Genomic DNA, 62,298 nt, shown 5'->3' with positions numbered 1-62,298 from the left:
CTGGGTTTACCACATCCCATGCTGAACCTGCTTGGTCAACATTAGACCCCGGATTCTCTCGTCTTGGTCTCTGTTGGCATCCACTTGCCAAGTTGCACACTCGGTTCTGAGACCCCTTTCTTACCTCTTGGGAGCATCCCCCTCCCCCATCCTGTTTCCCCTTGCTTCTGGCACATGACTTGGTTACCATTTGCCTCTTCTCCAGACTGACCCCAGTGGGTTTTTCTACTCTGTTGGTCCCCAAGACCACCCCCAGGTCAGTGATTCACTGGGACTTGACATATAGTTGATGTATTACAACCAAAGGACAGGAAAGTGGGCTCAGGAAAAGGTCCATGTCCAGAGGAATCCAGGTGCAAGCTCCAGGAGTCCTCGCTACCCGGGGTCACAATTTCTCCATTGCCAAGCTGTGACAAGTCGTGTGAAGTATTATCTGCCAGGGCGCTCCTTAGACTCAGCACCCAGGGTTTTATTGGGACTGGTCACATAGGCACCTCTGCCTGGCATGTACCAAAGTTCCAGCAGCCTAGAAAGAAAGCCAGCATTTAGTATAAACCATATTGTTGGTACAACATTTAGGCATAGTTGTGAGCCACTTTTCACGTAGGGAAGGTTGTATTTCAGCATAGGGTACTTGACCAGCCAAGTTCCTGAATGCCAGCCAGTGGCCAGCCGGCCTTTAGACATGCCAGTGACTTCTACCCTGCAGATCCAGCCCAGACCCCAGTCTGAGCTCCAGACCACCATGTTCACCTGCCTTCAGTCTCTTCTCTGATCAGCACCATAAATGTAACAGCCAAGAGAGAGCTCTTACTTTGGCCTCAAACCTCCATTCATGCCCTGTAATCTCCCTTCCCACATTGCAGCCATTACCCTCTAAACCTCTGACCCAGCTTTCCCTTTGTCCTTCAGTCTGTTTTTAGAGTATCCTTAAGAAGTAGAAATCAGAGTGCCACCTCCAACTCCCCCTTCATTCTCAGATACAACTCAAATTCCACCATGGACCACGAGCTCCTGCATGCTGTGGCCCTACCCACTTCTTCCCTTTTCTCTGCCATCCTCCCCTGGCTCACCTCACCCCAGCCCCTGTATGCCTTATTGCTTTTCCATGCTCACTGCTGCCCCAGTCCCTTTGCACCTGATGCACCATTGGTTTGGCAGCCCTCTAAAATCTTCACAGCCCAGCCCTGGCCAGTTTGTCTCAGCGGTTAGAGCGTCGGCCTGCGGTCCGGAGAGACCCGGGTTCGGTTCCCGCTAAGGGCACGTACTTCGGTTGCAGTTTGTCCCCGGCCCTGGTTGGTCGTGCGGGTGGCAGCCACTCGATGTGTCCCTTCACATCAATGTTTCTCTCTCTCTCTCCCTTCCTCTCTCTCCCTCCCACTCTATCTGTACAAAAAATGGAAAAATATCCTCGGGTGAGGATAAAAAACAAACAAACAAATAAAATCTTCACAGCCCACTTGTGTAGGTAGGTCATGACCATCCGGAACAGCCTTTACAGAGAGGCCCCCCACTCCCTCCTCTCCTCCCACCTCATCATTGCAGCATCTGTGGGAACTCACTTCTCATGGCCAACTCTTATATCCCCCTAGCATGGAAGCTCCATGAGCCTGACTTCCCCACCCCTGACATCTATGGTGAAATGGCCGTGTGGTCACTTACCCTGAGGGTCATCCATCCCACATGGGGCCATGGAAATCCCAATCATCAGCTGAAGCTTTCAGTGAAAAGTCTTGACCTGGTGTTGAAGGGGAAGGGCCTTTGGAGTCCCAGCCCCAGATCTCCCTGCTGATCCCCTTCCAGAAGTTTCTATGGAAACCACCTGTCCATTCAGTCCCCAGAACTGTGATCACTGGGGTGGGGGATGGGGTGATTCTGTGTGACATTCTCAGGGGAGGATGTTAGTTTGTGGGAGACCACATCCACCAGGCAGGTCAGGGTAGTCAGGGTAGAGCCCTCTGAAGTGAGGCCTTGGGGCCGGGCTCTAGGTGGACTGATGAGGCTTATGTTCCTGTAGACTGAACTCCATGCAAATAATACACCAATGGCCAGACTTTCTAACTGACAGGGATCACTTGGATACTTCTGATCCCCTCCCCAGCAGCACTGCTCCTCATCAAGGCTAGGAGCCAGCCCATTGGGCTCTGAGGGGCATGGAGAATCATGAAGTGAGTTGCCCAAGGTTGCCCAGCCTAGAGGTCTGGAGCCCAAGCTTGTGTCTCCCCCAGCCGGACACAAAGGCATCAGATTAAGTCACCAAGAAAAGTCCAGATACTACTCTTAACTACTAAAGGTTGTCTCCTACCTAAGGAGGCCTATATAGTGTGACTTCACAGATGGGGAAACTGACCCAGAGAGGTTGAGCAACTCACCCAAGGCCACACAGTGTTTCCTGTTGGGGCTGGCTGTTGACCCACAGACTCCAGGCAACCCTCCCTCAACCCTCTCTCTCCAGCCATAGAGCAGGGGGTGGTGGGGGCACCCAGCTTGAGCCTGCAATGAGGCTATCTAAACCAGCTGGGTGATAAGCCTGTAGGCAGCCCCCCCACACACACACCGTGTTCAGCCATGAGGATCTGGGCCATTTCTGCCTGAAAGAGAAGGAGGAAGTGGTTTTGCCCCTGTATTGGGACAGGAAAGGTGGGGCAGCCAGCATACATCTGGAGCTGGCTGATGCGTTAGGCACCGGTTCCCAGATTCAGGGCCCATGTGTGTGTAGGGACCCCCGACATGTTTTAGTTTTTTTAATCAGAAAAAGTTAATACAAAAATAATGAATATATAATAATGATGCCAACACAGCCATATAATTTTACATGGTTTGGGGTTTTTTTGTTTCTTTTTTCACAGGAGTCAAAATGTGGCCCTGTGTACACAGTGAGGTTTGGCCTGTTCTGGCTCCATTCTGCCTCAGGCCTGTTGTCTGTATGGCTCCCTCTACCTGAAGCACTCTTTCTGCAAATCGCCCCCCCCACCCCACCCCAAACAAGTTGACTCCCACCTGCCCCCGGTGCCCCTTCCTCCAGATCAGTTAGGCCCCCTCTGGGGGTTCTTGCACCTCCAGTTCCCACTTCCTGACCTGCTGTTTGCTTTGAAACATTAATCATTTCTTACTCTTCATTGATTGCTAGATTGTAGAGACCAGTATGGGGGCCCTGGGCCTGTCTTGGAGTCTCCTCTCTGTCCCCTGAAGATCTGGCACACAACAGATGTTCAATAAAGGCTTGTCCAGGTCTGGATGGAGCATAGGTGCCCCTCTAACCTGCAGCTCAGCAGCTTTGTTGGAGTGCAGACTGGGGTTGTCCTGGTCCCGCCCTGCCCCGAGGTTCACCTGCCTAAGGAAACAGGAACCACCCCGGGCCCCGCCTTGCTGACGTGCAGACCCTGAACCGAAACCCAGGCTGCTACAGGCACAGACACAAGGCACAGCCAGAGCGAGGGCCTCTGCCACCCAGAGGTCTCCCAGGTATGTTCCCGGGTAGGGACTCCTCAGTCAACTATATGCCCACCCATGCTGGGTGAGGCTGGGGCCCTGAGGGTCTCAGCCCCATCCCAGTCCTCTAGAAGACCCAGCATGGGGTCGAGGCTGGGCCAGAGGGAGGGATGGGGCTGACGGGGACCAGAGATGCATGAGCAATTTTCTGGAGGCACCAGAAGTTGACCATTGGAAAAGGGGGCTGGAGTTTAGGAAAGAGCATTCCTGGCAGCCCAGCTGGTGTGGCTCAGTGGTGGAGCATCGACCCATGTATAAAGAGGTTGCCAGTTTGATTCCCGGTCAGGGCACATGCCCAGGTTGTGGGCTGAATCCCCAGTGGGGGATATGCAGGAGGTGGCCAATTGATGTTCTTTGTCATCGATGTTTCTATCTCTCTCTCTCTCTCTCTCTCTCTCTCCCTTCCTCTCTCTCTAAAATCAATAAAGAAGAAAAAAAAAAAAAAAGAGCATTCCTAGCAAAGAATAGCATGGGGAAAGGTGTGGAGGGAAAGAGAGCGTGATCAATTTTGGGTAGAGCAAGGATGCTGTTAGGGCTGAAACAGGGGATAAGGGGGTGAGGAGGCCCCAGTGCCAGGGTCGGGAATTTGAAACTTATTATAGCTTCATTCATCAATAAACTCTCTATTCATCAGCACACACCTTGTACCCTCCTCTGCCCACCTGGTCCCAGGTGATGCTGGGGACCCAGAAAAACCCAAAAGAACCTAGCCCTGGGCCCAGACCCTGGGAACCCCTAATGTGGGGGAGACAGAACCAGACACAGACACTCCAGTTCCATGAGGTAAGGCTAGGCCTAAGATAAGAACCGTGGGGAAGGTGGGGGACATAGAAGGCCAAGGTTTTATCTTGGGGAAGAGGCAGGAAAGCTGCATGGAAGAGGAGATAGAGCCATGGATTTTGAAAGATAAGTAGGTTTTCCAGGTAGAAGAAAGAACAAGCCTATAAATATTACCCCATGCTGGATCACCAGTGCACTCATGAATATTATACATACAAGTGTTTTGTGCTGGTCTCTGCCAATCAATACCAATGTTGTGACTGGACCAGCCTCTGGTTCTTGTTAATGATTTCAACACACCCTTCAGCAATAACCATCAGGAAACTTTGTAAAAAATAAAGGTTTATTTATTACTTAAGGACCTGGAAATTATGCGGCATACCTGGGACCACACAGCAAGGTCAAAGGTAGAGAGAACATGCATGCATATGGGCAAGTAGCCCTAATGGTTAATTATTGAAATCAACCAAGATCTCTAAAACAAAGGAGCCTCAGTGGGAGAAGGCAGCTTGGCTCTTTGGTTGTGTGGCTGGCAGTGTTTGTAGCAACCAAAGCTTAAGTCAAACACTGGCATTACAAAAAAGAAACACACACACACACACTACAGCAGGTAAATATCATCATTATCCCCAAACTGCAGTTCAAAATTCAGGCACAGAGAGGTTAAATTGATTTGCCCAAGATCACACAACAGCTAAGTGAGGGAGCTGGGGTTTGAACCCAGGCTCCAATTCCAGGCTCCTAACCGCTTTGTTACCCTGCCTTATAAAACATTTCTTTTTGGTTTTTGTTTTTTTGTTAATCCTCATCCGAGGATATTTTTCCATTGATTTTGAGATAGAGTGGAAGGGAGGGAGGAAGAGAGAAAGAGAGAGAGAGAGAGAGAGAGAGAAACATTGATGGAGAGAGACACATCAATTGGTTGCCTCCTGCATGACCCTGACAAGGCCAGGGATCAAACCCGAAACCCTTCGATCCGCAGGCCCACACTCTAACCGCTGAGCCAAACCAGCCAGGGCTAAAAATTCCTTAGTAGATTTAATTTCACTTGCCCTGGAATTCCTTTGGGTTGCTCCCTGAAGAGTGTGCTTGCCATCTGTCTTCTCGCAGGAGAAAGTCAATATTGACTGGATTGGTCAACAACCCAATGAAACAGCCTGGTAACAATGACCTTCTGCAGTATTGAAAACTTAGACCTGGTCAGTGGGGTGGAATGGGGTTAGGGAATGAGACCAGTTTGAGAACAGAATTAGGATGAGTGTGAGGGGTCAACCCAACAGTGCACACCCGTATGCTGGCTTTACACTGATTTCATACTGTTTTGCAAATTGGCGCTGTTTTTTCCCCCCCTCTGGTTTCCAGCTCTATGTCATTAGCTGTCACAAAGTCCAGTGTACCCGAGCTTAAAATAGTTGAGAATGAGTGTGAATTAATCCTGCACCTGACACACTGTAGGTGTACTACTTGTGGACACCATGCTTGGCTTCATTGGTGGCAGAAGCAACGGTTTTGGGCACACCTCTGTGGTGTTTAAGGCAACCGTGGCAACCCTTTATGGCACCTACTGGGTGTCCGCTATTTCATTCATTGACTTCTCATTTTTCTATCTCCACTTCTCTTCTAGGGACATTGGTAGTTACTTAATACTTAAATAAATTGAGTTCTTAAACTTAAATACAAACATATATCTATAAAGAGAACTTTCCAATACTTGCAGTAATGACATAATAATATTCGTTTTTGTTTTTTTGTTTGTTTGTTTTTGTTTTTAATCCTCATCCGAGGACATTTTTCCATTTTTTTTTTTTTTGTACAGACAGAGTGGGAGGGAGAGAGAGGAAGAGAGAGGGAAACATCGATGTGAAAGGGACACATCGAGTGGCTGCCACCCGCACGACCAACCAGGGCCGGGGACAAACTGCAACCGAGGTACATGCCCTTAGTGGGAACCGAACTCGGGTCTCTCCGGACCGCAGGTGGACGCTCTAACCACTGAGCCAAACCGGCCAGGGCCGTTTTTGTTTGTTTTTAATCCTTACCCGAGATTATTTTTCTATTTATCTGCAGATAGAGTGGGAGGGAGAGAGAGAGAAACATCAACACAAGAGGAACACGTCAACTGGCTGCTCCGTGACTCTTTGATCTGCAGGCCAACACTCAAACCGCTGAGCCAAACCGGGCCAGGCTGTTTGTTTTTTAATTCTCACCCAAGGATATTTTTTGAGATAGAATGGAAGGGAGGGAGGGAGGGAGAGAGAGAAAGAAACATTGATCTGAGAGAGACATATCGATTGGCTGCGTCCCACACGCACCCCAACAGAGCCAGAGACTGAACCTGCAACCCAGGTACGTGCCCTTGACCGGGAATCGAACCCACAATCCTTTGGCCCACAGGCTGATGCTTCTAACCACTGAGCAAAACCAGCTAGGGCCATAATAATATTTTATTATTCCCTTTTATTCTCATTAATTTATTTTATTCTTATTATACTTGGAGGATTTTTGGAAGGAATCGAGAAGGGAATGTACATAAAGTGCCAGCACATAGTAGATGCTCAAGAAACACAAACCAGTTTCAAGCCCATTGCTCTGTCCAGCCTGGAGGACTTCTCCAAAGAGGAGGCACCATGAGTTGCAAGAATAGGATGAAGATGGGAGGTGAACCAGGCTTGACTCTCTATCTTCCTTCCTGCCCCAGGTGACACCCTCCCCCTCAGGAAGCCATGACAGAGGCCAGAAAACTGCCCCCACCACTGCCCCCAAGACTGGACTGGTTCGTGCAGACACAGATGAGCGAGCTGGCCCAAGGAGGAGTCCCTTCATGGTTCCATGGTGCCATCTCCAGACAGTGAGGACACACCCACACTTTCTACCCTGCCTTTCACCCTTTTTGTCTGCCTCTACCCCGGGCAGGTTTTCACTGTGGACTTCTGGGCTCAGCTCATCTAAGTGTGTTAAGAGGATGAAAAGAGCTTTGGAGTTTCAGGCTTGAATCTTGTCTCTTCTATGGACTCGCTGTGCACCCTTGGACAAGTTACTTTTCCACTCTGGACCTTGGCTTACTCTATTAAAGTGGCCACCAGGTCAGAACTGCCAGGGAGATCACCCCCCCCCCCCAACACACACACACACACACACACACACACCCCTTAGCAGGCAGGTATCACCAATCAATGATGGCAGGATGAAGCCTCAGAATTCTTCTTAACACAGTGCCCCAAACAGCTGCTCTCAATCTATCAGGTATATTACTAACATGCACTTTCTACAACAAACTGAGCTCTGAGATGAACAAACTCACCTACTTAGTCATTCCAGGGCCTGGCTTTACATAAATGGAGAAGACATTTATTGCCACCCTTGGCATTCAGGAAATTGAGAGAACATTGCAAAAGCCACAGAGAGGCAGAACTGAACATGGTTTCTGAGTTCTAGAGCATGCCAATAAAATATAATATGAGCCATACATTGCAATTTAAAATTTTTCAGTACTATATTTTAAAAGGCAAAAAGAAACAATTAATTTTAATCACATCTTTTATTTAACCCAGTATATCCATGATATTATCATTTTAACACATAATTAATACTAAAAAATATCATTCATGAGGCAGTATATATATTTCTCTATTTGTTTTTTGTTTTTTTATTTTTAAATCTTTATTGTTGAATGTATTACAGATGTTCCTCATTTTTCCCCCACTGACCCCCTCATCCCCACTCCTGCCTTTCTCCACACTGTTGTCTACGTCCATTGGTTATGTATATAAGTTCTTTGGTTTATTTCTTCCCACCCCCAACCCCTTTCCCTTTGAGGTTTGTCAGTCTAGCAATGAATTTGTACTTCTTAATCCCTTCACCTTTTTCACCCATTCCCCCAACCCCCCTCCCATCTGGCAACCAACAAAATGTTCTCTGTATCTATGAGAATGTTTCTGTTCTGCCTGTTCATTTTGTTTGTAGATTCCATTGTCAATAGATATGTATTCATTGCCATTTTGTTTGTTCATATATTTTATCTTTTTCTTCAAAAAGACCCTTCATCATTTCATATAATAACAGTTTGGTGGTGATGAACTCTTTTAACTTTTTCTTTATATGGCCATCAATTCTAAATGACAGCTTTGCAGGGTAGAGTAATCTTGGTTGTAGGTTCTTGCTTTTCATCACTCTGCATATTTCTTGCCACTCCCTTCTGGCCTGCAAAGTTTCTTTTGAGAAATCAGCTGACATTCTTATGGGAACTCCCTTGTAGGTAACTAACTGCTTTTCTCTTGTTGCTTTTAAGATTCTCTCTTTGTCTTGAACCTTTTGCATTTTGATGATGATGTGTCTTGGTGTGGGCCTCTTGGGGTTCATCTTGTTTGGGACTCTCTGTGCTTCCTGGACTTGTATGTCTGTGTCCTTCACCAAGTTAGGGAAGTTTTCTGCCATTATTGTTTCAAACAGGTTTTCAATTTCTTGTTCTCTCTCTTCTCCTTCTGGCACCCCCAAGATGCGAATGTTGGCACACTTGAGGTTGTCCCAGAGGCTCCTTACACTAGCCTCATATTTTTGGCTTCTTTTTTCTTTTTGCTGTTCTGATTGGGCATTTTTTGCTTCCTTATATTCCAAATCAATGGTTTGCTTCTTGGATTTACGTACTGTACTACTGAATCTGTGTAAATTATTCTTTATTTCAGTTAATGCCTCCTTCTGACTGGTCCTTTTTCATGCTCTTGAGGTCCTCACTAAGTTCATTGAGCATCCTTATAAGCAGTATTTTGAACTCAGCATCTGTTAGGTTGCTTATCTCCATTTTGCTTAGTTCTTTTCTTGGGGTTTTGTTCTGTTCTTTCAGTTGGGACCTGTTTCTTTGTCTCCTCATTTTGGCTGCCTCCCTGTGTTTGTTTCTGTGTATTACTTAATGAGAGGTATGGGGCTGAGACCAGATGCTGCTTGTTTGAAAGAATTTAGGAAAACCTGAAGCAGGATCCAATACAGGCCAATCCTATGGTTAAGCAACTGGCAACAGCTTGGGTGGGCCTGAAAGCTGGGTGGGGCAGGGCCTCAGGGAATCACTAGGGCGGGGCAGCCAGTGTGAGCCAAGTTGCTGGAGTCCCAGATATGGCGACTATCTGCCGCCCCAGGGAAGGGCTCACCAAAGGAACAAAGGCCTCTAACAGCACGTTTGTCCAGGAGAAAGCCGCCTCTCCAGCCCTCGCTCCAATGCCAAACAGCTCAGTTCTTCCCTGTATGTCTCTGGAGCCCCTCAAGCTGCCTCCCCTCCAAGCTTAGAGGGAATGAGTTCCATAAGTCCGTGCGCGAGCCCTTTAAGAGGAGCTGCTGGGGCTCCAGCCGGTCAGCTTCCCTGAGACTCAGTTCCCGCTGGTTTTTCCAGCCAGAAATTATGGAGATTCTCTTCCTGGCACTGGAACCCTGAGCGGGGCACCTGGTGTGGGACGGGGACCCCTCAGTCCTCAGGGAGGACCTTTCCAGCCAAGGTATCCTCCTGATTTTTATCCGCCACACATGGGTATGGGACCAGCTTGTCCACCTCCACCCCTCCTACTGGTCTCGATGTGGCTGCTGCTTTAATTCTGTAGTTGTAGGACTTAAATTCAGCTTGATTTCAGGCAGTTTTGAATGATGGTTGTTCTGTAGTTTAGTTGTAACTTTGTTTTTATTTTATTTTTTCTGTAGTTTAGTTGTAACTTTGTTTTTATTTTATTTTTTATTTTTTTATCCTCACCCGAGGACATTTTTCTATTTTTTGTTCAGATAGAGCGGGAGGGAGAGAGAGGAAGAGAGAGAGAGAGAAACATCGATGTGAAAGGGACACATCGAGTGGCTGCCACCCACACGACCAACCAAGGCCGGGGGCAAACTGCAACCGAGGCACGTGCCCTTAGCGGGAACCGAACCCGGGTCTCTCTGGACCGCAGGCCGACGCTCCAACCGCTGAGCCAAACCGGCCAGGGCTAGTTGTAACTTTGATGTGGTTGTGGTCTATATTTCTCTATTTATACTGCCTTTATTTATTTTTACTTTTTATAAATACATTTTTTTCAATTACAATTGACATATAATATTATATTAGTTTCAGATGTACAACATAGTTGATTAGACATTTAAATAACGTACAAAGTGATCACCCCAATAAGTCTAGTAACCATCTGACACCACACATAGTTATTACAACATTGTTGACTGTATTTCCCATGCTGTGTACTGAGTCTTTAAAATCTGGTGCATATTCTGTGCTGAAAGCAAATCTTGATTGAGACCAGCTACATTTTAAGTGCTCAGTAGCCACATGTGGGCAGTGGACTCTGTGCTGGACAACACGAGTACAAAGGCTCCCCATTGAAGGACACCTTACTCTCTGCGTACCCCAGAAAATAGTACTAATGATGCCAGTAGATGATAGTAATACAGTTGACCCTTGAACAATGTGGAGTTTAGGGGTGCCAACTCTAAATCCTTTCTATGACTTTTTACTCCTCAAGAACTAACAGTCATTTCCCGGTATCCATGGGGATTATTTCAGAACCCCCACGTACACCAAACTCTGCGGATGCTCAAGTCCCCTCTATAAAATGGTATAGGTTAATTTATACAGTCAGTCCTCCACATCCAAGGACTCCCAACCTCAGTTCGAAAATACTATACAGAGGGCTGATTTGTGTATGTATTGAAAAAAATCTTCTTGGACCTGGCAGTTCAAACTCATGTTTTTCACCGGTCAGTTTTCTAACAGTGAACATTTTGAAAGCATGTACCAGGTGGAAGTTCTTATTTTACACACATTTTGTCTGTCCTCACATTGGCCCTGGGAGTGAGGGTTTTCGGTCCCCTTGGAAACTGCGGTCAGAAAGGGACTAACCCTCACCAATGGTCACACAGTGAATAAACAGCAGAATTGGGTTTTGATCTCTTTTTTTTTTTTTATCCTCATCCGAGGACATTTTTCCAATCCTTGTACAGATAGAGTGGGAGGGAGAGTGAGGGAGAGAGAAACATCGACGTGAAAGAGACACATGGAGTGGCTGCCACCCGCACGACCAACCAGGGCCGGGGACAAACTGCAACCGAAGTATGTGCCCTTAGCGGGAACTGAACCCGGGTCTCTCCGGACCGCAGGCCGATGCTCTAACCGCTGAGCCAAACCGGCCAGGGCGGGTTTTGATCTCAAATGCATCTGGGAACAGCTCCTGCTTTGGTACTTGTCAGACCTGGATCCAGCCAAAGGTGCCTTCCTGGGCGGATTCTAGGCATCGGAAAGGCAGGCAGGGGCTGTGGGAAATGGGAAGTCTGCCCTGGGGTCAAGGTCATCAGAGGTCTTCCTCCACCTCTGGGGGAACATCTTGTCTCAGAATATCCCAAAGTCTGAAACAACCAAGAAAAAAAATTGTTTTAAGTTGTTTGTTCAGTCCTGGGATGACTGGTACACCAAGGGTCTGGGCAGGACGCTGGGTAGCCAGACTTCAGCTATCTCCCTTTTGTGTGTGCCCTTCCAGGGACGCAGAGGATTTGCTGGAGTCACAGCCACTGGGATCCTTTCTCATCAGAGTCAGTCACAGTCACGTGGGCTACACACTCTCCTACAAGTAAGGCCTGGGCTAGGGGATGTGGCGGAGGCAGGAGGGCTCCAGGCTTCCTGGGAGGGGCAAGTGGTGCTTCTTACCACAGGTCTCAGGGAGCAATTGATATGAAGTTCTGGACAGATCTCGCTGAAGAGTGAGCAGCTGCAGGTCTGGCTGTAACCAGCAGACGTGGGTCTGGTGGTAACTAAGACTGTATGTCTGAGAACAAGGGCTGATAGGGGTCTGAGAGTGGGTACTGCCTAAGCTAAGCTTTTCCTGCAGTGACTTGTTTCATCTTCCCGAGAACTCCTGAGGTCAGTCTTCGTAGCCCCATGTCATAGATTGGGAAACCGAGGCACAGTGCTATTAGTCACCGACCAAATGTCACATGGCTCATGAGTAGAGAAGCTTACATAGGAACCTGGGCAGTCAGGCTACAGCCTTGACACTGCCAGTTCGAGGTCTGGGGGGTGGGGACAGAATGAGGGGAGTGGGGTGTTCCAGCCCTTGCAGTGTCTCCACAGAGCCCAAAACAGCTACCGCCACTTTATGGTGAAGCTCTTGGACAACGGGAACTGTTTAATCCCTGGGGAGGAGAGGGCCCACGCCTCGCTGGATGCCCTGATTACCTTTCACCAGTGGCAGCCGATGAGGCCACATGGGGAACTGCTGAAGCAGCCCTGTAGCCAGGTGAGGTCTGGGACCCGGGTGGGCAGTAGCTGTCTTCCTAGACTCGGTTCGCTCCCACCAGTCCCCTTCAGCCTCCTGTGATTCTGTCCTCTCAGGTCCCCCCACAGCCCCACTCCTTCTGGTCCTAGTTTCCCCTCAGGCTAATTTTTAACAAGGTTTCAGGTGCCAGGTATAACCCTAGCATAAGCCTTTTGTGGGGAAGGGGGGCGGTTAGGCCCTCAGAAGCTGCCATGAGAAGGGCAGACCTCCTTATCATGGTTTATGGGTGTGGCCTAGGCCCACATAATTTGCTGTGGGCTCTTAGAAGCTACTATCAGAAGAGCATGTTTTATTACAAGATTTGTGGGTAGGAGCAGCTCCTGAGCCCCAACTACCAGGGTCCAGGGACCCCAGCCCCATCCTTTTCCCCTTCTTGGGGCTGAGCTGCAGGTCCCCTTTGTCTCACAGAAGGATCCAGCAAATGTGGATTACCAGGACCTCTTCCTTTACTACAACGCATTGGCTGAGGAAGCTGCCAGCCCCGATCCTGGCCCCAGTGATGATCAGAATCCTTCCTCCCATCCAGCGGCTGCACCCAAGGAGGTATGTGACAGTGGGGAGAGCGCCTCCATCGTGGGGGAGGGGCAGGAGCAGAGGTGGCCAACAGCTGCCAGAGACTTTCTAGAATAAAGATAAAATCCTATAGTTCCGAGCTTAAAATCTTCCATTGATTTCCCAAGACAACAAGATTAAAATCCCGATGGCAGCCTCAGTTCCTCCTCCTACCCATCACCAGCCCAGCTTTAGCCCTTCTGCCATCCCACATCAAGCTAACTTCAGGGCCTTTGCCTGTGCCACGCTCTATGCTCTACCCCCAGATTTACCATGACTGGCTTCTTCCAGCAATTCTTCAGGTATCTCCCTCTCATCTCCAGACCTAAAGTACTCCCCTCACTATCTTCACCACACCATCCTGTTTATTTGCAACAGAGCACTCTTTGAAATTTGAAAAGTCTCATTTATTTATGTTTCCTGTCTGCCTCCCCCATCAGTGATCACCACTTCGGGGCAAGGGAGCTGGGGTAGTTATCCTCCAGATTCCATCTGTCATTGGTCAAACACTATTCCTGGGAGATTTTGGTTCTCTGGCACCTCTGGTCTGCCATGTGAACAGCGGGACCTGGTGGCCAGAGAAGGCCTCCAGGCAGGGCCCTGGTGCTGGCATTCGGCATGGAGCTGGGGGCAAAGAAGATAAGGGTGGGCCATCCACAGTATCTGCCACACATGCCACACACTTGGCCTGAACAATGGTAGATCAGGGGTCAGCAAACAATGGGCTTAGGGCCACATCTGCTTCATCGCATGTTTCTGTGTGGCCTGCAAGGCGTAGGTCCACAGAAGCTGCTGTGGGAGGGACATTTATGTTTTTGAATGGTTGAGAAAAATATTACATGTCTTGTAAACATCAGATGAAACTCAGATTTCTGTGTCATAAAGTTTTATTGGAACCCGGGCCCGCTCGCTCAACAGCAGCAAAGCTGAGTAATGACACAGAGTAGACAGCCTGCAGAGTGGAAACTATTTGCTCTTTGGCCCTTTACAGAAAAGGTTTGCTGACTCCTGGGGAGCAAGTGAAGCCAGTTACTAAATTGGAAAGGATGGGGCATGACATTAGGTTTGGGGGGTCATGGAGGTATGTTTCTTGACCCTAGGGCATCTGGGTGGGACCCAGATCCCAATTTCTGGGGCAGATTCAGAGTTCTGGTTGGTGTGCTGGCCACAGGTCTCACCTGCTCTCAGTTTCAGGCCTCTGGAAAGCCAGTCCTGCTCCATCGGCTAAAGGAGAGGAAGTCATCTGCAGAGATGGACTCGGTGCCCACAGAGGAAGCTGGTTCCTCCTGCCCTGAGAAAGCCCCTCTGGAGGAGGTCTGCCAGAAACTCTGGAAGAACCTCAAGACACTCCCCAAGACCGGCAAGAGGGTCCAGCAGCAGTTGAAATCCCACCTGGCAACCGTGAGCTCGTCATTGCTCCGGGACTCTAAGCAATCAGAGGGGACTCATGGCTCAGCGACAGGAGCAGATGATGCAGTCTGGGACAGTAACATCTACACAGACCCCTTTGTGGCCACGTCACTCGCAAGCCCCTCACAGCCTCAGGCTCTGAAAGACAGAGATGACTCTTCCAGGAAGGCCTCGAGGTCAGTCAGCTGGAGCGAGGTGACCCCAAAGACCAAGGGTTGTCACCAAGCAGTAGTAAGGGCCCTGTCCTCACAGGTGTCCAAATTGGAACCAAGGGGCTTGTCAGAACCCCAGGAGGATTGGCTCCCGGAGGAGTACCGCCTACCGCCACCCTTTGCCCCTGGGTACTGCTAGAGAAGAGGTTTGCCCTTGGTGCTAGGGGCTATTCATACCTGGGCGCCTTGCTTTCTACGCAACAGCCCTCTGGAGCCTGAGAAATGTAATAAAGACGTTGCTTAGGTCTGGTTCTGCAATTGCCAGTGGTGTGACCTGGTAACAACAATCAGTGAATCAGTTACAGCAAGGGTCTGGGGTACCTATTGTGTGCCAGTCCCATACCAGACTCTCTACGTTCTTTATTTCTTTTACGCCTCTGAGCAGGCCCACCAGGTAGGCACTTTCTGCACATCTTATAGAAGAGACTGAGGTTCAGAGTGGAGGAAAAGCATGGTCAAAGTCATCAGGCTACTGGGTGTCAGTACCAGGATTTGAATCATGTCATTTGGAGTCCTTTGCTCCACATCCCTTGCACCCAGGCTCGACTCTAATGTTTTGGCCATGGCTTCCTTCAAGTTTCTCAAGCAAACGAAGGAGATGGACTGTGGAGGGCTTGGTGCACAGTAAGCTCTCCATACACTGATGTCCACTTTAGGAAAAGCAAATGTGTCCTTTGCTTTAAAAAGGTAGAGGCCACCCAGCCGGTGTGGCTGAGTGGTTGAGTGTCGACCCATACACCAAGAGGTCACCAGTTCAATTCCTGGTCAGGGCACATGCCTAGGTTGTGGGCCAAATCCCCAGTGTGGGGCATGCAGGAGGCAGCCAATTGATGTTCTCTCTCAACAATGTTTCTATCTCTCTTTCCCTCTCCCTTCCTCTCTCTCTAAAATCAATAAAGAAAAAAAAAATTTTTAATGAAAAAGGAGCCCTGGCCTGTTTGGCTCAGTGGTTGGAGCGTCGACCTGCGGTCCAGAGAGACCCGGTTCCCGCTAAGGGCATGTACCTCGGTTGCAGTTTGTCCCCGGCCCTGGTTGGTCATGCGGGTGGCAACCACTCGATGTGTCCCTTTCACATCGATGTTTCTCTCTCTCTCTCTCTCTGTCTCTCTCTCTCTCTCTTCCTCTCTCTAGCCCTCCCACTCTATCTGAACAAAAAATGGGAAAATGTCCTCGGGTGAGGATAAAAAAAAAAGGAGAGGCAGTGTGGCTAGTGTGGCTCAGTTGGTTGAGCATCATCTCATGAACCATGCAACAAGAGGTCACGAGTTTGATTCCCAGGTTGCAGGCTTGATCCTCAGTGGAGAGCATGCAGGAGGCAGCCTATTGATATTTCTCTCTCCCATTGATGTTCTCTCTCTCTCTCTCTCTCTCTCTCCCCCTTCCTCTCTCTAAAATCAATAAAAATATATTTAAAAAATGAATGAATGAATGAATGAATGAATGAATGAATGAATGAATAAATAAATAAATAAATAAATAAAAAGGAATAGGCAGCCCAGGGCCATGGTTGGTGTGGACTCTGTGGGGGAATCCTGGGTTGCAAGGCTTTTGTGTGGCCTTTGGTGAGTCACTAGACCTCTCTGGGCCTATTTCCTTATCTGGAAAATGTGGAGAAAAGCAGTACTGCATCTCTTGTTCAAGATGAAGCAGTAGGATGTGCATAAACCCTAGGCTTTGGTGCACCATAGCTGCTTTTGATGCACAGTTGGTGTTTGGGGTGGGAGTGGGCCCTCTAGAAATGCTATGTGGTGGGGGTGTCTGGGAAGGTCCCTGGGGCTGCTCTCAGTTGCGCCATTCAAAATGACTACTCTTTGGACTGACTGGGGTCACAGGTGGGACCCCTGGGGTGGCCGCTGGTGGAGTGGGTGTGGGATTTCTCAAATCCACAAAGGGGAGAGGTCTGGAATCTGGAGTGAGCTGGGCTTGGGGTCAAGTCTGCCTCTAGATGACTTGAAGTGTGGTTTTGGGCAAGTCACTCTGTTCCCTCTGAATGAAGTGTGACTGGTCCTTGCCAGCCCTGCTGGGATGGTTCACAGGCATCCAATGCGATGGCAGAGGGGCAGGTGCTGCATAAACTTAAAGTACTGTGCCCATTTCAGTGAGTGACATTCCTGCCACCCCCTCAGTGGCCTCCCCTGGCAGTTTGAATAACTAAGCAAGGAGTTAAACCTTCGATCCCTATGAGGACTTCAGGGATTGAGGAAAAAGGGGACTTGAGCTGTTGGGGTAGGGTTAGGCCTTGGGGACCCCTGGGGTAGGACAGCATGCCTCATCTGCACACCTCATCTCTGCTCACCAAGACCCTCAGCAAAGCATTTCCAGCCTTTACAGTGGGGAGAGATCTAGGAGTCAGACTTTTTTTTTTTTATCCTCACCCAAGGACACTTTTGCATTTATCTTCAGATAGAGCAAGAGGGAGAGAGAATGGAAGAGAGAGAGACATCAACATGAGAGACACATTGACTGGCCGCCACCCACACGACCCCAACCGGGGCCAGGGACAACCTGAAACCGATGTAACGCGCCCTTAGTGACAACCAAACCTGGGACTCTCTGGTCCGCAGGCCAACACTCTAATCTCTGTGCCAAACCGGCCAGGGCTAGGAGTCAGACTCTTTATACAGTCAGGGAAGTGGTAGCCCAGAGAGGCTGCAGCCACGTCTAGGGTCACCGAAGGAGAGCAGAGGTGAGATCCCAGGTCTCCTCTCTCCCATCCACCAGGTTTAAGGTAGACATGTGTCATCCCAGCAGGTGTGACTCAGTGATGTGTTTATTGCCAGAGTCCAGATTCTACAGTGGGGTGAGGGGTCACCCTATCAAGCTCCGGCCCGGCTCCTCCATGGTGTCCTCAGATGCGGATGTGGAAGGTGCTGTGTGCAAAGAGGAAAGGACTCAGTGTCATCAGGCAGAAGGCAGCCCTCCCGCATCTTCCTCCCCAACACTCCCGTAGGGAGTCCCCTAGGCAGGCCAGTAGTCACATGGGATGAACCCCCTCAAGAAGCCCTAGGCTGTGAGCTTCCCCAGTGTTTGGGAGCACATTTCTCTGAATCAAAGTTTACATGTAGACTTGCTGTAGGACTCTGAGGGAGTGGCTGCCCCTCTCCGGGCTTCAGTTTACTCCCCTGTGAAGTGGGGATCATAGCTGTCCCTCCTTCATAGGGCTGTATTGAGGGCTGGGAGCAGGACACACAGAAGGTGCTCCATTGTCCCACTGTCATTCATGTCTCCTCGCCAGGAGACCAGCTGTGCTTATCCAAGGCAGAGAAAGGAGATGCTCTGGCATGTGAGGACACCGATGGCAGCAGCCACACCAGCAACCACAGCACACAGTTCCTGAGCACCTACTGTGTGCCAGGCACTGCTCTAAATTTTTTCCATGTACTGACTTGGGGGTCAGCCAACTTTTTTCTAAAAAGGGCCAAATAGCTGATATTTCCAACTTTACACAACGACTAAACTCTGCCTTGTAACTCGAAAGCAGCCTTAGACAATATGTACACCAAGGGTGTGACTGTGTCAGTAAAACTGTTGATGAGCCTGCAAATTTCAACTTCATATCACTTAGGCCCTGGCCGGCTTGGCTCAGCGGTTCGAGCGTCGGCCCAAGGACCAAGAGTCGTAGGTTCGATTCTGGTCTAGGGCATGTACCTCAGTTGTGGTTCCATCCCCAGTCCTGGTTAGGGTCGTTCAGGAGGCAACCAGTTGATGTGTCCATCTCACATCAATGTTTCTCCCCCCCCCCCCCAACTCTATCTTAAAAAGCAATGGAAAAATATCCTCTGGTGAGAATTTTTTAAAAGTCAATTTCATATCACTTTCAAGTGTCATGGAGTATTATTATTCTTTGATATTTTCCCCCTCAAACATTTAAAAATGCAATTTAAAAACTATTTTTAGCTCATTGGTACAAAAAACAGGTGGTGGGCAACCTCCTGTACTAACTCATGTAACCTTTGCAATCCGCCCTCCAGTGGGGGCTCTGATTCTCCCCAGGGCTACCAAGTACAGTTGTACAGTGTGTCCACTGCAACATATTCAGGCAAGTGAGGCTGAAGTTCATCCAAAGAGCTGTGAGGTTCCTAATTATCCCTATTTTAAAGATGCAGGGACTGAGCCCAGGGAGGCTGAGAAGGTTCCCCAAGTTCACAAACAAATGAATGAAGGAACTTTTGCAAATGGAGTCTATGAACTAGTCCCATCAGATCCTTCCTCACACGTGGAAATGACTGTGTGCACTGAAAAGAGTGTCACCTGAGGAAGTCGGGTGCCCGCAGGATCATGTTCTGGAAGTCTTCCAGGGACAGCCGCCCATCATGGTCTCCATCGGCCTCATCCAGCACCTTCTCGCACACCAGGGTCACCTCTTCAGAGCTCAGCTCCCCTCGTGTCAGCTTGGTCACCGTCTGCTCCAGGTCCCACATACAGATGTAGTCATCGTTGTTAAAGTCTGTGAAGTAGTATGGATGGGAACATGGGGTGGCAGACAGCAAGTGGCAAGCAGGCTGGGCCGGCATGGGCATATCTTGTCTCCATGTTACAGAGGAGGAAACTGAGGCACCAGAGGGAACCTAAGACCCTCAGAGAAAAACTGGGTCTCGCTCTGAATTGGGCATGGACAAGTTCATTTGTTCATACATTCTACAGTATGTATTGAGTACCTACTATATGCCAGGTAACATGATAACTTTTTCATTCATTCATTCACTCAACATTTATTTATTGAGCACTTATTATGTACCAGGCAACATGAACTCTGTTTTTAATTCATTCATTCAACAAGTATTTATTGAGCACTATGTGGCAGGTACAGGAGGCAGACGGTGAACCAAACAGACACTGTTGCTGCCCTGGGTCTCCTCAGAGAAAAATCAATAAGAAGTAAATAGATCAATGGACAAGAAATTAAGCAGCATTATTCCATGCTAGGAGAGAAATCAAATGGGGAGTGGAGAATGACTGAGGGAGGGGTGGGGGCTACTTTTGACCAAGACTTTAAGATAAGAAGGAGCCAGGAGAAAGGTATTCTGGGAAGAGGATACAGCAGAGGCAAAGGCTGGGAGATAGAGTTTGGAGTGTTGGAGGAAGAGTGAGACCAGTGTGTCTGGAACAGAGTGAGCAAGGAGATGAGGTCAGGAGGTATGGGGTGAGTGGAAGACAAAACAGAGCTGGGCCTTGAAGCACTTGGGGAGACACTGTGACAAAGGGCAGCTCCTGATCCTGGAGCTGGGCTTGTTTCTACTCCCCACCACACAGCCCCTACCCTGGACCCTGCACGCACCATAGATTTTAAAAGCATAGTAGGCTTTGAGGTCACGGGGAGCCATTTCACTCATCACTGAAAACATGTCCAGGAAGTTGTCCAGGGTCATGTGGCCATCCCCATCCTCAGAGAAGACCTGGGCAATCCTTTGACGGAACGGGTTGTCCTGGGGACAGGAAGCAGGGCAGCCATCACTGACTAGGGTCTCAGGCTCCACATGGTCTCATTCTCAGCATCCACCTTCTTGGGAACCCCCGAGTACCCCCCACCAAGACTCCCTCCCTCTCATGGTCCCTAGAAAGGACTTCAGGCACTTCCACACTCTGTTCCTATGCTCTGGGTGGTGGTGTCTCTACTTCCAGCTACAGAGGCAGCCACGTGGCCCTGGTAAGGACAATCAGAGATTTCCATTCACCTGGCAACTGTGATTGGCTCTGTGATAGGCATGTGACAAAGTGGCCAACCAGAGGCTGCCCTAGGATGTTTTTTAAAAAATTGGGGTGACGGGATCTGCTTTCTGCTGGTTACAGAGCTGACAGGAGGAAACCTGGGCACTGGGCGGTTCCCTGTACTATCTCAAGAAGAAGGGCTGATTCAGACTGACGCCTCGTCCTGGGAGGATCTGAGAGCTGGAAGGAGATTCCGAAGCCCATCCTCAGAGACCCTGGTTCCTGCTGTACCTGATGCTAGTCCTGCGCCTGGATTTTTTTGCTCATGTGATCTAATCCATTCTGTCCCTTTTGAATAAGGTTTTTGTCCCAGTCATCTCTGTGCACAGTCACTCACTCCACAAGTCCCCTTCAGAGGCACAAACCATGTGTTGCATATCCAGCTAAGAGGAACCTGTATTTAGCTGCTCTTACTATGAAAAGAACTAACATTCCCTAAGTGCCTGCCATGCAACAAGCCTTGTGTTAAGCCCTTGCCTGCTTTATCCTATCTCATCCTCCCAACAAGCCAGGATTTGAATCCTGTCTCTGTCACGTCCTGGCTGTGTAGCCATGAACAAGTGTCTTAACCTCTCTGAACTTCAATTTTCTCATCCATAAAATGGAAATAATTGCAGCACTCACCTCATAGGAATGCAGCAAGGAACAATGCTCTATTTTCCCCTGCCCTCCCCAATGCCTCGGCATACCTTCAGCTCGGGCATGCTGCTGATGAGCTCATAAGGCACCTTCACATCAGGGTAGCTGGTATAGTCAAGGGGGACAAGCTGGGGAGCCAGGTCCTGATAGCGATAGAAGAGCCTGGTACAGGGATAGAAACACCGGGAAGGGTTGGGAGATGATGTGAGGGAGTGGACTTGACCCATTCTCTCTCACTCGCAGGTGCTCACTCCATACTGAAAGATGCTGGGTCCTAAGAGCCATCAGCCCTAGGCACAGTCTTCAGGCACACAGGCACTTCTCTATCCCTGGGGTCACAGCCAAGAGGGCCCCAGAGCTCAGGGGAAAGCAGGCCAGGGAGGAGGAAGGACTTTCTGAAGGAGGAGGCATTGGTGCTGGGCTTTGAAGCATGAATAGAAGCTCACCAGGTAGATTGGGTTGGCAGACGAGTGAGTACTTAAGGCGAGGTCATTTTACAATAAGCATTTTGAGAATCTGAGCCAACCTATGAATCTCTGGACATCATCACGTTATTGGCAAAACTATGCCTCTAAAGATCCCCATCTTCATTCTTTCCTTCTCTCCCTTATGAGAAGCAGGCTTCCCTCAATGGGGCAGAGCAAAGACAAAGGCTATTATTCATTTTTTTGAAACAGTGACTAAAATGCATTTTGGAAAACACCAAATGTCTACACACTACCTAGTCTGGGAGGCCAGCTCTCCACTCTGATGACCTCACCTGGGGATGTCGTACCGTCATTGGAGCATGCTGAGCGGCAGCCTTGTAGAGACCATCCTTGATGAGTTAGAGGTCCCCAAGCTTGTAGAGACTGTCTCAGAAGGGGACAGGAGCCCCTGGGCCATATGCTGACTAGGAACTTAAGGAGGGAGTATCCAGAATTTAGTCATGACCACCCAGTTCCTTATTTGAGTACCCTCTGGGAACAACCTGAGTTTGAGTTTCTGTATGGACTTGAGCAAGTCCCTCTTCCCCTCTGAGCCTCAGTCAGTCAGTCTAACAGGTGAGAAGCTTGGGACAGACCAAGTGTCAGCCCTCAAATTCCTTGGGACTTGACCCATCTAAAAAGCCAGAGTCAGCCTCCCCTGTGCAAGCCTCAGTTTCCCCATTAGTAATTTGATCATCATGGCCAGGGTGACCCTGCCAACTGTCCTCACCCAGACAATGGGGCTCACTCATGAAAGGTGTGCCCATCAATAATGGATGTCCTATGCCCACACAATTGGACCCTTGGCCTCAATCACTCTGCAGCCAAACCTTGGCCAGCTTAGGTTTCACAGCTCCAAGTTCCTGGGTCAGGGCCTCTGGACAATGGCACCATGGGCCGAGCGATGATGCCGGATACCCATCTATGCCTGTCTCACTCACGCCAGGGACTTGCAGCTGCCTCAGGGTGCCTCACCATACCCTCACCTTGATGCCATCCCCATAGCCCAGAGAGGGCTGTGGACTCTGCCTCTGGACTCCCAGCCTCCAGTCCCAACCTCTTCACATTGGCCTCAGGGAGGACTTTCTAACATGCTGATTTGTCTCTTCTCTGCTCACACACTCTCCATGGCTCCCTGCCACCCTCAGGAGAAAGTTCAAGCTTGTCACATTAAAGGCATGACAATAAGACAAAATACGACTTCTCAACCTCCCCACCTCTGCTCCATCTACTGAAAATGAGCACTCTGCCGTGAATCATTGAGTCTTGTCAAACTGCAAACATCCCCCAGCAATGTATAGAAAGTTGTTTCCAGGTCTTCCTCCCTTCCTCCCCAGACTGACCTCATGATCTCCTTCCTTGTGAAGAAGGTGCAGTCCTGCGGAGAGAGATGCTGGCTTGGCCCAGACCTTGCCCAGGGGGCCTCCTCCTCTCCCCACCACCCCATGCTCATCTCTGCTGATGCTGCACACAGGAACCCTTGCTGACTGCACACCCGGGACCAAGGGATGCTGTTCCCATTCCTCAGGCCAGGAATCCAAGGTTGCCAAACCCACTAAGGACCCTGCCCATCCCTCCTACCTGATATGCTTCCAACTGCTCATGAGTGAAGACTGTTTGCTTGTTGCCCATGGTGAAGGCCACCACCAGGAACAGGCTCCAGAAGCCCCCAGTCTCCCCAGGGCCATGCGGTTGCCAGGCTGCCACACATCAGTGTCTGGGAAAATCTCCCTGCCCTGGCTGTCACCCGCCCACCCGCTCCATCACCCCCAGCCTGGGTGAGACTCAAGTTACAGCCAAGCTCTTTGGACAACAGCCTGAATATGTCCATGGCCACCAGGGCAAGGAGAAGGGCTGTGGGAGGTCACAGAGCCTCAGACCACATCTGCCATCACCGGGTGAGCCTATGAAGAAAGAATACCTTTGAGAGACAGGCAGGGTGGTGGAGAGGCTGCAAGCACACTCCAACTCAAATACCAATTCTCCACCCATGAGCTGTGCTGCTTCAGGCAAGTCACCTGACCTCTCTGAGCCTTGTTTTATAAGATGGAAATTACTTTAGTACCTACCACATAGAGCTGTTTTGAAGATCTAATAATCATCAACAGGCATAAGTTTCAGTAAACAAGGTGAATAAGCTCTAAGATCTGCTGCACAACATTGTACAACATTAATGTATTGTACATTTAAATTTTTCTTAAGAGGATAGGTCTCATGTTAAGTGTTCTTACCACAAAAACAATAAATAAATAAAATAAATAAAAACATGCAACTATCATGTGATCCAGCACTTGCACTCTTGAGCAGGCCAGAGAAATGAAAACTTATGTTCACACAAAAAGCTATAATGGATGTCTTATGGAAAACACCCCATATGTCCTCTCCCCTTAGAATATAAGCTATAAATGGGGCAATATAAACTCAAATGGACAAAAATTCATTCAGGGTGGGGCCCAAAAATCTTAGTTGTTTCAATAGTTTGTGGCCCTCCAAAGCTCCACCCTCCCTGACAAAATCTTATTCATCAGCATTTAACTTCTCTCATTAAATTAAAATTAAGTTAAAGTGTTTTTAGGGGGTGATAATGAGAAAAAAGGTTGAGAAATACTGTCTTAAAGGTATTTACACACATTTACAATGGACAGTTTCATAGTGTGGTGACAAAAGCAAGTATGGAACACTTAGCCTTGATTGGATCACAATTGTGCCTCAGTTTCCCTACCTACAAAATCAGGATGGTTTATGTAATAGGGAGCCTGTAAGAGTAAATTAGATGAACCCTGGCTAGTTTGGCTCAGAGGTTAGAGCGTGGGCCTGTGGACCAGAGAGTCCCGGATTCGGTTTCCGCTAAGGGCACCTACCTCGATTGCAGTTCGCCTGGCCCCGGTTGGGGTTGTGTGGGTGGCAGCCAGTCGACATGTTTCTCTCACATTGATGGTTTTCTCTCTCTTCCTCCCTCTCTCCTTCCTGCTCTATCTGAAGATAAATGCAAGTGTCCTCGGATGAGGATAAAACAAAATAAAAATAAAGTACAAGTTTCTTTTAAAAAAAAGAGTAAATGAGATGATTCATATAAATTCATACAAAGTATTAACTGTTGTTATCATTGTCCCCATTTTATTAGGAAAGGGAAGAACAGAGACGTCAAGACCCTTGCTCCAGGGCACACAACCTTGGAAGTGCCAGAGACCAGCTCCAGTTGAGTGTTTCCTGTCCCTCTCTGAGGAGCTGATTCTGTCAAGGACAGCCCCAAACGGAAACTGGCACAGACTGGCAGCCCCCATCCTTCTCTTTGGGCACACATCCAATTCTGGAATGCCAAAGGGTGAGCCTCTGGCTGGAGAACTGGGTAGTCACTTGCTGCCCCCCGCAGGCAGAACTGGGAAATTCAAGCACCGAGACATCCTTTGTCCAGAGTCGTCTAGATTTGGGTATGCTTGCTTTTTCTCTCTCTCCTTCTTCCCCTACAATTTGGACAAACTAAAATGCATATTACCCATTGAACCCTCAAAATATGGCAAGAAAATAAAACAAGACATCCAAATGCACGCAGAACACTAAAAAAAGACGTTGGGTTTTTAAGAAATGCGGTTTGTCAAGTTAGCTTTACTTGTGGGGAAACCAAGAGCAAAAAAACCGGAAGTGAGTGCCAAAGCCGGAAGTGTGTCGAGACCAGATGAGAAGGAGGCGGTAGAGCCTGACTCTCCAGGACTAGCCGGTCACCCGGAAGTGTGGCGGAGTCAGATACCGAAGGCGCATGAACACCGCTTAGCTCGGCCAATGAAGACGGAGTGAGGCGGAAGTTGGGCCGCACACAGCGTTCTCAAACAGGAAGTGTGGCTGTTTGTTTCTGAACTGCGGCCAGGCGCCATGGCGGCCTACGAGCAGGTCCAGAAGGGGCCCTTGAAGCTGAAAGGCGTCGCAGAGCTCGGCGTGACCAAGAGGTGAGTCCCAAGAGCCGGCGGGAACCCATCTTTTGCCCCCTTAAGCCACTTTCTGAGACCCTGGGCTCTTGCTCTTTTACCCGACCTTACCCCGCTTCCATCCCCAATCCGGACTCCCTTCCCAGGAAGAAGAAGAAGAAGGACAAAGACAAGGCAAAACTCCTGGAAGCCATGGGAACGAGCAAAAAGAACGAGGAGGAGAAGAGGCGCGGCCTGGACAAGCGGACCCCGGCCCAGGCGGCCTTCGAGAAGATGCAGGAGAAGCGGGTGAGTAGGCTGGGGATGCCCCGCTCCGTGGGCCCGGGTTTCTCGGAGTGGGTGCTTAGGAAGGGCCAGGAGACCAGAAACCCAGACAGCCCCAGGACGCTTGGAGGAGGGCGAGCAGAGAGGACCTTAATTCCGGGGAGGGGATGCTTTGTGAGAAGAACAACCCACTACTTGGGGAGCTCTGAGGACAGGAAGCCCCTCAGGCCCCGGTGGACGGCAGATGGAAGAGCTAGAGCTGGAGACCCGGGTTTGGATTCCAGTGCTGTCCCTCATTTGCCCCGTGACAGGGGGCAAGTAACTCATCTTCTCCCCCTGCCTCATTTTTCTCATCTGTAGGGGTCAGGATAGTAATTTTTTAAAAAGAGGAATTAGACTTTTAAAATGCAAGTATAGCATTTGTTACTAGGTCTGGTATAAGGTCAACGCTCAGTTGATGTTAGTTCTTGATATTAAATGGCTGTACTCCAAGTCACCATAAAGTCTGTTTCCATGACTTGTTGGCAGATTCAATTATGTTTTTTTAAGGCTCTGTTAAGGTGTTTATTTTAATGTTAAACACTTAATAAATGTGGGCAGTTGGGGACAGGAGGAATCAGCCTTAGATAGATAAGCTTGGCCCTTACACTGGGCGGGGGGAGGGAGTAATAGGTCTATTTTAGTGGTTCTCAACTGAGGGCCATTTTGTCCCCCTACTTACATTCCCAAGAAGTCATTTGGCAATGTTTGGAGACATTTTTGTTTGTCATATAACTCAGGCTGGGTGCTCCTGGCATCTAGTGGGGTGGAGGCCAGGGATGCTGCTGTGTATCCTACAGTGCTTGAGACAGCGCATCCTACAGGAAAGAATGATCTAATCCAAAATGTCAACGGTGTCCAGGCTGAGAAACTAATGCTGGTCTGGGTGATATTAGGGGAAAGTTTACTCATTGCTCCTACACCTAATTCAGTCATCAAAAAAAAGGGGGGGGGGGGGCGAGATGCACTGACTTTGGCAAAATAGACCTGGGTTCTACTCTGTCTCTACCGTTTGTTGGTGGTGTAACTCTGGGCAAGTGGGCTAACCTTCCATGCCTCAGTTTCTTCATCTGTAAAGTGGAGCTGAAGTCCCTACCTCACTGTTTTGTGGTGAGGATTTAACAAGTGAATGTACTTAAGTCCCTTCCCTAAGGTTATAGTCAGGAGCAGGGCTGAACTGTTATTACTGAATCAGGGGTGGGGTAGGGAAGAGGCTAATGCAACCTACAAGGTCAGGCAGTAATAGTGGAAGCTATGGAAGGTGTTGGGTTTGGGATAGATTGGGTGTGGGCCAGGAAAAAGAATCAAGGATGACCAAGATTTTTTAGCAGGAGAAGCTGGGTGAATGAATGCACCGGTTACTAAGATAGGAAGGACTGCTGGTAAGGCACATTTCTAAAGGAAGGTATCAAGATCTCGGATTTTAGGAAAGTCAGATTTGAGGTGCCTGTTAGAAATTCAAGTGGAGAATTCTCGTGGACAGTTTGCCATCTGAATCTGCAGTTTGATGGAGAGGTCTGGGCCCCAGATAAACATTTGAAATTGCTGTGGGATTGGATGAACTCCTCTGAGGAGGGACAGTGACAGAAGAGGTCTGAGGTCTGACATCTGGAGATTAGAGGGTGGCAGAGAAGAAATAGCAAAGGAGCATGGGAAGGAGGAATAACAGGTGAGAGTGTGTTTTGGAGCTGAGTGGGAAAGTGTTTTGAGGAGGAGGAAGTGAGTGATCAACTAAGTCATATGCTGCCAAGAGGTCTCATGAGGTGCGCATGGAGAGCCCTTAGTTCACATTTGGAATGAGGAGGAAGAAAGACTGATTAAACATGATATTGTATGTTAACTATAATTAAAAATAAATGTAAAAAGAAAGGTAGATTAGAATCGATCCAAGAGAAGGTGGGGAAAGGCAGAGATGGAGACAAGGAATAGAAATGGCTCTTGGGAGATTTACTGTCAAGGGGAATAGAAAAATGGGCCTGTAACTGAAGGTGGTGGAAGGTCAAGAGGAAATTTTTGTTGTTGGCATTTAAAACGGGAACTACTGTAGCCGTGTTTTGTTTTGTTTTTTGACCCAGGAGAAAGGTGAGGTGACCCAGGAGAGAGAGGTGAGGTGGATGAGACACAAGGGGGAGGTATGGGCAAAGCTAGGTACAGTTGGGCAATGCAGACTCCCTCATGGAAGGTGTTTGAGGAGTGCAGGGAGCATGAAGGCTGGATAGCTCCCGAGTGTCAGGCCCTTGAGGTGGGCCCCCGCATGTTGGAACGGGTCAGGGCTTGGTATCTCCAGGTTCATTACCAGCTGTGCACTCTGGTTCTTATTTTCTTTTCTTTTTAATTCTCGCCCGAGGATATTTTTCTATTTATCTTCAGATAGAGAGAGGGGGAGACAGGGAGAGGGACACATCAACTGGTTGCCTCCCGCCTGACCCGACCAGGTCCGGGGATGAACCACAACCAAAGTACATGCCCTTGGCCGGAATCGAACCCAGAATTCATTGGTCCACGGGCCAATGCTCTACTGCTGAGCCAAACTGGCCAGGGCAGTTCTTATTTTCTCTGTGTGTGAAGTAGAGATGATGACAGCACCCAAGACACCCTGTAAACTTGGTGCATGGAGTCAGGAGAGAGGAGGCAGAACCTTGCCAAGGGCCTGGGATTGGTGACAGCTGCTAAAGTCAGTCTGGCCTCAGTGAGGAGACACAGGCCGCATGTGGGCTCACAGCTGCAAGAAGAAAGGCAGGGATGGACAGGGCACACACTTCAGAGGGAGGGTCAGCGATTTGGAACTGTCTTGAGGCAGAGGGAGATGAAGCAGCAAAGGAGAAGAAGAGGGAGAGGGAGCAACAGCCAGATGGCAGCTGACAGTATTATCTCATGGGTCTGGGTAGACTGGGCTTAGCTGTGGTTCTGCTGACCTTGCTTAGAGTTTGTTGCAGTCAGATGGCAGTTGAGGCTGGAGGCCCAGCTGGGCTGGAACATCCAAGTTGGCTTTGCCATCACATGCCCATTGCTTCTGTGCCCTTTCCTTGGCTTCTACTCCAACCCCCCCATGTCATTTCATATGACATGTCCTTTCTTTCTAGTGAAGTCATCAGACTTCTTGCAGGATAGCTGGCTTCCAAGGGTACAAAGCAAAACATGCTGGGTCTTCTTATGGCTTCTGACTAGTACTGACACTACATTCTTTTAAGTAAAGTGAGTCATGGGACCAGTCCAGAATCAGTGCAGTCAGACAGCTGCACAAAGCCATGAATACCAGGCAGCGCAGTTTCTGGATGTATAGGGGGAGGGGTGGGCGACCAAAGTGAGTTGGCCACAGTCACCTAGCTAGTAAGTATAGAACCTGGTGCAGCTCCAGGTCTGTCTGGCTCTGCATCCCACTCTCAACTCTTACCAGGTACCACTGGGTATCGGGAGTGGTGGGGCAGGTCATAGTCGTGCTGGATACATAATCTAGAATCACTCATGAAGGTGATCTGGATCTTGTAGCTCTCCTGGCACAGTGAGCATCAAGATGGATATCATCGCTCAAGCACCTACTACTATGTGTCAGGCCCTTTCCTCATTTCTCATCCTTCCTCAAACCCCATCTGGGACTTTTTTTAAATGGGAATTCTGGCAGTTGCCCAAGGAAGCAGGAAGCACTTGTACAGCTTCCAGCAGAGTCTACCCAAGTCAATGCTAGTACATTTCCTGCCACACAGGCCAAATGCCAGCTGACCTGGATTTCTAGTGGGGTGTACTGTAGCCACGTGTTCCTGTCGGACCAGCCTGAGTGGAATTGAGGGACCTGAGATCCCCAGTTGTTTTAGGTTTGAGAGCCAGGCCAGCCAGGGCTCCCATCTTCCATCCTGTGCTGGCCTGGGCTATGTAGAGCACCTGACTCACCTGCATTTCTCTCCTCTCTTCAGCAAATGGAAAGGATCCTGAAAAAAGCCTCCAGAACCCACAAGCAAAGAGTGGAGGTAAGTCAGCATGTCCAGTGGGGGGAGGCTGAGCCAGTGGAGGTAGGTCCCAGCTGGGCCCAGAGGCTTGGAGCCAGCCAGGCAAAGGAGTCACTGGAGTGTCAGTGGGGAGGGGGTTTACCCAAACTCCCTGAGGTCATTGAGGGGAGAGGCCGGGGTTCAGGTGGCTATAAGGCTTGGTAGGATGGTTTGAGAGGAGGGGGCTCACTGAGGGGAGACAGGATATGGAGAAGTGGGGGTGGATGGTGCCATGTGTCCCTAATTCCCTGCTTGGTGCTGTGATGACATGGGCTTTTTCTTTGGCTTCCCCAGGACTTCAACAGACATCTGGATACACTCACAGAGCACTATGACATTCCCAAAGTCAGCTGGACGAAATAGCCTCCCCGCCCAGAGTATGGAGTGGCACCGAGGGGAAACAAAAGGCCAAGTTGGGGTTATGTTTGGTGCCTTTGGTATTTTCTAGAAACATTCTTTTATACACAGCCTGCATCTTCTGCTGAAACTTTGCTTTTCAAAGCAGTGTGCTCTCATTCTGGAACTTGATTAAAGTAAGATTAACTTTTTACTTTATTTCAGTTTCTCAGTAGCACACTGAAGATGAACCTTTTTAGTTTGGACTGGAAATTATTGAGAGTTTATCCAGAGATTAAGGTTATTTCTGTGTAAGTGCTGTGGAAGTGTTTTTATACCCAAGCTGCATCTAACTCATTTTGACAGCCAGCCAGCTATTTTTGCCTGGATGAAACTGACTCCAAAGGAGAAGAAGCTGCAACATGCAGACCCCATGGGGCCCTACATGGGCTGCCCTTCCAAGCTCCCTCTAGCTTGGGGCCTATGCTATTCCATCCAGAGCTTGGGGGAGCCACTTGCAGCTTTGTAGCTGTCTCAGCCATCTGGCCAGGGAGAATAACCACCCAAGACAAGGATGGAATGAACACCTTTCTCCTTTCTGAGCTGAGCTGGTGGCTGGCATGCAGCCTGTTTGCCCAGTCTCCCCATTCCAGGCATGTCAAGTGGGTGTTGCCAGGCAGACATTGCCAGTCAAGCACCACATTCTTTGTAATGGAACCCAGACACTGCCTGCCTCACTGCCCTCACCCCTGGGCTCCAGGCATCCTCCAGTGTTTATTCAGAGTTGGCACATACATGGAACCTGTTTGGCATTCCTGGCCTAAGGACACCTCAGGGTAATGGGACCAGGGCAGAGCCCCAGCACAGAGAAACATGGGTGCAGTCTAAGGGGGAGGACCCAGGTTCCAGTGCTGCACAGCCTTGGTCTTTGAGGGCCTGTGTGTCCCCAGCACATGAGGATCAGACTGTATATGCTACTGGGAAAAACAATCTCTGTTGACATAGATCTGAAAAAACAAATTGAGAAGAGAAAAATCTAAATGGGTTTGGGGCTGTCATGTGTGAACTACAGAATAAAGCCAACTAGTTATTAAATATAAGTCTGAGTGTTTCACTTACAGGCTGTTTATCACTAGATACTGTGTTTATCACTAGAAACTCTCCCTTTGGGATTTATTGCACATGAAGGATGTGTGCTGCAAAACAACTACTTGCCCTCAGTTTGAAGATGTGTTTTCACCTGTGGTTCTCACAACCCACATAAGAGAGGTGACATCCTTTCATTACCACTGGCTACTTTGGGCAGCCTTCCCTATTACCTGGTAGAAAGGCACCTGTAGGTCTTTTTTTATCCACAAGCCAGTGGTTGGGGTCTGAGCATGATGTGCTGTGAAAAGTCAGTACGTGGAAGATAAACATTCCAATTCTCCCTGCCTAACAAACTGCTCCAAAATGGAGTGGCTTAACACCACAGGATTTCTCTCTCCCAATTCTGTTGGTTGGGTGTGCTCAGTGGTTCTGTTCCATGTGGTATAGTTTAGTTCCACCGCATAGCTGTGTTGATTTGCCTGGAGCCAGAAAGTCCAAGGTGGTATCTTATCCTCGAGATTTCTCTGCACATGAGCGATTTCATTGGCCAATACAAGTCACATCATCCAGTCTGGGAGGGAACTACTCAAAGGCCTGAACACCAGGAGACATGGTTCATTGGTGGCCATCACAGTCTTTCATAATGGCTCTCAAATTCTGCTGAATGTTAGACATTAAAAACCAGTTTGGGGCGGTTTGGCTCAACAGTTAGAGCGTCAGCCTGCGGACCAGAGAGTTCCAGGTTCGGGTCCCATTAAAGGCACGTACCTCGGAGCTCCCCAGATGACCCTAATAGGCAGCAAATTTTGAGAAACCCTGATTTACCACAATAAATGGTGTTTTTTTCCTGAGATGTTGCAGAAGCTAAATCTGGTTTATACATTAAAATATAAATGCCAAGGATGAAATTCAGATGTGACTCAAATTCCTCCACATAAGGAGAAAAGATTACAAGTAATTATGTGAAGAGTGTTTACTGTGAGTTCTCTTGGCACTTGGGAGTCTGTTTCCTCAAAAGATGTTTTTCCTCCCAGCCCCTGTGATACTGTATTTAAACATCTAAAACTCCCAGAGCAAACCTGAAAGGAAATGTACCATAATGAGAGAAGTTACCTCTGGCTGGTTTTTCTTTTTGCATAACTTTCGGCATTTCCTCAGTTGTTTTTGTATGTGTTTGTTTTTCAGTGTGACATATAGTTCTGTAGTTTAAAAAAGACATGTTTTTCTAACACTGGTAAAGTATGAAGCTAGGGTTTCTTATAAGAACATTGTCAAAAAGCCTCTCTGGGCAGCTTTGTGCAAGAATGCTTCCAGACCAGGATTTACTTAGCAGTCCTCAAATATTCCAGTGTTCTCTGGATTTTCCTGCACTTATATCTCTATTCTAAGCAGAGGATATATTGCAAAAGCCATCTTTCAAAACTTCAGAGATAGGAGGAGAAGGAATGATCAAAAGTGAGAGGCAGGCACCCTGGCCGGTAGTTCAGTTGGTTGGAGCATGGACCCATAACCAAAAGGTTGTAGGTTCGATTCCTGGTCAAAGCCCATACCTAGGTTGCAGGTTTGATCCCAAGGTCGAGTTGGCAACTGATCGATGTTTCTCTCACACCGATTTTTCTCTCACACCGATTTCCTCTCTAAAAACCAATAAAAACATCTTGGGGTGAGGATTTTTAAAAAGTGAGAGGCATTTTGTCGAATGCTTTTTCAGCATCTACTGATAAGCTCAGCAATGTGGGAATAGAGGCATCATATCTCGACATAATAAAGGCCATATATGAAAGACCTACAACCAACATCATACTCAATGGGCAAAAACTAAAAGCATTTCCTTCAAGAAGAGGAACAAGACAGGAATGCTTACTTTCACCACTCTTATTTAACATAGTACTGGAAGTCTTAGCCACAGCAATCAGACATGAAGAAAAAATAAATGGGATCCAAATTGGAAAGGAGGAAGCGAAACTGTCATTATTTGCAGATGACATGATATTATACATAGAAAACCCTAAAGACTCCATCAAAAATCTACTAGACTTAAATGAATCTGGCAAAGTAGCAGGATACAAAATTAACGTCAAGAAATCGATGGCATTCTTATACACCAATGATGAAGTCACAGAAAGAGAAACTAAACAATCCCATTTACCATCATGGCAAAAAAGTTAAGATACCTAGTAATAAACTTAACCAAAGAAGTAAAGGACCTATTTGCAGAAAACTACAGGACATTCAAAAAAGAAATAGAGGAAGATATAAAAAAGTGGAAGCACATACCTTGTTCATGGATGGGAAGAATTAACATCATTAAAATGTCCATACTACCCAGTACAATCTATAGATTCAATGCAATCCCCTTTAAAATACCAACAACATATTTCACAGAACTAGAACAAATACTCCAAAAGTTTATATGAAACCAAAAAGGACCCCGAATAGCCACAGCAAGCTTGAAAAAGAAGAATAAAGTAGGAGAGATCATAATACCAGATATCAGGTTTAAACTTCAAAGCCACTGTAATTAGAACAGCCTGGTACTGGCATAAGAACAGACCTATAGATCAATGGAACAGAACAGAGAACTCAGAAATTGACCCAAGACATTATGCTCAATTAATATTTGACAAAGGTGGTAAGAGCATACAATAAAGACAATCTTTTTGTGTGTGTGTGTGGTACGTGCCCCTAGTGGGAACCAAACTCAGGACTCTCTGGTCCGCAGGTCGACGCTCAACCGCTGAGCCAAACTGGCCAGGCAAACTGGCCAGGGAGAGAGAGAGAGAGAACATCAATGGGAAAGAGAAATATCAATAGGCTGCCTCCTGCATGCTCTCCACTGAGGATCAAGCCTGCAACCTGGGAATCAAACTCGTGACCTCTTGTTGCATGGTTCATGAGATGATGCTCAACCAATTAAGCCACACTACCCAGGGCTGCCTCTCCTTTTTTTTTTTAATCCTCACCTGAGGACATTTTCCCTTTTTTTTTTTTTTTTTGTTCAGATAGAGTGGGGGGGAGGGAGGGGGGGAGGGGAGAGAGAGAGAGAGAGAGAGAGAGAGAGAGAGAGAGAGAGAGACATCGACGTGAAAGGGACACATAGAGTGGCTGCCACCCGCACGACCAACCAGGGCCAGGGACAAACTGCAACCGAGGTACGCGCCCTAAGCGGGAACCCGACCCGGGTGTCTCTGGACCGCAGGCCGAGGTGCTAACCGCTGAGTCAAACCGGCCAGGGCGGTAGTGACTGTTGATTCGGCTTGACTGCCATTCAGAGTTTGCTTTCTTTCCAAGTATCCACCACCTTACCCCTCTCCATTAAAGTGTATCACAATTGGTGACTGCATATTTATTTGTTTCCTAGACTCCCCCACCAGAATAGGAGTTACATAGGGTTGGGCCCCAGCTGGATCCATCAGGGGGATTTCTCACCTAACAACCCACAGGACGGAGTTTCCAGCGGCCAAGTCTTCGTCTGCAGCTAGAGGGTGCCCAGTATCGGTCGGCTCCTCCCGGCCCCGCCCCTCTAGTGCTTACTTCCGGGATGCTTTACGTGGGAGCGGGAAATACGGTCGCATTGGCCGTACTGCGCTTGCGCACACTGCGCTGTTTGGCTGTGCATTCTTGGTAGCTCCTCCCCCGACCGGACATAACGGTCCGCGCGCTGCTTGCCCGGACCGGAAGTGGAGTGGAACCGTCGTAAGGAGCGCCTGGCCTTACTCAACGCCCGGCAGTTCCTGCCGTCGCCGCCGCCCTCGGCCACTGCCGAGGCTTCCCGCAGCCGCCATGTCCGCCAGTGCCGTCTACGTGTTGGACCTGAAGGGCAAGGTACGGAGGGCTCCCCACCCTCCCCGTTGCCATGCAACCGGCGAGTACCTAGCTTATGGGGATCCACCCTGTTGCTGGGTAACCGGCGGGACCCACCCTGGTTCTAAGCAAAGAAACCTATAGGTCTTGTCCTGTTGCTAGGTAACCAATCTGCCGGACCCCTCTTTCCCTGTGGGCAGGGGCTCAGGCCTCCGTGCGGGCCGCGGGGAGGGTGAGCCGCCGCCGGCATTAGAACCTGGCCTAGAGCCGAGCACCTGCGTGACCCTGGGCTGGAGGTGACGAGGTGTGTCGGGGCCGGTCTGCCCTCGGGCCAGGCCCGCCTTCTGGGAGTCTCGCACCTTCTGTTCTCCAGGCGTTTTCTCTGTGCCAGTCTCTGTACGAATTTATTAACGTTCGTTGTGACATTAAGTTACAAAGGTTAGGTGAGGTGGGTGGCGGGAGAACCATTTTACAGAAGGAAGACGCTGAGGCACGGAACGTTTCAACAAGCCACCCAAGGTCACACTGGGTACAGAGAAGTGGCAGGTTTAGGAGTTGAACCCAGAATTATTTGTTCATTTAGCTGATAATTTCAGGAGCACCTCCTAGATGCCAGGTAGGGTTTTAAGCCTTGGGCCACTTTGGGTGAGCAAAATCAGAGTCAAATGCTGTCCTTCTGGAGCTTACAGTCAAAAAGCACAAATAAATGTAAATGCATTAGTGTTACAGTGAAGATATGATAGGGAGACGACCTCAGGGGACTGTCCGGGAGGGCTTCCTGGAGGGAATGACAAATCCAGCTGAGACATGAAGGAGGAATTGGACATAACTAGTATCCAGGTGCCTTTCCTAGGGGTATCTGAGAAAGCTGCTTAAGGGAGAGGGCTCTTGAATCCTAGAAGTGGTCTGCTGTCTTCCCTTTAGTCCATCCTGCTGGATGCAAAGCAACTATCTGGCCTCTTGTATCTGGCAGGAGCAAGAACAGGTCCAGCAACATTAAACTTGAAGCCACATTGATCAGTGAGAGAACCTTGGGTGTCCAGCCTAGGTGGGGCAGGCAGGAGTTAGAAGCAGGGGTAAGTGAAGTTGAAGTGGCTGCTGCTTCCTGCCCCATTCCCCACCCCAGCACTTTCCCAGAGTTCCATGAATGGGTTGCCTGCCTTTGATACTACCCAGTGATTCCCAGTGCAGGACTGCTTAGAGACAAGGAAAGACACAGGGCACGCCAAGGCTAGATGGTACTAGGTGGGTCCCTAAGTCCTGGTAGCATATGTTCTTGCTTCCACCTTGGCCGCTGTGTCCCCAGAGGTCCCATAGGCTGCCTGTCACAGCTCACTTGTTCCTTCAGCAAACATTTCAGCAGCACCTAACATGCACCAAGCCCTGTGCTCACCATCTCACCGTGACTGTAGAGTTAGAGCTGAGGTCAAAACTCATCTCTGCTGCTCAGTGGTGTGACCTTGGGCAAGTGATTTCACTGCTCTGGGCCCACAGTCCAGACTAGTCCCCATGGGCCTGGAGATCTGGCAGGGGAAACACAGATCCAGACGGTCAGATTCAGTTACCTCTAAGGGCATGGACAAGCCTCAGGTAATGCAATTACCTAACCTCAGTTTTGGCTGGAGAGGTGGTTAGGGTGCTTCCAGGAAGAGCTAGAAAGGTGACCAGGTTGCAGTCAGGTGGACAAGAAGGTGTTGCAGTGAGCTCTAATGGTGAGGAGCAGCCAAAAGTTTTAATGCTGGAGTATGGAGTTTGGCATGAGGAGGGCCGTGGGTATTGATGATATACAGACAGAAAAGAAGGCTAGAGGGGACCATTTTGATCTCAGGAAGGAGGATCCACCACGAGGAGATTATAGCCCAGGAGAAGCATGGTCAGTTCTGCCTTGCAGGAAGCTTTTGAGGCAGCCATTGGCTTCCCTCCCATCCTCAGCAGCCATTATGTCATTTATTATTGCACTCCCCACAGACTTCGTGTTTTGAAAAGTTTGCCTCCTGCGCAGACTGCATTTAATCCAAAATAAGGTTATGGCACATCAAGAAATTTACAATCACACATCTGTCTGCCAGCCAGAGCCTCTGATCACCAAGGAAACCATCATGGCCATACTTAGCTGATAGAAAGCCCTCCACGACACTTCTCTGCCCTTATCTTTCTTGCTTCTGTGCAGCTTCTGACACTATTACCACTCTCCTCTCAGCAGGCTTCCACTGGCCTCCAGGTCACTGTACTCTGTTTTCCTCTTGTTTCTGTCACTGGCTGCTGGCCCCTCCGTTTCCTGCCCTCCTCTGGGATGTTGCCCCACAGGCTTGGGCTAGGTGTGCCTCCTGCATTGTCCTCTCTTCAGACTGGCTTTGCTTCATGTCAATGTTCCAGTGACTCAGATTTGTACTGTAGTCCAGAGCACCATGGAGGTCACACAGCAAGCGCAAATTCGGCATTTCCCAAAATGAACTGCCACCCTCAGACCTACTCTCTCCATCTCAGTGAGTAACACTGCTGTTCATGGAACTGCCCACATTGGAGACCTGGGCATTATCCTGGCCTACTTTTTCTCACCCCCACATTCACTGCATAGACATGTACTGAGCAGCTACCATGGGCCAGGCTCTACTCTGGATGGTGGGACACAGCCATGGATGAGTTGAAAGTGGTCACTGTTCTCAGGGAGTGTTAGACTCTGGTAGAAGCAACAGGCAATAAATGAATAAATAAATAAATAATAATGTATAATGCAGCTGTGATGTGGGCAATGAAGGTAAACACAGGTTGGGGGTAGAGAGGGATGGAATATGATCTTTCAACCAGAGCAAGCAGGGAAAATTTCTTGGAGAAGGTGCCATCTGAGCTGAGGGTTGAGAAATGAAAAGAGGCAGGCCAGGGCATTCTGGGCAGAGGGAACTGCATGTGCAAAGGCCCTGAGGCAGGAGCAGATATAGATTGCTCAGAGGCCAGCAAGGGGGCCAGGATGGCTAGAGTGGGGTGAGCCAGGAGATGATGGATGTTATTTGATGATGGATGGATGCAGTTCTGTATGATGGGAAGCTAGGGTAGACACCAGTTTCAGCATGAAAGAGACCTAGTCTGACTTCTGTTTAAGAAGACCCATGGAGGCCCAGCTGGCATGGCTCAGTGGTTGAGCGTCGACCCATGCACCAAGAGGTTGCCAGTTCAATTCCCAGTCAGGGCACATACCGAGGTCGTGGGCCTAATCCCCAGTGGGGGGCATACAGGAGGCGGCCCATCGATCTTCTCTTTCATTGATATTTCTGTCTCACTCTCTCTCTCTCTCAAAAACAAAAACAAAAAACAAAGAAAGAGAAAGAAAGGAAGAAAATTAAAAAAAAAAAAAAAAAAAAGACCCATGGAGCATTTGAGATCTTGCTTCCAGGCATGTCATCAGTTTAGTTCAAATAAACTCTTTTTTTCTTAATATGTTTTTTATTAATTTTCAGAAAGGGAGGGAGAGGGTGATAGAAACATCGATGAGAGAGAAACATTGATGGGCTACCTCCTGTACCCCTCCTAGTGAGGATCAAGCCCACGACCTGGGCATGTGTCCTGACCGGGAATCTAGCCGTGACCTCTTGGTGCATGGGACGATGCTCAACCACTGAGCCACACCAGCCGGGCTCAGACAAACTTTTATAAAAATTCCTCCCCCTTCCAAAGAAACGAAGACCCTTTTTACTCTTTGTGGTTTAATAGCAACAGTAGGGATAGGAGATTGTCACCTCAATGTTGCCTGCCTCCTCCAGTCTGTCCTGTCTCCTGCCTTTGTCCTCTCATCTGGGACCCAGTTCCCACCAAGTTTCTGTGTCCCCTACACCAGTGGCCTCAGCCACACTGGTCCCTCTGCTTATGTCCTGCCTGTCTCCCCAGGCCTCAGTTTGAAGGTCATATCCTCAGGGATGCCCTCAGTTCCCCCAAGCAAGTATCCCAGTGTAGGGACCCTGTTTGTCTTGGTCATGTGTGTGTCCCCCGGCTTAGCACAGTGCCACCATAGAGGGACACATGGTGTGTGTTTGTTGAGTAAGCAGACCTCCGTGCATTCCTGGTGAGAGTGAACAAATAAACTGCACCCTGCTCTCTCTTTGAACACTCTGTGGGCCTGGGGCTCCATGCTGGCAGCAGCCCCTAAAATTGGATACCTGGGGAAGAAAGTGGGCCTTGGGAAGCCCAAGAAAACAGTGTGTTTAGCAAGCAGAAGTGACCCTACAGGGAATGAGAAGTGGGCTAGAATCCTGAAGCAGCTTTGCTTATGTGACCTCAGGCCAGTGGCACCACCTCTCCTGCATAGACTTCATTTAATCCAAAATAAGGTCATGGCACATCGGTCTCTGTAAAAATAACAGTCCTACCTCATGGCCGAGGCAGTGTATACTCTTTAAGGAGTACATGAAGGAGTACACGGAGTCCCTTAGCTTGGTCCAGGTGCCCACAAGCTCACCTACAGGGTGCTGGATCCATAAGAGGCCTGAGCCTTAGTAGGAACAAGACACAGAGTCCCTTGCCCTCAGGCCAGGAAAGAGAAACTAGGAAAGGAAGGTGTTTTGTCTCTCTCCCTCACCCCCCTGGCTTGAAACTATAAAGAATGATATATTTTATGCAACTCTAGAGTCTGAAGTAGGCAGTTCCAGGTAGGTCATCTCATTGATGATCTCGGTGTATTTCTGAGTTTTGCAGCTGGCTAACCTTGTGAGCTGGCGAGAGCAGCAGCAGCTCTGGGCGGCATCTCCAAATAGATCCTTGTTCAGACTGGCAAAGCCTCAAGCCTCCTTTTTATTCACTTCAGGGAGTTGTAACTTACATGTAAAAATTTTTTTGGGCTTATTTAAAGCCCAAAGGTTGACAGTCATTGTATATACCCAGGAAGTCATAAGCACACATTCTGTTACCCCCTAAAGATTCCACATACCTCTTTTTCCAGCCCTCTGTCCAGCCTGTTCCCAGGCAGCCACTTATATGTTTTCTGTTACTGTTTTCCAGGATTTTATAAAAGTGGAATCATGCAGGATATACTATCCATTGTTTTGTTTCTTTCACACGGCCCAGTCATCCTGAGATTCCTTCATGCTGTTGCGTGTGTCATTGGTCACTCCTTTTCAGGGCTGAGGAGTGTCCCATGGTATGGATGGACATGGTTTGTGTCTCTGTTCACTTGTTGAAGGACATTAGCATTCTCCAAAGCCTGGGTCCATTTAAAGTAAAGTTGCATGAACATTCACATTTGAATTTTCACGTGGACTGTGTGGTTTAATTTCTCTTACTTAAATACCTAAGAGAGGAACAGCTGGAACACAAGCTGGTTTAGCTTTGTGAGAACCTGCCAAACTTGACCAAAGTGGTTGTCCCATTCTTCATTCCCATCGGCAGTGGACAAGCGTTCTGGATGCTGCTTATCTAAACCCACAGGCTATGAAAGAGAAAGGTCAGGAGAAGGGATTCTCTTCAGGCCATGGTGGGGTGAGGAGTGTGGTTGGGTTCTAGCAAATGTGAGCACTCAGCAGCGTCGCCCAAACAGGTGCTCTGACTTGGGCAGAGAAGCAGGGTGAATTAGCACAGGAAAGGCTCTGAGAAGGTCTGCAGTGAGAGTCTATGGGACTTTGTTGAACCTGGTGTCTCTCAAGCAGTTCAGTCCTGGACCCTTGCCCCACATCCCCTCCCGCCGTCCCCTGCAAAGAACTCTGCTGGCCCCTGTAGAAGTTCACCTGGGAAACACTCTCATGGAGGAATTCCCTGGGGAATGGCAATCAGATGGCGTCCAGTCTGCTGTTTGATTTATAGGAGTATAATTGGGGTCCCCTAAGGGAGGGAAGCTGGTGAGTCTCATCACTGTCCCAGGCACTCAAAATGAAAGCATCTTCCCTCCCTTCCGCCTTTGCCCAGGTGCTCATCTGCCGGAACTATCGAGGTGATGTGGACATGTCAGAAGTGGAGCACTTCATGCCCATCCTGATGGAGAAGGAGGAGGAGGGGATGCTGTCACCCATCCTGGCCCATGGGGGTGTCCGCTTCATGTGGATCAAGCACAACAACCTGTATCGTATCCCTTTGCAGGAGAGCTCCCGGGGGACTCCTTTGTGGGCATGTGTGTGCACACGTACAGCTGCCCTGGCCCAACCCAGAGCTGCCAGGCACAGCAAGGCCATGAGGCCCCACCCTACCCTGCCTTCCTGGAGCTCCCTGCTGCCTGAAGAGATGGGCAGAGAATACATGATGACAAGGGTAATGGGTGTTAGAAGAGGGGTGTGTGTAACAGGGACATCACCCTGTCTGGGTGTCTAGGAAGACTTCCTGAGGAGATGACATTCTAGAAGAGACCTGCAGGACAGCAAGGCTTCTTCCAGCCAAAGGAGTGGTCAGGCCCAAGGAGCACTAGGCCTGAGTGAAGGCTCTACAAGGGAAAGCGAGGCTCATTCCAGAAGCTACTGTGGGGGTGGCTGGACCATGGAGAAGGGATGGATGGTAGGAGTGAGACCCTCGGAGTCAACAGGGTGGTCTCAGGAAATTACCTTAAATGTGATGGGGAGTGAACAGCTAGGGTAGGGTTGGGGGAGGCTCCGAGCCCCAGGGTCTGCGAGGTGACAGCCTAGGCTTCTGGACGCTCCTTAACTGCAGCTGCCATGCAGTGGTTGCCACCTCCAAGAAGAACGCGTGCGTGTCACTGGTATTCTCTTTCCTCTATAAGGTGGTGCAGGTGAGTCAAGCCACAGGGGCCCTGGAGGGTGTTGGTCACCCTGGCTCTGTTGTGTGCCTCCCCATACCAGCCATCCAAGACCTATGGGGAGCTCCGGCTGCCCTGTGTATGGAATTCGTTGGCCTTAGTTGCCCTTCCCCAACCCCTTCGCCCTAAGTGAATAGGAGGTGGGGCTCAGGACAGGGGTGACCCCTGATCCTGGGAGGGATAAGTATGCCCTTCAGCTGGCTGTGGAAGGGTAGAGGCTAGCCAGCTGAGAGTTGGGGTTGGAGAGGTGAGGTAACCAGGAGAAGGGCAGAGCCAAGCTCTGCTCAGAATATGCTGCAGGGTTCTCACAGTAGAAGCCTGCTGAGGCCAGCCATGGAGAGAGCTGATAAGCCAGGCTTAGGCTGACAGCGAGACAGGGAGGCAGAGAAAGTAGTACATGCAAATGCCCTGGGGCAGGAGTGCACGTGAAACAGTCAGGGAACCTCAGACAGGCCAGAGTGCCCAGGACATAGGGAGCGAGGAACAAAGTTTGGGGCTGCGGTCAGCAAGGTTGGTGGGGCTGGACCACAGGTAAGGTGGGGGGAGGCATACAAGATCTAGTGAGTTTAGATTTTATTCCAAATGTGATGAGAGGTGGTGGCGGGCTTTAGGCGAGGACTGCCTAGACCTGATCTGAGTTAAGATGATATCTGGCTGCTGAGTAGACAAAGAATGTGAGGGCAGGAGGGAGGCTAGTGAGGAGGTTTCTGCAGATTCTAGAAGGGGAGTGGAGGGACTTGGCTGAAGCTAGGGTGTGAGGTTGAAGAAAGTGGAGAATTGGACCCAGGAGATCTGGGGTGGGCCCAGGAAAGCTTTTATACCTCCAGTGGTACTATGTGCAGCTAGCTCAGGAGCCACCTGTGCTAAACTTTGGGGAGCAGGGGTTGGTCTGGCAGTGAGGGCACGGGGTTGGGGGTGGAGAGCAAGGAGTGGGCCTTCGCTGCAGTGTGGTGGTGCTGTCACAGGCAAGGCCTGGGTGTGGGGAAGTGGGAAGGAGGAAGTTCTCCCTGGAGCGTCTGGCAGTTCTCTCTGCTTTGGTGACCTTCCTTTGGTGTCGGTGCTAATGAAACATATCTCCCTTGGCATTCCTTTCTTGAGCCTTTTAACTTCCTGCCCCCACTGCCAACACCACAGGTGTTTTCAGAGTATTTTAAGGAGCTGGAGGAGGAGAGCATCCGCGACAACTTTGTCATCATCTACGAGCTACTAGATGAGCTCATGGACTTTGGCTACCCCCAGACCACAGACAGCAAGATTCTACAGGAGTGAGTAGGCAGAGTGGGGCTTTGGGGGACGGTCACAGCAGTGGGCAATTTGGGATCCTTTCCCATGCACCAGCCCTGCATAGTGTGAGCATTTTCTTGTTACTAGGTCTTAATTTTCCATCCACAAAAGTACACTAAATGTTTGGTTGTTTGAGAGTCAGTCACCTGCCTTTGTTTTTACTGTCACAAAGGAGACTGTGATAAAATACCTTCCTTCTCTGTAATCCTACCCTTCAAATAATGGACACCATGGATTAAGTTATGCCCCTTGTGAACCAGGCCCTGTGTGAGCACTTTACATCCACTCGATTCACAGTCTGAGGCGCTGTCTCCCATTGTACAGGGGAGCAAAGGGACGCTCAGAGAAGCCGTGTAACCTGCCCATGTCTCATACCTACCTGTTGCTTCCCAAGTAGGAGTGGGGTCACCAGGTTACTTTCCCAGGGGGTCAGTCCCCCTCTGCATACCAGTAGTGATTTTCCTCACTACCACAGCCTCCTTGGACTCCCAAAATAAATGTTCTACGCTCATTGTAACTTGAGTTTTTTGACATTATAAGATACTGAATTAAACAGTCACAGATGAAACTAGAGCCTGCCGTTTCTGGAACCTGCTACAGTGAGGGGCTGTTTTCAAGAATGTCAGTGCGTGACCACGTTAACTCTAAGCATGGACCCACAGGTACATCACGCAGGAAGGCCACAAGCTGGAAACAGGGGCCCCACGGCCCCCAGCCACTGTCACCAACGCAGTGTCCTGGCGATCCGAGGGCATCAAGTACCGGAAGAATGAAGTGTTCTTGGACGTCATTGAGTCTGTCAACCTCTTGGTAGACTTCTTTTCTTTCTTTTTTAAAATTTTTGTCTTCACCATGATTATTGTAAAAGCAGCTAGGCTTTTAAAATTAGCAAAGCCTGCCCTGGCCGGTGTGCGCAGTGGTTAGAGTGTCACAGGTTTGATTCCTGGTCAAGGACATGTACCTGGGTTGCAGGTTCCCTGGCCCCAGTTGGGGCACGTGCAGGAGACAACCAATTGATGTGTGTCTTTCTCATAGGTATGTTTTTCTTTCTCTTTCTTTCTCATTCTCTTCCCCCTCCCTGAGAAGTATTCAGGTTCTGTGTGATAGATCACCAGGATTTAGTTTGGGCTACTCATTGCAATGTGAGTTTCTTTTATCTTCATGAGCTTTTGTTCTTTTTCTTTTAATCCTCACCCAAGGATCTTTTTCCATTTATCTTCAGATAGAGTGGGAGGGAGGGAGAAGGGGAGACACGTCGATTGGTTGCCTTCTACACGACCCAGCCAGGGCTGGGGCCCAAACTGCAACCGAGGTATGTGCCCTTGACCAGAATCGAACCTGTGACTTTGGTCTGTGGGCCGACACTCTAACCACTGAGCCAAACCGGCCAGGGTTGATTACTGAATTTTGAAAGTTCTCTATATATTGTTAGATATGTGATTTACAAATATTTTCTCCCGGTTTGTCACTTGTCTTTTCATTCTCTTGGCAGTATCTTTCATAGAGCAAAAGTTTTTTGTTTTTAGAAAGTCCAATTATTGATTTTTAAAAATCGATTCTAAATTTTCTTCTTTATAGTTTTACATTTAAATCTATGGCTGGGCTAGTGTGGCTCAGTGGATTGGGCGTCGTACCATGGACTAAGACATCTCAGTTTGATTCCTGGTCTGGGCACGTGCCTAGGTTGCGGACTGAGTTCCCAGTGGTGGGGGCGTGCAGGAGGCAGTCGATCAATGTTTCTCTCTCATTGATGTTTCTGTCTCCCTTCCTCTTTCTCTAAAAATATCAATAAAAACATGTATTTTTAAAAAAATCTATGATTGCCCTGGCCGGTTTGGCTCAGCGGTTAGAGCGTCGGCCTGCGGTCCAGAGAGACCCGGGTTCAGTTCCCACTAAGGGCACGTACCTCGGTTGCAGTTTGTCCCCGGCCCTGGTTGGTCGTGCCGGTGGCAGCCACTCGGTGTGTTCCTTTCACATCGATGTTTCTCTCTCTTTCTTCCTCTCTCTCCTTCCCACTCTGTCTGAACAAAAAATGGAAAAATGTCCTCGCGTGAGGATAAAAAAAAAAAAAAAAATCTATGATTAATTTTGAGTTAAATTTCACATAAGGTATGAGGTTTATATCCATTTTTGGCATATAGCACAGTGTTTTTGCAGTTGTTCTAATATCATTTTTTGTAAGACTGTTCTTTCTCCATTGTGTTCCTTTTGCATTTTTGTCAAAAATTAATTGGCCATATTTGTGCAGGACTATTTCTGGACTATTTACCGTATTCCATTGATCTGTATGTCTATTCCTTCATCAATACCACACTGTCTTGATAACTGTAACTATAGTAATTCTGAAAATTAGATAATGTGATTCTCCCAACATTTTCTTTTTTTAAAATTGTTTTAACTATTCATTTTCTATGTATTGAATTTTAGGATTAGCTTGTTTGTATCTACAAAAATTTTTGCTGGGGTTTTTATTGGTATTGTGTTAAATAACTCAGTTATAATCCATGCCTCTCTATATACAAGGTGGGTCAGAAGTAGGTTTTCAGTTGTGAGTATGCAAAACACAGAGTTTATTCTTGTACTATTTACTAATTATTGTATTGTTTTTTCATACAACTCTAAACCCACTTTGCCCCACCCTGTGTTTAGGATACCTTTGATTTCTTTTATCAGCATTTTGTAGTTTTTACCATGTACATGTTTTGTGAGATTTATACCTAGGTATTTTGGGTTTTTTGAAGCTATTATAAATTGTATATTTTTACTTCTCTTTGGTAGAATTCACCAGTGAATTCTGAGTCCGGAGATTTCTTTTTCAGAATATTTTTAACTACAGATTTCAGTTCTTTAAGTTGGTCCATTTCATCTAAGTCACTGAGTCTATATGCATAGTGTTGTTTATAGTATTCTCTTATTATCGTTTTAATGTCTGCAGGGTCTATACTGATAGCTCCTCTTTCATTCCTGATATTGGTAATTTGTGTCATCTTATTTCTTTGTCAATCTTATAAGAGATTCATCTACTTTATTGATGTTTATAAAGAATCAACTTTGATTTCATTGCTTTTTAAAAAAATGTTATTATTGATTTTTCAGAGAGAGGAAGGAGGGGAGAGAGAGAGAAACATCAATCATGTGCCTCCTGCATGCCCCCAACTGGGGATCGAGCTCGAAACCCGGGCATGTGCCCTGATTGGGAATCGAACCAGGACATCTCAGTCCATGGGATGACACCCAATTCACTGACCCACACTGGCCAGGACATTGATTTTCTTTTTTTTTATTGTTTTTGTTTCAATTTAATTTATTTCTGCTATTATCTGTAGTATTTATTTCTCCATGATTTGGGTTTATTTTGCTCTTTTTCTAGTTTCTTAAAGTAGAATCTGAAGATATTGATTTGAAATCTTTCTTTTTTAATATAAACTTTTAAAGCTATACATTGCTCAATAAGCACTGCTTTAGCTGCATTCCACAATTGGTTTGTTGGGTTTTCAGTTTTGTTAAAAATATTTTCAAATTAGCCTTGCATTATGTTTTCAGATTTTTTTTTTATCTTGTCATTGATTTTTAATTTCATCATTGCCTGACAATATACTTTGTATAATGTCAACTCCTTAAAGTTTGTTAAGGTTTGATTTAATGGCCCAGAATATAATCTATTTTCTCAAATTTGCTTTCATAATTTTACTCTTTTCCTCTGGACTCCAGTGACATGAATGTTAGACCTTCTGTAGACCTTCTGTTATTGTTCCATGGGTCCCTGATGCTCTGTTCATTTCATTCCATCATTTTTTCCTCTCTGTTGTTTTAGATTGGATAATTTTCATTGATCTGTCTTCAAGTTTACTGACCTTTTTACTATGTTATCACCATTCTGCTATTGAGCCCATCCAGCGAGTTTTTAATTTCAGTTATTTTACTTCTCAGTTCTAAAATTTCCATTTTGTTCTTCTTCCTATCATGTTTCTTTGCTGAGATTTTCTATTTTAATATTTGTTGCAACAGTTTTTCCAATTTTTATCATAGCTGTTTAAAGTCTTTGTCAGAGAATTCCAATATCTGTGTCAGTGTTGGCATCTGTTGATTGTATTTTCCATTTGAGCTGAAATTTTCATGTTTTTTTGTATGCTGAATAATTTTAGATTATATCTTGAGATTTTTTAACATTATATTATAATATTCTAGGTCTTGGAAAATGTTGATATTTTTGTTTTAGCTGGTTCATTTCAGGCCACAAATTTCAACCCCTCCTCTGTGGGCCATGAGTGTTAGTTCAGTTTTCAAAGCCTTCATGCCATTTGCAATTTGAGTCTCTCCCAAGTATGCACTGCCTAGTGGTCAGTCAGGGTACTTCAGTTCTCAGTCTTTGGTATGCTAATTAGGATCCTACCCATGCATGCCCAATTCTAGAGAACACTAGAGACATAGCAGTTCCACGGGGTTGCTTTCCTGAACTCCTCACTCTCAGCCATATGCCTGGTACTTTCCAGCAGCCTAGGGCTTTCCTTTGTGGTTCTGGAGCTCTAGATCCCCACAGTCACACTTGTCTCCACTTGGGCCAGAATCCTGGGCTTGCCCCACTTCTTGGAACAGCAGCTAGATTGTTATTGCCTAGGGCCTGGGACATAAGAGAGCAGAGAAGTGGGGGAAAGGAGGGATTTCTGTACTCCCCCTGAGCATCAGGAGATCCCCTTCTGGAGGCAAAGCTAGAGGTTTCTGAGAGCTCTCTGCACCCTGGTGCTCACTTCTACTTCCAGGTTCCTCAGCACTTTTGCGTGGGGGGAGGGGGCGCTGCTCCTTCTTGGCTTTTCCTGGGGTCCTCCTGCTGAACTTTTCAGTACTCCCATAGTTGCCAGTGCCTCCTAGTCAGATTTTGTAGTTGAATTCAGTGGCAGAGAAAGAATACAAGCCAGCTCCACCTTGCCTGTACCCCACCTGTCTCCACAGTGGCCATTTCCCCACCTCCACTGTTTGTGTGGCCCATGATGACTGGGCCAGTCCCATCATGTGGCTCACTCAGGGGTTCCCATTCTGATTATGACAGGTGGTGCAGAAATGAGCATGCACATGCATCCTCAGACCTGATTTTTGCACATCTCCCTGACCTGGGTGTGATTTCTGGATGCTGGGTCCCAGACATGGCATTGTTGAGAGTGCTTCCCAAAGACATGATCCCAGTGGCCCTAATGTAACTGTATTTGACTTCATAGTATTTTGTTGTTGTTGTTAATCCTCACCCGAGGATATTTTTCTATTGATTTTTAGATAGAGTGGAACACAGGGAGGGAGAGAGAAAGAAACATCGATGTGAGAAAGACACATTGATTGGTTGCCTCCTGCATGTTCCCTGACTGGGGCCGGGGATCAAACCTGCAACCCAGGTACATGCCTTTGAGTGGGAATTGAATCCATGGCCCTTCAATCTGTAGGCCAATGCTCTAACTGCTGAGCCAAACTGGCCAGGGCCGCCTTTGTATTTTTAAGCTAAGGGACAAGATGGTAGCCTCGCTTACTATGTTCCCCTCCTTGATATGACATTGAGTTGAGCCCAAAACATGGTCCATCTGGCTCTGTGGTGTCCTGGGTGGAAAAGCAAATCCCAAGAGCAGTTTATAATCAGCTACGTGGGAAAGCGTCGAAAGTTGAAGGTTTGGGGAAATGTTCTGGGGGCTGTGCCTGAAGAACCCTGTTCCTCCATAGACAGAGGCAGCACGAGGCAGGCATGGACACCAGGCGCATTAGAATACCTTATTCCTAAGTGTGTTTGCAGAGCTGGCAGCCAAGCCAAGATCAGTCTCAAATTCTGGAAATCTGGACAGAGTGGTGTACTTAAGCAGTTGATCCCTCAGCAAATATCTCCTCTGCACCCATCCTGGAGAAGGCACTGGCTTTGGGCCACCTGTCACACTTCAGCTGTGAAGGCCAAAGTTGTCCTGATTGCTGCCAGCAGGGGCTGTGTGGCTTTTTGTCTCCACTTCCTAGGCCCTCCTTCCCAGCATTGGTGACTTCACAGAAGGCTGTGCAGTCTCAACTTCCCAAGGAGGAACCGGCCCCCAGAGAAGGGGATCTAGGGGCAGTCACAGTCATGGGGAGCATGGAGGGCCCATGGATTGAGGCAGGTGGGAGCAGCAGCCAGCCAGAGGCTGGAAAGAGAGGACCCTGCCCTGCTTGCTGAATGCCTCCTGCCTGAGGGCACTGTCCCCCTGCTGACCTGGCTGCAAGCAGCTTGGCACAGCCCCTCACTAGAGAGAGGATGAGATAGGCAGGCAGGGCTGGTGAGAGGCAGAGGAAGCAACAGCTGCTGTGCGCCATGAGGTCTGGGAGCTGCCTGCTGGGGTGAGGACTGAGGGAGGCCATTGTGGCTAGAGTATAGCGAGCGATGGAGGTGACGGAGGCAGAATCTGCAGGGCCTTCTGTCCTATTTTGTGCTTTTCTTGGGGTTGTCATCTACTTGGCACCTCAGGTCTCTGCTCCCGGCAGAGGCAAAGCGCTTTCGTTTGGGCACGGGTCCGGCTTCTCTTCAGAGGGGGAAAGCTCGGGCCCTCCACCATGTGAGTGTGGCTGTGCCTCTGAGGAGAGGCCCAGGTGACCCCAGACTGACTCACTGGTGTGGATGTGACCTTGTGCCAGGGGATGCCCTGTGGTGGTGGTCAGGGCTGTGGCCCCAGCACCTGCCAGCTGCCCTTTTCCCTTAGCACATGACTCCCCCTTTGCCTCAGTGTCCTTTTCTCTAAAATTGACTCGAGGAGTGTAGCTCCAGCAGCCTGGGACAGTCACAGTTTGCCTGTCAGCCTGCTATGAGTTTATTTTTCTTCTTTATTGATTTTAGAGAGAGAGGAAGGGAGAGGGAGAGAAACATCGATGAGAGAAAACATCTGTTGGCCATCTCCTGCATGTCCCCCACTGGGGATCAGGCCCACAACCTGGGCATATGCCCTGACCAGGAATTGAACCGGTGACCTCTTGGTGCATGGCACTGAGCCACACCGCCGGGCAGCCTGCTATGAGTTTTAATTGCACTCTCAGATACCTCCCAGTGGCATATGAGTTACAGGGCTGCTCAAGTCAGTCCTGCTTCAGACTATGAGGGGTGCCAAGAGGGCACCTGGTGCAGAAGAACTTTTTGGTCTGTGTGAACACTGTGATTTCCTCTGTTTAAAGGTATTGGCCGGTTTGGTTCAGTGGTTAGAGTGTCAGCCTGCGGTCCAGAGAGACCCGGTTCCCGCTAAGGGCATGTACCTCAGTTGCAGTTTGTCCCCGGCCCTGGTTGGGTCGTGTGGGTGGCAACCACTCCATGTGTCCCTTTCACATCAATGTTTCTCTCTCTCTCTCTCTCTCTCTCTCCCCCCACCCCCCAACTCTATCTGAACAAAAAATGGTACAAATGTCCTCAGGTGAGGATAAAAAAAAAAATTTAAATGCATTGTTATTTTTGGGTCCATGGTTATCAGGGCTCAGGAAACTCCATCTTTAACAAGCCCTTGGGGATGTGAGCCTAGTGGCCTCCCCAGGTCCCACATGGAGGAGCTGCCAGGTCTACCCTGAGGCATTCAGGGCTCCTCAGGGGGCATGGTGCATGGGAGAGTCCTCAGACAGGGTTCCAGGCCCATGTCACCAGGCTTGTCCATGAGAGAGGAGTTCATGTGACCCAAGGCCTAGAGAATGGGGCCCTCACATGTCTGCCTCGCTGACCCTGGCACGAAGGCTGGATGGGACAGGTGAGGCTCCCCCAGCTGAGGAGACGGTGAGAAGGGCTTCGAGAATGGAGGTGTCAGAGAGAGGCACGCAGCATGGCGGGAACAGCGGCTGGTGAGCTGAGGCCTCCCCTCACACCCACCCCCTCCCTATAGGTCAGCGCCAATGGCAATGTCCTGCGCAGTGAGATCGTGGGTTCCATCAAGATGCGGGTCTTCCTCTCAGGCATGCCCGAGCTGCGCCTGGGCCTCAATGACAAGGTCCTCTTCGACAACACGGGCCGTGAGTACCCCGGGCCAAGAGGCCTGTGCACAGAGCAGGCCTCGCCCCTCAGGGGGCCTTATCCTGGGCTCAAATGAGAGCTGAAGGAATGTTCTCCTGAGGGAAGGAACACGTTGATCTCAAGCACATGGTTTAGAAATATTTTCACATTGTTTACAAGACAACTGTGAAAATTAATGAATTAATACCTAGAAATGATACCTCAAATTAATGCATAATACGTTAACAGGAGGGACCTAGCCTGGAAGTAGAACGTCCAGTGGTGGGGCAGGGCCAGAGCAGCCTCAGGGCCCAGATTGGGGCTCTCTGTTTGCGAACTGGATTACGCACCCCCCGGTCTGCCACAGGCCAACACGGTGGGAGGAGTGTCCCGCCTGGTCACAGTGACATGTGCAGCAGCAGTACTCAGGGCCTCTCAGGCATTAACCCATTAGGGTGGCTCCCCTCCGGGGCTGAGTTCGACACACACAGCTCTCTGTGGGGTGGGAAACCAAGATAGAACCCCAGAACCCAAGGGAGCCCCTGAACCATCACCACACCCCCGTTGGGTTTGTTAATCATTCAACAAACATGTCCCAAGCAGCACCCTACCTGGTGACTTGATATGAACCAGGCCAGCCACCCCTGCCCTCAGCATGAGTCCAATGTCTGGACATGAAGTAGGCCCTTGAGGTGGGTGAGGAAGGATGGGGGTGGGGTGGGGAGAGTTGTTTCAGAACCAGGTCCCTTCGATGTTCGTGGCCCAAGATGCTCTCACAGATTTGGGGCAGCTCTGCTCTGCCGGGGTGGGTCCTGGCATTGGGAGCATTGCTGAGAGTGACCCAGAGGCCTCAGATCCATCCTGCCCTGTCCCACCTCCCCTTAGGTGGCAAAAGCAAGTCGGTGGAGCTGGAGGATGTGAAGTTCCACCAGTGCGTGCGGCTCTCCCGCTTTGAGAACGACCGCACCATCTCCTTCATCCCGCCCGATGGCGAGTTCGAGCTCATGTCCTACCGTCTCAACACCCACGTGAGTGCACCAAGCTCCTTTTCCCGGAGCTGGCTCTCACCACGAGGCTGCAGCCGTGGAGGCTCCGGGGGCGGGGGGGGGAGTTCCTGTCTCCTTCCCATGGTTGGAACAGTTCCTATCCAGGATGTGTCTCAGGTTCATGAGGTGGCACCCAGGGCAGGCACAGGGGCTGCCCCAGCTTCAATGACCCTGTGTTTGAAGACCCAAGCTTTGTGAGGGGCCAGGCCTCTTTGACACCGCAGCTCCTTCCTGGGGGGGCCCCATCAATGTGGCCTGTGATGTTCTCTGCATTTTCACAGAGGCTTTGGCATCTCCCTGGTGCCTGGGTCTCAGTGTCTGATCTTACCTAGTGCAGCTGTGGACTCCTCCAAGGGCCCCAGGCAGCAGTGTGTCGAGCTCACACCTGGGCGATCGGGAAAGGGCCGTCTCCCCTCTGTGAAATGGGCTTTGTAAAACAACCAGGTGTGAGTGCTATCTCCACTCTCCCGACAGGTCAAGCCCTTGATATGGATTGAGTCAGTGATTGAAAAGCATTCCCACAGCCGCATCGAGTACATGATCAAGGTGGGTGTTCGTGCTGTGGACAGAGTCAGCCTGGGGAATGGGATCGTTCTTCCTGGTGAGGGTGTTTCTGGCCTTTGAGCCTTTGGCACAGAGTTCTAACATGGCTGAGGCCGCCGAAGGGCTCAGTGACTCCCATCCTGGGGGTGTGGCCAGAGACACAGAGAGGAGACACACCGCCCAGGTACTAGATGTGGCCATCGTGGCAATGACCTGTGGCCAGGCATCCAGGAAGGCTACTGCCTGCCAGACGGAGTATTCCTGCCACTCAGTGAACCTGTTTAGCCCAGGCCAGCTGTGGGGGCACAGACCTTGTCCCGGGAGTCCAAGGCTAGACCAGAGGGAGGGGAGGGAAGGTGAGCCCCAAAGACCAAGGGAACAGGAAGGCAGAAACTGAACTTTCAAAGTCAAGTGTAGGGAAAATCTCAGGGGGTAAGAGGGTGTGTGGGTAGTGCCTGAGAATGGTCGGGGGTCAGCTTGGTGGAGGGTCCCACAGGCCAGGCTGAGGGCACGTGGCCCTTGTGTGGGAGCAGGCTGAGTGGGTGGGGTTGGGCTGTCTCCCTTTTCACAGCCTTGACCACGAGGGCCTCTTCTCCAGGCCAAGAGCCAATTCAAGAGGCGGTCAACAGCCAACAACGTGGAGATCCACATCCCCGTGCCCAATGATGCCGACTCGCCCAAGTTTAAGACAACAGTGGGGAGCGTCAAGTGGGTTCCTGAAAACAGTGAGATCGTGTGGTCCATCAAGTCCTTCCCGGTAAGCACCATCCTTGGTGGGGTGCTCCCTCCAGACTTCCACCCACATTCCACATGCTCCCTGTGCCCCGCACAGTGCTGTGGTCTGGCAGCTGTGGAGTTTGCCCAAGCCTGGAGATAGGGCGCAGGGCTAGGATCCCCACCTGGGGCTTCTGGGAGGGTCAGGAGGGAGGGGGCTTAGAGAGCTGAGGAGCTGGCCAGGCAAGGAAGGGAAGCTGGAGCCTTCTGGGAAAGCAGAGGCGGCTCAGCCTTGTGGGCCCCTCACCATCTTCCTCTTCAGCATCAGTACAGGACCCTTTTCTTCCCTCCTTCCTTCTTTCCCCGCTCTCTGACACTGTGGTTCGACTTCAGCTTCCCTGGAGGGGACTGTCTGCTTTGAGGCCAGAGCAGCCAGGTCTCGGGGATCCAGCTGTAGACGTGTGTGCACTCTGTGCCTGTGCCAGCTCTGTCCGCCTTGCGTTCAGGATTCTGAGCGTTTGAGGTTTTGGGAGATAGCAGCGGAGAACCTAGAAGGCAGTGTGTGCCCGTGCTGATTACATAGTCCTCATCTTCTGTAACGCGGGCTCCTGGCAGGCATTGCTTCCCACATTCTCCTCCGTCTGGACCTCGCCAGGGCTTGGGGACACTCCCAGCTGAGTGAAAGAAGTTGGGCATGCAGCCATTCTAGTGCCTTGACTTTTTTTTTTGTTAGCAATTTCCATCAAAACTATAATATAACTTACGCTACAGAAAATGTAGGAAATAGAAGAAAGGGAGAAAAAAGACTGTAACCCTGCCACCATGATGCAATTGCTATTATTAGGTTTTGGGTGTGTTTCACCCTAATCTTGCAGTGTGTTTTGTTTGAGCTGTGAACAAGGAGTGGAGGCAGTCTGGTGCCCGTTGTTCGCTCAGCCTTGAATCAGAAGCATTTTCCAGGTCGTTCACTATCTTCTTGGTGGTCAGTTTTGTCAGCAATAGAATAGTCCACAAAGGGAGTGATAACCATCCTGGATTGTCGACTGTTTCCACAGTTTAAAATAGCATTTATGTTAAAAAAAAAAAACAATAGGAGAAGAAATCTGAAGAAAAATTGCATGGTTAGCTGTAGGGGAAGCAGCGGACATGGCCAAGGGCTAGATGCCAACCATTGTGGGCTGGACCTTATTTTGTAGCCTGTGGTTTGTTTCAGTCTAATCTTTGAAAATTTTATTTGACTTTGAAACCATCGGGTTTTTTTTTTTTCATTAATAAAAAAAAAATCAAATCAGAATAGAAAAAAATAAAAGGTGATTCCAAGCCCTGACCAGTTTGGCTCAGCAGTTAGAGTGTTAGCCTGCAGACTGAAGGTTCATGGGTTCGATTTCCGGTCAAGGGCATGGATTTGGGTTGCAGGTTCAATCCTCAGCCCTGGTTGGGGTCATGCAGGAGGCAGCCAATCAATATGTCTCTCTCACATCAGTGTTTCTCTCTCTTCCTCCCTCCCTCCTTTCCATTCTATCTAAAAATTAATGGAAAAATATCTTGGGATGAGGATTAACAACTAAAAAGTGATTCCTGAATATCAAAAAGATGTTCTTTGGCTTTCATTTTTCTTGTCTCTATTAAGTCTCAGATTTTTGGTCTGGTTATTGTTTCCTACACAGGTTGATGGAGCTGATTTTATTTCTTTGCTGCTTGCTTTGTCTGCTGTCAAGACCACGTTATCCTCCCCTCATTGCCTTAGAGTCGTTGCTCAGCACATGTCACCAAGTCAGGCCGAGTCCCTGCTCTCAGGCTGGCCCTGGTGGCCAAGAACAGAGAGTGACCACTCCATCTTGGAGAGGGGCGTGAGCCCAGGCGCTGGAGGCCTGGCTGTGTCTGTAGTGTAAGAGTAGCCCCACCTCTGGGGCAGAAGCTGCCCTGGGCAGTAGCCACTGCTGCCGCCAGAGCCCTGGGGATCCAAGGTGGGGTCTCACGTGTGACAAGACCTGTGTTCTACCCTGCTCCCCACTGCTCTGGGCAAGATGCACTGGGAGCTTCGACAACCTGGCCACGACTCCTGACTCCTCGTCGCCAGGGCAGGTTTCAGTCATCCCTGGCCCTGCTCTGATTCCTGTTCTTCAAGTCAGTGCTCAGTTTTTGTTTTTTATTTTCATTCTCACCCGAGACCCGAGGACTTTTTTTTTTTTTTTTTTTTTTTTTGCATTTATCTTCAGATACAGCGGGAGGGAGAGAAGAAGGGAGAGAGAGAGAGAAACATTGATGTGAGAGAGACACATCGAGTGGTTGCCACTTGCATGACCCCAACTGGGGCCAGGGACAAACTGCAACCAAGGTACGTGCCCTTAGCAGGAATCGAACCCAGGACTCTCCAGTCCGCAGGCCGACGCTCTAACCACTGAGCCAAACCAGCCAGGGCGCAATGCTCAGCTTTTGAGGCCAGAACTGCCACCCTTTGGGAGTAGCTCCACAGTCAGCTCCCAGCCTCGGTCTCTTTCTTTTGTTACCTCTCCCTGTTCTTTGTTCCTCATTTTGACAGCCCCTCTTGCTCTCACATGTCCTCCTGACACTAGATAGTGGCTGTTCGCTTGGACACTTGGCCCGTGGCAGCCCACACCTGCACTCATCCTCTCTCCGTCCTTCCCGAGGCCCGCTGGTCTCATGTGCCTTGAAGCAATTAGTCTTCTCTCCCTGGGAGCTTGTGAAACTGTCTGTTGATCCTTAGAATTCAACATTTTTGCCCATCATGGCCTCCAGTCTGCCCAGTGGGGGCTGATGGGCTAGTCCTTGAGGCCTGGAGGAGAAGTGTGTATGTGTTAGAGGAGCTGGGTGCCAGGTGTCTGCTGGCCACAGAGGAAGGGGCTCGGTGGCCAGGCCTGTGATCTCCAGGGACAGCTGTTGGTCATCCTAGGCCAGGGCTTCGGCCTTAGCCTCACCAGCCCCACCCTTGTGTTCTTCCCCAGGGTGGCAAGGAGTACCTGATGCGGGCCCACTTCGGCCTGCCCAGTGTGGAGGCTGAGGACAAGGAGGGCAAGCCCCCAATCAGCGTCAAGTTTGAGATCCCCTACTTCACTACCTCTGGCATCCAGGTATGTGCCCCGGCTGCCGGGGTCCCGAGCAGACGCAGACAGCAGACCCAGAGTCAGTCCAGGCCAGAGGGTTGCAGGTGACGCAGCAACGCATCTTAGAGGGGTTTCATTGGCTCGCGCAGCTCTGCCTCTCCAGGCAGCCCGGGCCCGCAGAAGGAGCCCCTGCTTGTCTACTCAGACCTGCCCCTGTGCTGCAGCACCAGCCCAGAGATACATCTGGCCCCCAAAACTAGCGTCTGAGCCTCTAGTGTCCACATGCTTGTCTCTACGGGGCCCATCTTCCTGGGCACCTCCATGGGAAACCTTCGAGGAGAAGCGAACCCTAGACCCCTCTACAGGAATCTCCTAAAGGCCACACTGTGAGCACACACCCTGGCTCTTTGCCAAATCTTCTAGAAGCACAGCCTTGGTGTGGTGCAGACAGACCTCCTCTCGCCTCTGCTCACTTCCTCCTCACAGCCTTCCCACCCAGCCCCAGGGGCATGATTAAGGGGGTCCCCAGGAGGGGTGCAGCATGGCATGCTCAGGGCTCTGGTACCTGTGCCCCAGGTGCGCTACCTGAAGATCATTGAGAAGAGCGGTTACCAGGCCCTGCCGTGGGTCCGTTACATCACTCAGAATGGAGGTTCGTGCAGCCCACCCGTGGGGTGGGGTTTGGAGGGTGCTGGCTGAGGGTCCCCAGTGGCTGAGCAGCTGCCTCCGGGGTGGCTGCCCCCAGGGTGGCACTCATGGACACCTTTCTCCCGTCTCCTAGATTACCAGCTCCGGACCCAGTGAGGGGTCAGTGCCCCAGCCCTGGTGGAAGCACCAGAAAGCCTGCCACACCCGCCAGAAGGAGGACACCCCAACACTGGCCACCGTCCCGGTTCTGTCGGGAGACCCCCTCCTTCTCCAGGCCGACCTGCTCTGCCCTCACCAGTCTTGTCTCCAGAGCCCCTTCTCCCAGAAGAAGCTTGTCTTCCAGATGTTTTCTCTTTGCCCTCAGGTCAGTCTGGGGGAAGGAAGTGAAATCTTTTTCCCCCAGAGGCCACACGCAGCTCTGGGCTGTTTAGCCCCAGGCACCACAAATATCGGGTAACACCTGCCAGGCTGCTGCAGGGCCACATTTTTGCCATTTTGCTGACCACGTGGCTTATGAGTGTCTCTGGGGTTTTGTCTTCTTCCTTCGTTGCTGTTTACGTGAACCTTGCCGTCTGCTCCTCCTGCTCCTCGCCCTGAAGCTCTCAGGCAGCACTTAGTGAGGACAGGACCTCTCCTCGGCCCCCTTCCACAGTGGGCCACCCTCCACCTGGGGCCAGAACTGCAGCACTTTGGCCCCATGGGGGCTCCTGGCCTGGACCCACAGGCTTTGACAAGGTCCTGCCCAGGGCTAACCTGTGCCACACAGTGCTGTCACTCAGCCACATCAGTGTTTGTCCCACCTGGGGAGGTGGGTGCAGCGAGGGCCACTGGCCTTAAAGGGCACAGGTCATCCACATCTGTGCTTGGTCACCCCTCCCCTGTCTGTGTTTGTGTCATAATTAGATTAAATTTCATTAATTAAATCTCATGCCTGCCTTTCCTTGTATGCCCTGTGGGTGCAGACCTCCTGGATGACCAGGTGCAGGTAGATGCAGGCTCACGCCAACCTGTGAGTGGCCCTGCATGTGTTTCCAGCTCCTGGCCCTCTGCCCTGCCCCAGGTGAAGGAGGGGCTCAGTGGACAGCAGAGCCATTGCTCTGGACCACTAGGGCCACCCCTCCTGGGGGCACACAAGAAAATTCTTTCCCTCTCGTCTGAGGTGACTGTTGCAACCCCCAACCCTCACATTGCCAACAGCTTGCCCCCATCTTTTCCTGACCTGATGGTCTTTCTGAGCGTGTGGTCCCTGTTCTAGCAGCATCAGTATCCCCTGGGAGCTGACTAGAAATGCAGATTCATGGGCCCACCCCCACCTGCCAAGGAAGAGTCTTGGGACAGGCCCAGGAAACCGATGAACAGACTGCATCGGTTTGAGCACACTGGAGTCTGAGAACAGATGCCTGGTCCACAGAGGGGAGTGTGGCAGATGCATGGGCAGGAAATACCTTCTGCGCCGGCACCTGGCCTCAGGTTCCCTGCACCTCTGACACTGATGGCCCACCTACCCCTCTTCCCCCTGCCCCTGGCCTTCAAGGGCAGTGCTGCTTTCTCTCCCATCACCATCTCCCCTTCCAGGTCTAGTGGACATCGGTCCAAGTGGAATCTTAGCCTTCCACCCACTCGGAGTAAAGCGCACTGCCCAGAGCTCAGGCCACAGCACTCTGAGGCGCCCGTGATGCCGGCTCTTCACTGCCCACACTACAGCCGTGGCAAGGCTGACGGCCTCTCCAGAGGGCCCTGGGTCTGATCCCGTTTTCCACTCTCACTGCCATTCCTAGAGGCCAGCCCCAGCCTCCGGAGCCCTGGGGGACAGAGAGGCCATTCACAGGCAGAGCAGACCCTCTACTCGCAACGATGTTTGGGACAATGTTACTGGCAAGCCCAGTACAAATACATAGAAACGCATAAAATAAAGTGAATGTGCACAGCTGAGCCCACAAGAAGGAGGAAATCTACACGAACCTAAAACAAAGGGAGAGGTACCATGAACTAATTCTCTTGGGAGCCTAGGAGTTTGGATTTAAGGGCCAGGCTGTGGGTGGGACTTTGGGCCTGTGGAGGTTGATGAAATGCCATGGGGAGCGCTGCATAGTTACACGCACAGTAGGAAGGGGACTGACTGGAGAAGCTGCCTGCCATCTGGCCCTGGGAGACAGGAAGTGCTCTTTGTTCTCTTGGCTGGAGAGCTGGTAGAGAGAAGGGCTCCCCAGAAGTATTAAGGAGCAGTTTAGAGCTGAAACGTGCACTGCCCAGATCGTCTGGAGACACCAAGCTAAGACAGTTATGAAACAGACTCTCTGGAGGGGAGCGACTCTAAGCTTCTCACGCATAGACAGAGCCGCCCTACACATGCGTGTACCTCCGAAACACTGCAAAACATGGGTGAGGATCTGCTGTGTAAGCAGCAGGATCAGATCCTCAAGACCTTCGTATAAGGATTATCAGACATGATATGTGGAAAATATACTCAAGTGATTATAGGCAAAAGGGCTCAAATGTAGGAAAGAACAAAATGTTAAGACAGGACTGTTGCAACATCTAACAAAGCAATCTGTATACAAATTATATAGATAACTTCTACAAATCAGAAAAAGAAAACCTAATAGAAAAATAGACAATGTGTGAGCAGACAATTCTAAGATGAAATACAAATGGTCAATGAATGTGAAAAGATGTTTTACCTTGTCATAATTAAGGAAATAAAGACCACAATTAGATGCTATTTCGTTTGGCAGAGGAAAATGTCTGACAGAACCAGGATTAGTGAACAAGTGGAGCTTCAGGACATTTTATGCTACACTACTAGTAGTTACATACATTAATATCCTCTCTTTTCTAAGTTGGCGTGACCACAGATTTCCAGTGCTGCCCAGGCTCGTGTGCACGCAGTGGTAACACACTTCGAGCCGTACACTGAAGACGTGCACTCCTCACACTTTTATGTGTTATACCTCAGATTTGAGAGCTTAAAAATATGCTAAAAAAAAAAAAAATAGAAACCATGTTAATGGCTTCAATTGCGCCTAGCAGGTCTTGTTTCTTCTAGTCTGTGTGCATACTTGGACATTTGTTCCATGATCACCGGTGTTTTTGTGATGGTGTAAGACTGCTCTTAATATTGTAATTCAGATCACGTCCCCCGCCCTGCTCTAAGTCCTACCGTGGCTCCCCAGTGCCCTTAGTAAAACCCTCACTCCTTGCCCTGTGGTCTGGCCCAGGTCCCTCCCTGGCTTCCACTCTCACCCTCCTGCCCTCTGCAATAGCCACTCCCACCTTTTTGCCCCAGGCTGCTTCTCACCTCAGACACTTTGCAGTTGCAGGTTCCTCTGCCTGATGCACCCTTCTCTTAGCTCCTCCTCGACACCCACAGATCATCTCAAATGTCACCTTCCCCAGTCCACTCCTGCTTGTCACTACATGCAGTTGTCCTTTGTTTCACGTGTTCCTGTACCCTGACTGCCTAGAAGCCCCTCAAGGGCAGGGTCCCTGTCAAGTTTGTCATTGCTGTGTTCACAGGTCCAGGGCAATGCGGGCAGTGCTGGGATTGGGACATGGCGCTATGCCCTCGTGGCTCTGCCAACTGTGGCCACCAGGGGGTGACCATGGGTCAGAAATCAATGTTTGGGGAACCACTGGGCCTGGACCAAAGGACACAGGGAGAGTTCAGACAGGCCTGGGGGAGGGAGTGCTTAGGCCCTCTTTGAGCACTAGGGCACCCCGGACCCCTAATCTCTCTCCTGGGGGTTCTCCCTGCAGCCTGACCTGACAAATATAGAAACTGAGGCTTGGAAAGACTTAGAAAGGTTTTGAACACCCCCTGGTGCCCTCTCAGCCCCATGGAGGAGCTAGGGAAGGCTTGGATAAAAGATGGGCAGGTATGCTGATCTCAGGGTGGTGCCTGTGATCCCCACTAACTCAGGGCCAGTGAGGTTCAGGGTCCCTCCCAAACTCGGGCACCTCAACTCATGGCAGATTGCCCAGCCCCTGCCTGAGCCCACAGCCCCCACACTGTACACTTGGGGAAACTGAGGCCCAGAGACAGGCTGGAGCAGTCCTTAGGGTACCAGGACTGGGCAGGGCCCCCACACCTACTGCTGCCCACCCAGTCCCCTCCAGCTGCCCTCTGGGGTGAGGTTGGGGGCCTAGTGGGGGAGGGAAGTCAGGGCACCCCTCACCCACTTCCTCCCAGCTTCCTAGTCCACAGATGGGGAACTGGCTGGTTTTCTCTCAGGCTTACCCGGGAGCCCCTTTCCACAGCTGAGCCCTTTGCTGTTTGACCTTGTTCAGACTGGCTCCCCGTGCTGTGTGGCCCTGCTCAGACTCCTTGCCCGCTCTGGGCCTATTTCTATGACCGTGTGGGGCTTCTGCATGTCTCTTGAAGAAGGACACTCTAGGTTGTTGACAACCAGTTGCCTTCTCTAGAGGCCTGGATCCTTTTAGAAGATGAAAGGCCTGGTGTTGACAACTCCCTGTTGTTTTTTTAATGAAGTGAAATTCACATAATATATAGTCAACCTTTTTAAAACGAGCCAATTCATGGCATTTAGGGCATTCACAAAATTACTCAACCACCACTTCTAATACCAGAACATTTCATCACTCGAAGAGGAAACCCATTCCCATGAGCAGGCACCGCCCGCCCCAACTCCCTGGCAACCACCACTCTGCTTTCTGTGTCTATGGACTTGCTTATTCTGGACATTTCATATCAGTGGAATCATACAACATGTGGTCTTTTATGTCTGGCTTCTCAGCAGAGTTTTCGGGGTTCATCCACACAGTAGCATGTCAGTGCTTCGCTCCTCCTTTTTGTGGCCAAATAATATTTCATTTTACCACATTTGGTTTATCCATCATCCGTTGGTAGACATCTGGGCTGTCCCCACCTTCTGGCTGTCGTGAAGAACACTGCTATGAACATGAGTGTAAACATGCCTGGTGGGTCCCTGCCTTCATTCCTTTAGGGTCTCCTCCTAGGTGGGAATTGCTGGGTCCTATGGTGACTCCATGTTTAACTTTTTGAGGAATCTCACTGATTTTTATAAGACTAAAAAGACCACAGCTCCTGGCCAAACTGAGAATACTGTGCCTAGAAATTTCTGGCACTTTTTTTTTTTTTCAGTCTTCACCAGAGGACATTTTTCCATTGATTTTTTTTTTAGATAGAGTAGAAGGGAGGGAGGAGGAGAGAGAGAGAAACATCGATGTGAGAGAGACACATCAATCGGTTGCCTCCCACACGGCCCTGACCAGGCCAGGGATTGAACCCTCAACCCAGGTACATACCCTTGACTGGGAATCAGACCCTCAACCCTTCA

At 49.5% G+C, this 62,298-nt stretch overlaps 4 protein-coding genes across 6 annotated transcripts; 3 read left to right on the top strand and 1 right to left on the bottom strand.

Annotated features, from left to right (window-relative positions):
- The first annotated feature begins 3,363 nt into the window (after positions 1–3,363).
- HSH2D (hematopoietic SH2 domain containing) lies at positions 3,364–15,525 on the top strand. Of its 3 annotated transcripts, none has more exons than XM_036241881.1 (6): positions 3,364–3,465; positions 6,971–7,120; positions 11,772–11,861; positions 12,362–12,527; positions 12,975–13,109; positions 14,313–15,525. In XM_036241881.1, the coding sequence occupies exons 2-6, from the start codon at positions 6,996–6,998 to the stop codon at positions 14,877–14,879; spliced, it is 1,083 nt and encodes a 360-aa protein (XP_036097774.1). In that variant the 5' UTR covers positions 3,364–3,465; positions 6,971–6,995; the 3' UTR covers positions 14,880–15,525. The 3 variants fall into 3 exon arrangements, with proteins under 3 accessions (XP_036097774.1, XP_036097772.1, XP_036097773.1); XM_036241879.1 differs by having other exon boundaries at positions 14,307–15,524; XM_036241880.1 differs by lacking the exon at positions 3,364–3,465 and adding an exon at positions 6,584–6,618 and having other exon boundaries at positions 14,307–15,524.
- A 1,974-nt stretch (positions 15,526–17,499) lies between these two features.
- On the bottom strand, positions 17,500–34,673 carry CIB3 (calcium and integrin binding family member 3). Its single transcript, XM_036241648.1, has 6 exons — positions 34,619–34,673; positions 22,899–22,933; positions 21,139–21,250; positions 20,019–20,166; positions 18,992–19,187; positions 17,500–17,610 (listed from the first exon to the last, which is right to left on the bottom strand). The coding sequence occupies exons 2-6, from the start codon at positions 22,901–22,903 to the stop codon at positions 17,589–17,591; spliced, it is 483 nt and encodes a 160-aa protein (XP_036097541.1). The 5' UTR covers positions 22,904–22,933; positions 34,619–34,673; the 3' UTR covers positions 17,500–17,588.
- Positions 25,380–31,181, top strand: FAM32A (family with sequence similarity 32 member A). Its single transcript, XM_036241649.1, has 4 exons — positions 25,380–25,499; positions 25,625–25,766; positions 29,693–29,746; positions 30,059–31,181. The coding sequence occupies exons 1-4, from the start codon at positions 25,426–25,428 to the stop codon at positions 30,125–30,127; spliced, it is 339 nt and encodes a 112-aa protein (XP_036097542.1). The 5' UTR covers positions 25,380–25,425; the 3' UTR covers positions 30,128–31,181.
- Positions 34,674–34,879: 206 nt separating the features above from the next.
- On the top strand, positions 34,880–57,869 carry AP1M1 (adaptor related protein complex 1 subunit mu 1). The gene is made up of 12 exons (XM_036241015.1): positions 34,880–35,014; positions 40,883–41,039; positions 41,626–41,693; positions 42,855–42,985; positions 43,667–43,814; positions 50,858–50,984; positions 51,850–51,992; positions 52,485–52,556; positions 53,152–53,310; positions 56,234–56,359; positions 56,909–56,984; positions 57,114–57,869. Exons 1-12 carry the CDS (start codon positions 34,973–34,975, stop codon positions 57,134–57,136), a joined length of 1,272 nt encoding a protein of 423 aa, XP_036096908.1. The 5' UTR covers positions 34,880–34,972; the 3' UTR covers positions 57,137–57,869.
- The last annotated feature ends 4,429 nt before the right edge of the window (positions 57,870–62,298 follow it).

Source organism: Molossus molossus, unplaced genomic scaffold (assembly GCF_014108415.1).
Source record: "Molossus molossus isolate mMolMol1 unplaced genomic scaffold, mMolMol1.p scaffold_m16_p_4, whole genome shotgun sequence".
In the NCBI taxonomy this organism is placed as follows: domain Eukaryota; kingdom Metazoa; phylum Chordata; class Mammalia; order Chiroptera; family Molossidae; genus Molossus; species Molossus molossus.
The sequence above is the reverse complement of the archived record's forward strand: the minus strand, read 5'-3'. Positions and strand labels throughout refer to the sequence as shown.

What these genes read in the sequence shown, in the direction of transcription:
- HSH2D (XM_036241879.1), top strand. Translation starts at nt 6,996, where the DNA reads ATGACAGAGGCCAGAAAACTGCCCCCACCACTGCCCCCAAGACTGGAC. An exon ending in GGCTACACACTCTCCTACAA is followed by an intron (nt 11,862 to 12,361) that starts GTAAGGCCTGGG and finishes GTGTCTCCACAG; the next exon opens with AGCCCAAAACAGCTACCGCC. An exon ending in TGAAGCAGCCCTGTAGCCAG is followed by an intron (nt 12,528 to 12,974) that starts GTGAGGTCTGGG and finishes TTTGTCTCACAG; the next exon opens with AAGGATCCAGCAAATGTGGA.
- CIB3 (XM_036241648.1), bottom strand. An exon ending in GCAGCATGCCCGAGCTGAAG is followed by an intron (nt 20,167 to 21,138) that starts GTATGCCGAGGC and finishes TCCTGTCCCCAG; the next exon opens with GACAACCCGTTCCGTCAAAG. An exon ending in CTATGCTTTTAAAATCTATG is followed by an intron (nt 19,188 to 20,018) that starts GTGCGTGCAGGG and finishes ACTACTTCACAG; the next exon opens with ACTTTAACAACGATGACTAC.
- FAM32A (XM_036241649.1), top strand. Translation starts at nt 25,426, where the DNA reads ATGGCGGCCTACGAGCAGGTCCAGAAGGGGCCCTTGAAGCTGAAAGGC. An exon ending in GAGCTCGGCGTGACCAAGAG is followed by an intron (nt 25,500 to 25,624) that starts GTGAGTCCCAAG and finishes CTCCCTTCCCAG; the next exon opens with GAAGAAGAAGAAGAAGGACA. An exon ending in AGAAGATGCAGGAGAAGCGG is followed by an intron (nt 25,767 to 29,692) that starts GTGAGTAGGCTG and finishes TCCTCTCTTCAG; the next exon opens with CAAATGGAAAGGATCCTGAA.
- AP1M1 (XM_036241015.1), top strand. Translation starts at nt 34,973, where the DNA reads ATGTCCGCCAGTGCCGTCTACGTGTTGGACCTGAAGGGCAAG. An exon ending in TGTTGGACCTGAAGGGCAAG is followed by an intron (nt 35,015 to 40,882) that starts GTACGGAGGGCT and finishes GCCTTTGCCCAG; the next exon opens with GTGCTCATCTGCCGGAACTA. An exon ending in TCACTACCTCTGGCATCCAG is followed by an intron (nt 56,360 to 56,908) that starts GTATGTGCCCCG and finishes CCTGTGCCCCAG; the next exon opens with GTGCGCTACCTGAAGATCAT.